A 72,089-nucleotide genomic window follows, 5' to 3' on the forward strand; every position below is an offset into this window, starting at 1 on the left:
GCTTGTTCTTTAGATTAGCCTTCAATTAGGGTATTGAATGGTCGCTAGATTACACTACAAATCTTCTGAAGATCTTTACTTGGACTTATTTATGATACAGGGGGCTTGCTGTGTGGTTATTTAGTACCTTGATTCTACTGAAATCAATTCGTCAGCTAACATTACTCATATACTCTTTACATTGGGCTCAGATCACAGGGAAATAGTTTACTTTCATAGCAATTAATGGCCTCGTGGAATACTTACGCTACATTATTGATGCTTCATGGTTTGCCTCTCTTTGTACCGTATTTCAACTAACTTAGTTTACTACAGCTTATTGTCTCCTTGCGTGAACACATGTGGGTTACCACTTGTTTTTCCATTTAACAGCACGCTTTAACTGAACTTTAAGCTATTTCTTCTACTCCTCTCCACTGTCTGGACTGTTTGAATATGTACCTTTTTTTTTTTAAGCAGGTAATTTGGGCTTTTACAACAGAACTTCAAGTACTTACATTACTAAAAATAAATCTATAAATCTTCTTGTACCTTGAGAGAAGTGCTTACTTACGCATCCTCCTCCATTTCTCACCTTTACATATTTATATAGCTCCGGGCAATCACCTCGCAAGCACTTTTTTTTTCTTAATACTAACTTAAAATTAAATTGAAATTCTTGGTGCAACCTCAATTTCCTGCTACAGCTTGTTGAAGAAATATCAGTTCAATGTCCATCACTATAAACAATTTTCCCATACTTAACATTTAATACTTAAAGTTTACATGTAGTAGCCGTTACCATGTAGTCAGTGCGCTGTTCAACACAATACTTATCATTAACAGTTCACACAAGGAAATTTCCAGTACGCAAGAAGTAAGAAACGAAAACAGATTCTATCTGCAGTTGAGGCTGTGTCTGTAAACTAACTATTTGTTTCAATGAACCCATCGCTCCCGATATGGAGCAACCCTGAATCGGCAATGATAAAACTTTTGAAACAGAAGACACCTGTCTGAAGAGACATGATATCACATTGATGTTTGCTCCTGTATCAACAATGGCTGTGACAGGAATGTTGGCAATAGAAATCTTAATCGAAGCCTGGACCTGTTCATCATAATTGTCATTAATGTCTTGAGCTTCTAGGTCAGGTGCAAGGTCATCTCGTAAGTCGGTCTCATGGTCGTACCGTATCGCATTAACATACTCAGAATCAGAGTATTCGTTAGTACCCCCACTGGAACCGGAAGCGACCTCTAGGAGGCTGAAAGGCGCTGCCTCTAATTTTCCGCAGGATGTTTAACCTGTTTGTCATTCATGGCCTTAAATGTTTGTTCCGTTTCATATTGGTGCTGGTTATGTGGTACAAATGCCGGTGTAAAGGGGTAAAATCCACTGGGTGCATTCACTTGTGAATAGAATACTTGAGACGGCTGCTGTCGCCCGATCTTTTGGTTCCCGGCAAAACCATTTCCTTGTGAAGGAAAGTTCGCATTTGGTGCCATTTGAAAATTGTTCCGCGGTCCTTTGTCCTGTGAAAAGTTGTTCTGATGTTGTGCTGGGTGGCCTCCGCCTTGCCCATGCCACTTGCTATTTTTCGACCCATAACTTTGATTGTACACTGGCCCATTTGAAAAATCACCATTAGTTTGTGGAGAATTTCCATACTGCTCAGGCGCAGAATTAAAGGGTGGGTTTCCGTACTGATGTTGTACCTGGTGGTTGTAAATTGGGTGGTGTCTCTGCTGATTACTGTAATTGGTTTTCTGCTTCCCTTTAAAGTTATTGCCGTTTGCGTTTTGATAACCGCTGGCAGGTTGGTAACAGCGGTCGCAGTAGCTCGCTCTCTCCTTCGGCGCATTGTTGTCCGCGTGCGATGCATTCTGCTGGCTGCCAGGGAAGAATTTGCCGCTGCCAACCTTGGAGCGCACATCCTCGCTAATTAAATCTAAGGAATCCAGCACAGAAAGGAACATATCCGTGTCTTCTTCGGACACATTTACTAGTTTCTCTCTAATAGACACAGGGAGTTTGCTTTTGAGGATCATAATTACGTCCTTGGAAGAAATCGGAGAATCCCAGAATTTAATTTTTGCTAGATACTTCTCGAAGTATCGCCGGAGACTTCCATGCTTCTCATTGAAAATTTCCGCACCATACACCTCCTTCCTCAATCTTTGCTGTACCCCATTACTCCAAAATTTTGCCAAGAACATTTTCTCAAACTCTTCATAATTCCTACACGTGTCTACCATTTCCGTTCCCCATAATGCTGCATCACCAGAAATAAAGCCAGTGACGAACTGAATACGCTGTCTGTATGTCCAGCTCCTGGGAAATATGCCGGAAAAATTCTTTAGGAACACGATGGGGTGTATTTCTCGTTTCTGCGGATGAAAAACAGGAAAAGTGCGATGCTTAATCACACTTTCCTCTTGCATTAAACTCACAATTGTGGGCGGATCATTTAGTTTCCGTACTCGGGACTCAACAGGACTGTTGTTTTGCATGTAATCAGGCGGTGAACGATAAGGAGTTGACTGACATTCGTCACCGTCTATAGAGTTGTTCCCTATAGTTTGCGTATGTGTGTGCGGATTTTCTACCCAGTTTCTCAGCATTCTGACTTCGTCCACTACTTGCTGCTTCCACTCGGGAAGATCCCGTGTAAGTGTCCTCCGAATCTGTCCCAATTCAGAAACCACTGTGTCTCCCGACTTACCAGGAGCAGCTAAGATTTCATAAGTTACATCCTTGACAGTCTCCCTAAGCTCCTCTCTGACCTTCTTTTCGATAAAAATATCTTTACCCTTTATCCATTCACCGTAGTGTTCCGACAATGCCTCCGCGTGTGCTTTCATAGTGCTCTTAAGCTGTTCTTCGATATTGATTGAGTCTATCTGCCTCGAGAGATCCTCTACTACACCTTCAATGTCAGATACTGCATTTCTAACTGAGTTTATTTCTTTGGTAGCTGCCTGAATTTTTGTGTTTAATGTTCCAGATACTTCAGCTATTTCACTTTTCACCTGTTTCTGCATTTTCTGAATTTGATCACTGATCTTAGTTTGCACCTCACCCAAATGGGTATTTAATTCAGCCGTAATTTCTTTATGCAGATCTGTTTTGATTGTGCCTAGCTGTGTTTTTAATGATTCGCTTACAGCATCTAATCGGACGTTAACGGCCTCAATTTGTGTTTTTACTGACTCGCTTACAGCATCTAATCGGGCGTTAACAGTCTCATTTTGTGTTTTTATAGTCTCATTTACTGCGTCAAACTGTTGTTTCAGCATTTCCATTAACGCACCGAGGTCATTTGTAGCTGCAGCGGGAAGAGTTTGGACTTAAGGGTCACTTTCCCCTGTTACAGACATGGGTAGTTCAGTTTCCACACGGGAACCTACCGTTCGCGATCGTAAAGGGTATGGAATACTATTAACGTCTTCACTCCCGTCTCCTGTTGTCACCTGTCTCTGTTTACTATCTGCCATTTTCGTCAGTAAATCACGTGCTACGCAAGGCTTTCGTCGTTTGTCAGTGACGTGGTGAGTCCGCTAAGAGCACCGCTCTCGCGTGAGCAACAAATGAAATTCTATCTGGCGAGAAGACAAGATGGAACCTAAACGTTTCAGACAAATGAATGAAGATGCTCTTCACTGCAAATTGCGCACACTATCCACCATGTTGAAAATGCAATACAGCTATACTAACAACGGAGAGAAATAATTTCTATTATCAGACTACGAAGAATTTTACTTTGAAAGATAAAATAAAGCAGATTTTCTATAGCGGGAAGGAGATAGAAAGGATGTGGATCGACTTGGAAAAGCAACGTTGCTACTGAAGCACTACACTGCGTATGCAAAATTCTGACTTACTTTTTGATGGCTTGATTACCGCTATGTTGTCTCAACAAATTCACGTCTCTTTTCTTTTCTTTTCTCTCGGTAATTAAACTGCGATATTGACCAGCATATTATCCGTTATTCTCACAGAGAGATGATGTGTACATGAAACGACAGAAAATTTATTAACACAAGCACATAGAAAATTTTCCAAGAATTTGAACTAATTTTTGGTCAAGTCCCTGTTCGGGCGCCAAGTGTGATGTTACAAAATAAAAGTGATGTTGTTATTCAATGGAAAGTTGGAAATTGAGATTTAACTAACTGTTTTATCAATCACAATTGGCGTAAGAATCATAGATTGACCATTGTCATAAAATATTGCATTATGAGATGTGAATAGTTTATACTTGCAGTTTCGCGTGGCTTGAGGCAGTCACAACTAGCGTGCTATTGATTAAGAAGTTGCGTTATCGTCTTTCTAATTACTTCATGATCGTAGATACGATCATACCCGGTTGTGAAGTTATTGTTATGACAAAACAATTTCCTAAGGGACCAGAAAGTTCTTAAGGGGGCAAAAACAACTGTAACATCACACAAAAGGGAAATTCAATATTAAAGCTGATGCAAGAAGACGATAAAACAGTTTTCTTTTTATCAATGTAACACGCACATTGGACTGCTGATCTTGAAGTCTGTAATATTAGCAAAATGCATAATTAAAATGAAAATAATACTGAGGAGATAATAGAAATGAGCACTGCTAAATGATTCAGTATTCCCAGAACAAATATTTATTATAACTAAAACATATATCGTACCTTAAGCTTAATACTACAATGACGGTAGATTTTTATGTCCATATCATGTCCATTGAGCGCTCTTTTATATAGCCATTGTCCTTTTGAGTCACCCGTGCGTCGTCACGATAAGTTACAACAGTTCTTCTTCCTACACTTCACTCAAAACTTAGATAGAACACGTTTTTATTTATTTAGTAAAAATAATTAGATCAGACCGCCACAAATCTGCGTCCGTCTTACTCGAGAAAAACAGTAAAAGTCTTTTTAGCGCTCAAGGCTTCATTTGTTCTCCAGCGAACAAAATAGTGAAGGATCGCATATCTATCCGTACTTTTCTGTTTATATTGCCGCCCAAAGACGACGAATTACATTATTTAGAAAATTCCACCGTCGCCATGCGACGCCTTATTATATATTAATCATTCTTTATAAACAAGTATTTGCCTTCTGGCTGAATTTGCTGTTTTAATTAAGCCAAAAATAGCGAATATCACAATTCCATAATATTGTCCTCAAGTACATCGCCCTTGTATAAACCCTCTATATACTCCTTCCACCTTTCTGCCTTCCCTTCTTTGCTTAGAACTGGGTTGCCATCTGAGCTCTTGATATTCATACAAGTGGTTCTCTTCTCTCCAAAAGTCTCTTTAATTTTCCTGAAGGCAGTATTTATCTTACCCCTAGTGAGACAAGCCTCTACATCCTTACATTTGTCCTCTAGCCATCCCTGCTTAGCCATTTTGCACATCCTGTCGATATCATTTTTGAGACGTTTGTATTCCTTTTTGCCTGCTTCATTTACTGCATTTTTATATTTTCTCCTTTCATCAATTAAATTCAATATTTCTTCTGTTACCCAAGGATTTCTATTAGCCCTCGTCTTTTTACCTACTTGATCCTCTGCTGCCTTCACTACTTCATCCCTCAGAGCTAACCATTCTTCTTCTACTGTATGTCCTTCCCCCATTCCTGTCAATTGTTCCCTTATGCTCTCCCTGAAACACTCTACAACTTCTGGTTCTTTCAGTTTATCCAGGTCCCATCTCCTTAAATTCCCACCTTTTTGCAGTTTCTTCAGTTTCAATCTGCAGTTCATAACCAATAGATTGTGGTCAGAATCCACATCTGCCCCAGGAAATGTCTTACAATTTAAACCCTGGTTCCTAAATCTCTGTCTTACCATTATATAATCTATCTGATACCTTTTAGTATCTCCAGGAGTCTTCCAGGTATACAACCTTCTTTCATGATTCTTGAACCAAGTGTTGGCTATGATTAAGTTATGCTCTGTGCAAAATTCTACAAGGCGGCTTCCTCTTTCATTCCTTCCCCCCAATCCATATTCACCTACTATGTTTCCTTCTCTCCCTTTTCCTACTGACGAATTCCAGTCACCCATGACTATTAAATTTTCGTCTCCCTTCACTACCTGAATAATTTCTTTCATCTCGTCATACATTTCATCTATTTCTTCATCATCTGCAGAGGTAGTTGGCATATAAACTTGTACTACTGTAGTAGGCATCGGCTTTGTGTCTATCTTGGCCACAATAATGCGTTCACTATGCTGTTTGTAGTAGCTAACCCGCACTCCTATTTTTTTATTTATTATTAAACCTACGCCTGCATTACCCCTATTTGATTTTGTATTTATAACCCTGTAATCACCTGACCAAAAGTCTTCTTCCTCCTGCCACCGAACTTCAATAATTCCCACTATATCTAACTTTAACCTATCCATTTACCTTTTTAAATTTTCTAACCTACCTGCCCGATTAAGGGGGCAGGGGTAAAATACAGGGAGCGAAAGGCTATTTACAATTTGTACAGAAACCAGATGGCAGTTATAAGAGTGGAGGGACATGAAAGGGAAGCAGTGTATGGGAAGGCAGTGAGACAGGGTTCTACCCTCTCCCCGATGTTATTCAATCTGTATATTGAGCAAGCAGTAAAGAAAACAAAAGAAAAATTTGGAGTAGGTATTAAAATCCATGGAGAAGAAATAAAAACTTTGAGGTTCGCCGATGACATTGTAATTCTGTCAGAGACAGCAAAGGACTTGAAAGAGCAGTTGAACGGAATGGACAGTGCCTTGAAAGGAGGATATAAGATGAACATCAACAAAAGCAAAAAGAGGATAATGGAATGTAGTCGAATTAAATCGGGTGTTGCAGAGGGTATTAGATTAGGAAATGAGACAATTAAAGTAGTAAAGGAGTTTTGCTGTTTGGGGAGTAAAATAACTGATGATGGTCGAAGTAGAGAGGACATTAAAATGTAGACTGGCAATGGCAAGGAAAGCGTTTCTGAAGAAGAGAAATTTGTTAACATCGAGTATAGATTTAAGTGTCAGGAAGTCGTTCCTGAAAGTATTTGTATGGAGTGTGGCCATGTATGGAAGTGAAACGTGGACGATAAATAGTTTGGACAAGAAGAGAATACAAACTTTCGAAATGTGGTACTACAGAAGAATGCTGAAGATTAGATGGGTAGAACACATAACTAATGAGGAGGCATTGAATAGAATTGGGGAGAAGAGGAGTTTGTGGCACAACTTGACAAGAAGAAGGAACCGGTTGGTAGGACATGTTCTGAGGCATCAAGGGATCACAAATTTAGCATTGGAGGGCAGCGTGGAGGGTAAAAATCGTAGAGGGAGACCAAGAGATGAATACACTAAGCAGATTCAGAAGGATGTATGTTGCAGTAAGTACTGGGAGATGATGAAGCTTGCACAGGATAGAGTAGCATGGAGAGCTGCATCAAACGAGTCTCAGGACTGAAGACCACAACAACAACATGGAAAAATCTCCGTTCGAAAAACATATTCCTGATTTTTAGTATTATTTATTTGTGGTAGAATATTATGTGTTAACAAAGACACTGGATATTGATAGATTTACTCTTATCGTAGCAATTAATTCTAATGTACGTAAAGCGACTACATTACAAGCCTGATAAACATATAAACACTAGCCCCAAGGAAACGATTTCTAGAATAGTACAACTGATGTTACAATGTTGATTTATGCGACAGTGTTGTTTACAGCGTGAAAAGTCACTTTGGTGCATGGATCTCGAACAGTTACAAGTACGTTAAAAAGTGAAGGTAGGACAAAACAAAAATATATTTTATGATTTTGTATAAGGCTGTGACACAGTTGTGAAGACTACAGGTGTTGTGCAGGAGCGCCGTATTTCTTCTTTCCCATCAGTTGTCCAAATTTTGAAGAAGTGTGTAGTAGGAGTACGTCGCTTGAATCAACTGAAAACAGTAACTTGATATGAGGTTTAAACATTTGTTGCTCGTAAAGTCTGTCATTAGCATGAGCAATCTTTAATATGCTTTGGCATTACCATAGTCTCTTGTACAGAGTGCCAGAATCTGATGTTACTTACATACAGTGCAGACTTGCTGCGCCCGTGATACAGAATGAATTCAGATCCTCGATCGATATAATAATTTCGGTTAACTGCACGGAATACCATAATACAAAGAAAACGGAAGATATAGAGAACATTGTACCTACACAGGATGATCCTTATTAACGTTTAAAAACTCTGAAGCTACGCAGATGAAGCTGAGATAATTAATTTAATACACTGCTGGCCATTAAAATTGCTACACCAAGAAGAAATGCAGATGATAAACGGGTATTCACTGGACAAATATATTATACTACAACTGACATGTGATTACATTTTCACGCCATTTGGGTGCATAGATCCTGAGAAATCAGTACCCAGAACAACCACCTCTGGCCGTAATAACGGCCTAGATACGCCTGGGCATTGAGTCCAACAGAGCTTGGATGGCGTGTACAGGTACAGCTGCCCATGCAGCTTCAACAGGATACCACAGTTCATCAAGAGTAGTGACTGGCGTTTTGTGACGAGCCAGTTGCTCGGCCACCATTGACCAGACGTTTTCAGTTGGTGAGAAATCTGGAGAATGTGCTGGTCGGGGCAGCAGTCGAACATTTTCTGTATCCAGATAGGCCCGTACAGGACCTGCAACATGCGGTCGTGCATTATCCTGCTGAAATGTAGGGTTTCGCAGGAATCGAATGAAGGGTAGAGCCACGGGTCGTAACACATGAGAAATGTAACGTCCACTGTTCAAAGTGCCGTCAATGCGAACAAGAAGTGACCGAAACGTGTAACCAATGGTACCCCATAGCATCACGTCGGTTGATACGCCAGAATGGCGATGACGAAACATGCTTCTAATGTGCGTTCACCGCGATGTCGCCAAACATGGATGCGGCCATCATGATGCTGTAAACAGAACCTGGATTCATCCGGAAAAATGACGTTTTGCCATTCGTGCACCCAGGTTCGTCGTTGACTACACCATCGCAGGCGCTCCTTTCTGTGATGCAGCGTCAAGGGTAACCGGAGCCATGGTCTCCGAGCTGATAGTCCATGCTGCTGCAAACGTAGTCGAACTGTTCGTGCAGATGGTTGTTGTCTTGCGAACGTCCCCGTCTGTTGGCTCAGACATCGATACGTGGCTGCACGATCCGTTACAACCATGCGGATAAGATGCCTGTCATCTCGACTGCTAGTGGTACAAGGCCGTTGGGATCCAGCACGGCGTTCCGTATTACCCTCCTGAACCCACCTATTCCATATTCTACTAACAGTCATTGGATCTCGACCAACGCGAGCAGCAATGTCGCGATACGATAAACCGCAATCGCTATAGGCTACAATCCGACCTTTATAAAAGTCGGAAACGTGATGGTTCGCACTTCTCCTCACGTCAGCTCGTTGTAGGTATCGCCACCGGCGCCAACCTTGTGTGAATGCTCTGAAAAAGCTAATCATTTGCATATCACAGCATGCGGCGGTTGAGTCCGTCGGTATTTCGGACCTGAGCTTCGTAAGCCAACTCAACTGTTCGGGTCGGTGTGGCTATGGGCCCTCTTGGTCGACTTAGCTCCTGGAGCTCATGATACAGTATTGCGTCTAGCATGCAGTATTTTCTTCATTGCGTTAAACACTTACGTGTTTACACAGAGGTAAAATTTACTGTATTATTTACTTTTGGTTTATTATAAAGTACAGTACAATAATACAAAAACCTACCGTAGAGCGTCGCAAGTGTGTGAGTATAAAATGATTGCGCCGGTACCGATAAATTGCCTACACTACTGGCCATTAAAATTGCTACACCACGAAGATGACGTGCTACAGACGCGAAATTTAACAGACAGGAAGAAGATGCTGTGATATGCAAATGATCAGCTTTTCAGAGCATGCACACAAGGTTGGCGCCGGTGGCGACACCTACAACGTGCTGACATGAGGAAAGTTTCCAACCGATTTCTCATACAAAAACAGCAGTGACCGGCGTTGCCTGGTGAAACATTGTTGTGATGCCTCGTGTAAGGAGGAGAAATGCGTACCATCACGTTTCCGACTTTTATAAAGGTCGGATTGTAGCCTATCGCGATTGCGGTTTATCGTATCGCGACATTGTTGCTCGCGTTGGTCGAGATCCAATGACTGTTAGCAGAATATGGAATCGGTGGGTTCAGGAGGGTAAAACGGAACGCCGTGCTGGATCCCAACGGACTCGTATCACTAGCAGTCGAGATGACACGCATCTTATCCGCATGGCTGTAACGGATCGTGCAGCCACGTCTCGATGTCTGAGCCAACAGACGGAGACGTTTCCAAGACAACAGCCATCTGCACGAACAATTCGACGACGTTTGCAGCAGCTTGGAGACCATGACTGCGGTTACCCTTGACGCTGCATCACAGACAAGAGCGCCTGCGATTGTGTAGTCAACGACGAACCTGAGTGCACGAATGGCGAAACGTCACTTTTTCGGACGAATCCAGGTTCTTTTTAAAGCATCATGATGGCCGCTTCCGTGTTTGGCAACATCGCGGTGAACGCACATTGCAAGCGTGTATTCGTCATCGCCATACTGGCGTATCACCGGGCGTGATGTGGTGGGGTACCATTGGTTACACGTCTCGGTCACTTCTTGTTCGCATTGACGGCACTTTGAACAGTGGACGTTACATTTCACATGTGTTACGACCCGTGGCTCTACCCTTCATTCGATCGCTGCGAAACGCTGCATTTCAGCAGGATAATGCACGACCGCATGTTGCAGGTCCTGTATGGGCTTTTCTGGATACAGAAAATGTTCGACTGCTGCCCTGACCAGCACGTTCTCCAGATCTTTCACCAACTGAAAACGTCTGGTCACTGGTGGCCGAGCAACTGCCTCGTCACAATACGCCAGTCACTACTCTTGATGAACTGTGGTATCCTGTTGAAGCTGTATGGGCAGCTGTGCTGTACACGCCATCCAAGCTCTGTTGGACTCAATGCCCAGGCGTATCTAGGCCGTTATTACGGCCAGAGGTGGTTGTTCTGGGTACTGATTTCTCATGATATATGCACCCAAATTGCGTGAAAATGTAATCACATGTCAGTTGTAGTATAATATATTTGTCGAATGAACACCCATTGATCATCTGCATTTCTTCTTGGTGTAGCAATTGTAATGGCCAGTAGTGTACGTTTTCTGATGTCTGTAAACGAAAAATAAGGGATGTAAGTAAAGAAACATAAAATAGAGAGACACTTAATGATCTGATTATGGTCTCCAAAGACTGAAATCGGTTCCCATGAATAAATATTTAGAAATTAAGTCCGATTACTTTATTAAACTGGATTGTAAACTGCTTTCCTGCAACCACGTTGTCGGAAATCATATACCTCTCCATTGTTGACTCCTGTCATAGACTTGACTCACCGAGAGGAAGGCGGCCCTCTTGACGGCGTAGAGCTTGCCAGCTGTCAGCGCCAGCGGCTTCTGGGCGCGGCTGATCACCAGCTGCAGCGCGCGCTTCAACTTGCTGCTGCTGTCGCACCAGGCGCAGTCGTACGCCGCCATCGCTACCGCCTCACTCTGTCAACACAGCAGTACAGCATAACATGGTCCCAGCGCCCCGCACACTGCAGCTGTATTGTCAGTATCTATTTTCCAAAACGCCGCACTTGGAGACGGTATTTTCCAATGTTCATACCTCGGGTTCTACTCCTGAAGAAAAGATAGGTCATGTATTTTGGATAGCTCCTGGACTAGGGACCATTTGTATAACCAACAGAATGATAGTCTTGTGTCAATATCCTACAGTACAGAGTCAAGATATGAATAAAAATGGTTCAAATGGCTCTGAGCACTATGGGACTTAATATCGGAGGCCATCAGTCCCCTAGAACTTAGAACTACTTAAACCTAACTAACTTAAGGACATCACACACATCCATGCCCAAGGCAGGATTCGAACCTGCGACCGTAGCAGTCGCGTGGTTCTGGACTGAAGCGCCTAGATATGAATATTACACACTTCTTCCGTCTTAGGCAAATGGAGCAAATTGTTGGTGCTTTTTGCATTTGATGTGGTCTACGTTGGACTTGATGGGACTTATGGAGGCACCATTAATTCATCGGCGGTTCTTCGGAAAACTCCAACACGACGGTTTTTAGTATATTTTCGCCGTCACCAACAGACCAAAACACAGGCAAGGATTCCAAGACAGCTATTCACAGCAAATGGCTGAAATTATTATGATACATTTCTAAGATCTCGAACATCCTTGACAATAGGGGATGTCAAATGTGTACAGGATGGGCGTATGGGCAGGCGGTGGGCGTTATCGAATGAATAGGATTATTTTTAGAGAAAGGCCATGTATTGGCGAAAGCATGTTAAAAAAGGGTCACATGGGTCTAGGGAGGTGAGGGTGAGCCAGAGCTTGGAGTTTGGCGAAACATTGTTCGCGAAGCTACCGAAAGTGGTTGTCTGCCAAAACTAAGTCCACAGTGCCGCAGCACCGGGAGAAGCGGGAGATGTTCAATGCTACAGGACGCGCATCCGATTCGCGGGTGAGCAAGAATACAATAGAGCGGGCCCGGCGACGGGCGGCCGGGTATATTCGACGCACCACGCGGCTTCCTCCGCCCTGATTGGTCAGGACTGAGCAAACCGTGCGGGCGACATCGAACATTCCAGAGCGTTGGCTGCTAAGCGACGCCTGGGGCGGCGTTACCTCGTAAGCACATTAGAGATGGGTCGAACTCGTTCATTCCAGTGAACTACTTCATTCATTTCACTCTTTGCCGTGAAGCGTTCAAATGAAGTAGTTCATTCGTGAAGTACGGAAGCCTGTCGAAGTTACCCAGTTCGCCGCTCAGCCGCTGCTACGCTCGCTCGTACAATGAAGCTTCGTAATACTTCATAATTTTACCAACAGATGGCCGAACTATGCAGTAACGTGCACGCAACGTTTTACGCTCTTACAGCGTCTGAGTTAACTTAAATACAGCATGGTCGAAGGGGACAAAGGAAAGATAAACAGAGAAGCCTGTCACATATAAAGAAGTTATTACATTTAATCTTGCTCGAAATTTTCTCATGAAGCGTCCAAAAAAGTCTTTATCTGCCAAATGAAATATTATTTGTTGTATTCATGAACTGAAAAATAGGGCTACCAACGAAATGCAGTCCAATTTTATGTTCCTTGTAAAATTTAATCCAAAATAGAATGAGTATGTTTACCACTGTCACAGTCTATATACGTACGTTAAGTAATTATTCAGAAGTTTTCCTGTAGATTTTATTCAGATTCAAAACGTAAACTTTCACCTGTAGTCATTGGTACGATTTCAGGTAAAATCCCTCTTTCAGTGTTATTAACAAACCTTTCATTTTCATGTTGGCTGTGCGTGCTCACACAGCCAGCCCCTTCGTTTATATCTTTAATATTCATTTGTCTGCAAGCGCTGCCAACGGTAGGCTACCCGTAGACGCGAAGTATAACTGCACAAATGTCAAATAGTCACAAGTACTGTCAGCACTGCACGTAGCAGCTGACGCTGCCTTCCCCTCACCCCTCACCTCCCCAACCCGTCGTAAACCTATCGTTCCCCACAAACCCCGCGCGATTCGTCGACAGACAGTAGAGGGGGGACTGAAGTCGAGGGAGAATGAGTGACGTAGCGCCGATGTAGTGGGAGAGAGAGAGGGGAAGAGAGTGAGTGAACTAGAAAAAAGTGTGGAGTGTGCTATCTGTAAAGAGTTTGAAGTACCAGTTCATTGAAATTGAGTGGTTAGTTCACACTTCACTGAAGTGAAGCGTTCATTTGAACGACTCATTCACGAGCTCCCCATCACTAAAGCACATGAGAGAGGCGCGTGATCAAGGTGCCCTTCCTCGGTGCTGACTTCCTGTTGCTAAACCGTGAGACGAAAGAATTTACAGGCAGCTAACATTGCCGGCTGTGGCTTGGCCGCAATGGAAAAATGAAGTTACCGTTTGAAAGCTCATATAATAAAGCAAAAGCTCCTACTGTCTGGCTCATCCTTTACAAGTGAAACACCTTTCAGCTGTTTAGTTTCCAAACTTAATTTTATTTGGCTGCTAGTTTCAGAGTTTTACAACGCCTTCTTCAGGCCCCTGACCGACATGCAGGAAGATTCTGCCTCGGTTCTGATCAAAACAGGGGCCAGCAACGCTGGTATCGGTAGATTTTTGCTATAGCGATGTCTTCAACCATCATCTGTGATCATCTGAGCCGGCAGATGATGGTTGAAGTGATCGCTACAGCAGAAATCTACTGATACCGGCGTTGCTGGCTCATGGTTTGATCAGAACGGAGGTAGAATCATCCCACTCGTCGGTCAGGGGCCTCAAAATGGCTAGCCAAATAAAATAAGTTTGGAAACAAGACGGCTGAAAGGTGTTTAATTTGACGTCCTGTATCGAACAGCGAATACCGCAACCATCTCTAAAAAGATGGACATGCAGATCTTTGACAATGTTCTTATCTTTATCCGTTTCCGAGGTATAGAGGTTCAATGGTACCCTAATTGTACACGTAAAATACGCACGTAAAATCCGGTGTGAGTCGGAAATGTAGTTTATTAAGTGACGTACCACGGAGAAATATGTTGTCAAGCGGTTCTTCAGAAAACTCCAACAAAACGGTTTTTAGTATATTTTCGCCGTCACCAACGGACCAAAACACAGGCAAGGATTCCAAGACAGCTATGCACAGCAAATGGCTGAAATTTTTATGATATATTCCTAACATCTCGAACATCCTTGACAATAGGGGATGTCAAATGAAACACCTCTCCATCTGGGAACCCCATATCGTAGTACTGAGCTATATGTAGTTTTTTTTTCACCTAAAAGCCTGTGTGATGTGTAAAATTATTGGCCCCGGCGGAGGTTCGAGTCCTCCCTCGGGCTTGGGCGTGTGTGTTTGTCCTTAGGATGATTTAGGTTAAGTAGTGTGTACGCTTAGGGACTGATGACCTTAGGAGTTGAGTCCCATAATATTTCACACACATTTGAACATTAGTTTTGTGTTGTTTCAATTTTCATCCAAACATATTAGCGCTTTTTTATACTGAGGGAGAAGACCACAGCGGCAGTGGCAAAGAGACGGACAGTAGGAAATACTGGAACATAGTAGACAGTGGCTGTGTTGTAAAAAGAGCATAGGAGACAATGGCCTCGTGAGAGAAAGAGAGGGATAAAGGCAGTGGAACATAGTTGACAGCGACAGAACAGTGCTAGGAAAAAAGTGGAAGAGACAGCGCCAGAGGGAGAGGAATAAAGAGAAGAAGAAAAAAATGGTTCAAATGGCTCTAAGCACTGTGAACAGTCCCCTAGATTTGGAACTACTTAAACCTAACTAACCTAAGCACATCACACAGATCCATGCCCGAGGCAGGATTCGAACCTGCGGCCGTAGCAACAGCGGGGTTCCGGACTGAAGCGCCTAGACCCGCTCGGCCACAACGGCCGGCCAATAAAGTGAAAAAAAGGTGGAAATGGCTGAGAGCTAGTGATAACGAGAGACAGAGTGTCCGACAATGACAACGAGGGTGAGAGATAGTGACTGTGAGAAGGGCAGCAGCAGTGGGAAGGAAGGAATGAGATATTAACAGGAAGAGAGGGCAAGTGGGAGACCGTGTCAGTGAGAGAAGACTGTAGTAGTAGGACAGAACGAAGAGGAGTGTGGGTGTGACACGGGAGGCAACTGTAGAGAGACATAAGGACATAATAATATTCACTTGGGTTGAATGAGCTATTGAGTGACTTATAATTGACAAGCGGGTGTGAATTAGAGTCCTGCATGACCGAGTAAGCGAGCACAAAATACGAGGTGGGGCGAGCACACCCTAACTGGATAGGCTACCCGCACTAGTTCTCGTGACCGAGCATAGAAGCCGTGACCGAATACGTAGCACATAACTTCAAACACATTACACGTGTTATTATCCGTGTGACGCTGGAGCCAGTACGGGCTTCTTATTTGTGGTGTGTCTCTCTGTAATCATGCAGCGCGAGGAAGCCAGTGTAATAAGACGTAAGATTGAAACCAATGTTTACACATTAAAGAAACGGGAAGGTCTAAAAAGCCAAGTATGGAGTACATTTCTGTTGGTTGTAGATGAAAACATTGCGTCTACTGGGTACGTATCGTGCATAAACTGCTCCACTTTATTGTTTTTCCAGTCGGCAACCACTCATTTAAAGAAACACTGTTGCAAGAAACCTCACAAAGATCGTTTCTTTGGCCGTCCTTCCGTTATCTTAATATGCTTGAAATATGTGAAAAGCAGGAAATTCTTAACAGTGTGCGACAAATGTGTGCTACGTACGCAGGTACAACATTCAATCGTTAATATAATCGTTTTTGCATAGTTAGTGGAAAGTGTATTATAGAGAAACGGGAATGTTGTGACTCGTATAATATTTCATTAACGTAAAACATCTCGTTTTTTGTTGGAACGGGGGGTCGGGTTGTTTGGGGGGAGAGACCAAACAGCGAGGTCATCGGTCTCTTACGGGAATGTTTCGATGATTTCCATATCAGATCTGTATCACTTGTCTCTTTTGTTTATTATCATAGATCCTTCAAGTACTGTGTGATCACCACCCAGAAAGAGAGCTCGTTTCAAGGAATGGAGGAATAACAGATCATCCGCAGCAGATGAAGTAGATCTGTAGATTTTAATGCACCCCGGAGATGATGATGACATCTTAAAGTGGTGGAGCAGGCATGAAGCAGATCTGCCAGGTTTGGCTGCATTTGCAAGACGTATTTTATGTATCCCAGCAACAAGCGCACCTAGTGAAAGGTGCTTTAGTAAAGCCGGCATGTTACTAACAAATTGCCGCAGCCAATTATATCCGGAACGCGTTAGTGATTTCCCGCTGATCAACAATAACTATAATTTTGTTTATGTTGCAAACAATTGAAACGTATGAGAAGTTACGTCTGTAAATGTTTAATGTTCTTTGTATGCTTTCTTTATGAAGATGGTTGTCTTCTAGATTACAGGGAAAGCACTTATTTAATGTTTCCTATAAATGAAAGGAAAAATATCTCTTTTGTTTGGAAATGAGACTCGTCTTCTATCCGCGATTGTATTGAAATATCTTACTTTCCAGGTGCTTTATGAATTCAGCTATGTCACGTACCCGTTCTTGGAAATGTTACTTTTGTATTAAGAGAGAGAGAGAGAGAGAGGCGTTGGATTTGTACAGTAAAGTACAGAGCAGCGAGCCCGGGCGAGGCTAGGTAAGACGTCAGCGGTGACCGGTCATGCTCGGTTATCCGCGTGTCCGGAATCCGGACATCAGACATGGGGCGAGTACGTGACCGAGCCGAGTCGTGTGGGGCCGGACACGAGCTGCTCGGTCCCCCCGTCAACAGGCGAGCCGTGACCGGTAAAACGCTGAGCGTTGCAGCACTCTAGTGTGAATGGGTATGGGCAACTTACAGCGATGGACTAGTAGGTGTGAGTGATTTACAGTTAGGGGAGCCTAAGAGAATTTGAGGTGCACTGCATGTTAAAAAAGCAAGAATGTGTTCGGGTGCCAAAATTTTTGGATAATTTTTTATAGATGCTGAGGAAGGTAGAATGAGGCAGCTAGTACCACACATTTCAGTCTGAGTCTTTTAAGCGAAAAGGAACATATTCGCATTTTTTGTGCTCCAGTAAGAACATTTTTACACTAGTCTGCTATAATGCTCAACAGTAGGTCCCTGTATGAGAAGAATCATAACTAACATGACCAGAGATCTGTTCACAAAAACGAGTAGTTAAACTCAGGGCCGGCCAGAAATTCTGCACGCGTGCGGTGCTCCTGCACATGTTCAACTTCCGGGTCACAGCGTGCACGCAGCAGCCGTCAGCGTTCATGTAGTGCATGTTTCTACGCACAGATGTCGCTTTATCCACTTGCTGGGATACTCTGTACCGGCGCGTTCTAGTGCTCTTTCCGCAGCTTACAAGCCAACCGTGGGAAGGTATTTCGCGTATTAAACATTTAAAATACTGTCACAATCTACTCATTGAGACGTCTACTTTTATGTTAACAGTTTAACCCAGTAAGACAAGTGATACAGTTAACAACCGTGGGTTTTTATTAAGGCAGCTTGACTGACGGCACGTAAATACGCGTAATGTTTTTGTTCTAGTATTTAAGAAAGAGAGCACTTTCCTGTAACTAATTCTCTGTGCCCTCAGTTACACCCACATAATTTCTGTCTCACAGACCTCTGAACAGAATGACAACCGCAGACCTCTGGATGATCGCCTGTACCATTATTGCTATATCTTTCATCAGTTCCGTCTGAAATCTGCATAATAACCGACAATTAGATGAATGTTATGTTTTATCTTCAGCTGAGCATAGCCCTTCACACATTAAAAAAAAAACCCTAAATGTAAGTATACATTGGAACAATCGGTTTAATGACCAATTTTCCTGATAATAATGTAACATGGTGCAGAATGAAGCAATAATGCACAGTTAGTAAACAATAAATTTTAATTATGAAAGGAATAAACCCAAACACATTTATCACTGGTCATGGGAAATTGTATAGCTAATATCGGGCACAAAAGTAAGGCTCATTGACAAACGCAAGCAGTTGCGAACATTTTCATCACTTGTGCTTGATCGAAACCTTGATTTATTCATTTTCATTACCGAGAAGAATCTTTCACAAACATATGTCGACCCGAACATGGACATAACTCTCGCGGCTTCTCGGTGCAAGCGTGGAAATTCTTGTTGTGAAAAATTTTCGCAGAATTCTTTTGTACTTCGCACTGCAAAGAACTTCTCCTTCAGTCTTGTATTTCACTGTAGGTCGATCAGTTCCATCTGTAGATCATTCGGAGCATCTTCAACTGACGACGAGAACGGTCGAGCAAAGGGGCGAATGACAGGAGACAAACTCGTAACATCTGCAAATCGTGATCGAAATTGTTTCTTAATTTTTACAATTATTGACACGTATTCTTGAAATCTAGAACTTTCGTGGACCAGTCCAAGAGTCGAGAAACGTGCAGTGTTTTCTGTCAATAGCTGGCTCTCCCAAAGCGCATGCTTCCTTTCAAAGGCATTTACTTTTTCCAACATGTCAGAAATTAAATTATTTTCACCTTGCAAACGGACGTTCAGGCTGTTCATGTGAGACGTAACGTCCACGAGAAATGCAAGGTCTGATACCCAACAAGGGTCTTCCAACATAGGTTCAATTTTTCCCTTCTCATGTAAGAATGTTACTATGACCAAACGTAAATAAAAAAAATATTTTCAGCATTTTACCTCGACTGAGCTAGCGTACTTCAGTATAGTAAGGTATGTCGCTGTACTCCGCTCCTAATTCCTCAAAGACCCGCAGAAACTGGCGATGCGTAAGTCCATGTGTCTTCAGATAGTTTACAGTACGCACAACAATTTACATGACGTTTGCTAAAGTTACTGATTTTGCACAAAGCGCCTCTCGATGCAGAATGCAGTGAATTCCATACAACGTCTCGTCTGTGCGCCCTAGTTTTTTGCGCATCCGTGCTATGAGTCCTCTTTGATGGCCTTGCATTGATGGTGCTCCATCTGTGGTCACTGAGACTAACCGATTCCAGTCCATACCGACACCATCAATCGCTTGCTCGACAGCTAGGAGTAAGTCCGCACCTGTAGTAGTCCCTTTCAAAGGTACTAAGTCCAAAACGTCTTCTGTTACGCAAAGTGCGTTGTCGACACCTCGTATGTTCAGGGTGTTTTAAAAATGACCGGTATATTTGAAACGGCAATAAAAACTAAACGAGCAGCGATAGAAATACACCGTTTGTTGCAATATGCTTGGGACAACAGTACATCTTCAGGCAGACAAAATTTCGAAATTACAGTAGTTACAATTGTCAACAACAGATGGCACTGCTGTCTGGGAAACTCTATAGCACGATATTTTCCACATATCCACCATGCTTAGCAATAATATGGCGTAGTCTCTGAATGAAATTACCCGAAACCTTGGACAACGTGTCTGGCGGAATGGCTTCACATGCAGATGAGATGTACTGCTTCAGCTGTTCAATTGTTTCTGGATTCTGGCGGTACACCTGGTCTTTCACGTGTCCCCACAGAAAGAAGTCACAGGGGTTCATGTCTGGCGAATAGGGAGGCCAATCCACGCCGCCTCCTGTATGTTTCGGATAGCCCAAAGCAATCACACGATCATCGAAATATTCATTCAGGAAATTAAAGACGTCGGCCGTGCGATGTGGCCGGGCACCATCTTGCATAAACCACGAGGTGTTCGCAGTGTCGTCTAAGGCAGTTTGTACCGCCACAAATTCACGAAGAATGTCCAGATAGCGAGATGCAGTAATCGTTTCGGATCTGAAAAATGGGCCAATGATTCCTTTGGAAGAAATGGCGGCCCAGACCAGTACTTTTTGAGGATGCAGGGACGATGGGACTGCAACATGGGGCTTTTCGGTTCCCCAAATGCGCCAGTTCTGTTTATTGACGAAGCTGTCCAGGTAGAAATAAACTTCGTCAGTAAACCAAATGCTGCCCACATGCATATCGCCGTCATCAATCCTGTGCACTATATCGTTAGCGAATGTCTCTCGTGCAGCAATGGTAGCGGCGCTGAGGGGTTGCCGCGTTTGAATTTTGTATGGATAGAGGTGTAAACTCTGGCGCATGAGACGATACGTGGACGTTGGCGTCATTTGGACCGCAGCTGCAACACGGCGAACGGAAACCCGAGGCCGCTGTTGGATCACCTGCTGCACCAGCTGCGCGTTGCCCTCTGTGGTTGCCGTACGCGGTCGCCCTACCTTTCCAGCACGTTCATCCGTCACGTTCCCAGTCCGTTGAAATTTTGCAAACAGATCCTTTATTGTATCGCTTTTCGGTCCTTTGGTTACATTAAACCTCCGTTGAAAACTTCGTCTTGTTGCAACAACACTGTGTTCTAGGCGGTGGAATTCCAACACCAGAAAAATCCTCTGTTCTAAGGAATAAACAATGTTGTCCACAGCACACTTGCACGTTGTGAACAGCACACGCTTACAGCAGAAAGACGACGTACAGAATGGCGCACCCACAGACTGCGTTGTCTTCTATATCTTTCACATCGCTTGCAGTGCCATCTGTTGTTGAAAATTGTAGCTACTGTAATTTCGAATGTTTGTCCGCCTGAAAATGTACCGTTGTCCCAAGCATATTGCAACAAACGGTGTATTTCTATCGCTGTTCGTTTAGTTTTTATTGCCGTTTCAAATATACCGGTCATTTTTGAAACACCCTGTATATCACAACCTGGGCTGTATCTGTAAGATCTGCTGCTTCATCGAGCGCAACAGAGAAAGCAACAAAGTCGATATCTGCTAACGTTCGTGGGACACACAAGTTCAGCAGCATCAGTCAGACACCCTTTCCCAAACTCCCCTACGGAAAAGGGTTTCCCAGATTGTGCAACTCTTAATGCGATTTTAAAACTTGCTCGCAGTGAAGATTTAGTGTGGGTGTCATTCTGGAAAATTGAAAACAGTACATTTACAGCGTACAGTGAAATAGACATAAATGTAACACAAGAAACTAAGGGTTCAAGAAGTATCAGTTACTTTGACGTACAGTAAAATCGAGTTGATGTGTCTCATCCATTTTCTTAAGGACATTTAATTTTGCTTGCCGTTCTTCACTGTTGAGTACACTACACTCGTCTTTGTGATATGTATTGTAGTGCCTTTCAACTGAAAACTTACGCTGGCCGCCTATTATTCGGCGGCACAGCAAACACTGTTGAGTTTTCGCCAACGGCTACAAAAAAGAATTGCAGTTCCCAGTCATTTTTAAACGAATGAGAACATAGATCTCCAGTCCTTTGCTTTTTCACAGTACCTGCCATTTCTCAGTACTTCTCTGTTGAGGTTACGGTCACCAGGGGTAAACGAGACTGGGTATGTTGCGCTCTTTTTTTTTCTTTGTTGTTATTTTGAAACCTGTATTACAGGCGGACCATGCAGCAGCAGACGACGCCGCTCTTTACCCGCAGAGAACACAAATATACAAATGAAGACATTTAAAGAAAAAACATGGTGGACATATAAACGGAGACAAACACTGTTTAAAACACAAGGTGCCGTTCACGGGCGTAGAGTCCTATTATAGATAAAATTGTGCAGACACTTCGACACAGACAGAAACGAAAATTGTCACACGTGAACGTAGGGGCACAAAACGAATAACACTGAATCACTTAAGCACAAAACGACGGCACACACAGAACACGAGGCGTTGATCTCCGACGCGCGAATGTTGACTATCCGTGTGTTGCGCTCTTGCTTGTACCACATAAATAGGGAAGTGGAGCCGCCACCGTTCATTTAGGACACATGTCTAATAACAGATGTCGCTGTCGCTCGCTGTCGCACACGTGCGCACATGTGCAGCACTTCCGCACGTCTGCACACTGTGCAGCGTTTGGCCGGCCCTGAGTTAAATTCCTTTGGGCATTAGAACTATACATTTGCTAGAAAACTTAACAATAAGGTATGTCTAATGTATTTTCAATAGTACATTTAATTCTCCAATACACACTTCGAAGCACAGCTTCATCAACACTTCAGCTGGCTATCAAATGCACTCCATTGTGATGTCAGCACGCCAGAAACGCGTGTCTGCGAATTTCAGCAAAGTCTGTATATTCCTAGTACCATCGAAATATTTCAAGCGTGCATGTATGATTCTATCGTCATTGCCGTAACGAGAGTTATGTATCTTCTTCATTTCCTCGAAGGATTCGGCGGTCACAGCGATACGCTGCACAAGAAGGCAAGGTTCCTCTTGTACACTACCGCTTCGAAACATTTAATTATGAATCGTACACAGTGAGGAATTCTTATCAACTTACAGCATCAACTGTCACAAAATCGTGCCCAGGTTTATATGTCTCCCATGAATGATCTTTCGTCTTAACTTTCCATGATCACTCGTGACCGTCGTTACCTATATACCCTCCACGCTAATAGAGTGGATGGCTTCTCATAAAGTTTTACCCATTTTTCCGAGAGGATGCTTCATACTGGCTCAATAGGGGGGTGAGGGGGGGGGGGGTGGAAGAGAGATCTGGTGAGATTCAGCTAAATTACAACAGTGGCACCTAGAGGGCATACAAGAAAGACTGGGATTGCAGGGAGGCACTAGAGCTGCTGACAAGTGTGAGCGGAAGAATTCATTTGCGTCTTACAAATTCCAGTCGCTGGACACCAATCGGGAAGCGCCAGCCACATATGACTGTGGTGCATTATTACACTCCTGGAAATTGAAATAAGAACACCGTGAATTCATTGTCCCAGGAAGGGGAAACTTTATTGACACATTCCTGGGGTCAGATACATCACATGATCACACTGACAGAACCATAGGCACATAGACACAGGCAACAGAGCATGCACAATGTCGGCACTAGTACAGTGTATATCCACCTTTCGCAGCAATGCAGGCTGCTATTCTCCCATGGAGACGATCGTAGAGATGCTGGATGTAGTCCTGTGGAACGGCTTGCATGCCATTTCCACCTGGCGCCTCAGTTGGACCAGCGTTCGTGCTGGACGTGCAGACCGCGTGAGACGACGCTTCATCCAGTCCCAAACATGCTCAATGGGGGACAGATCCGGAGATCTTGTTGGCCAGGGTAGTTGACTTACACCTTCTAGAGCACGTTGGGTGGCACGGGATACATGCGGACGTGCATTGTCCTGTTGGAACAGCAAGTTCCCTTGCCGGTCTAGGAATGGTAGAACGATGGGTTCGATGACGGTTTGGATGTACCGTGCACTATTCAGTGTCCCCTCGACGATCACCAGTGGTGTACGACCAGTGTAGGAGATCGCTCCCCACACCATGATGCCGGGTGTTGGCCCTGTGTGCCTCGGTCGTATGCAGTCCTGATTGTGGCGCTCACCTGCACGGCGCCAAACACGCATACGACCATCATTGGCACCAAGGCAGAAGCGACTCTCATCGCTGAAGACGACACGTCTCCATTCGTCCCTCCATTCACGCCTGTCGCGACACCACTGGAGGCGGGCTGCACGATGTTGGGGCATGAGCGGAAGATGGCCTAACGGTGTGCGGGACCGTAGCCCAGCTTCATGGAGACGGTTGCGAATGGTCCTCGCCGATACCCCAGGAGCAACAGTGTCCCTAATTTGCTGGGAAGTGGCGGTGTGGTCCCCTACGGCACTGCGTTGGATCCTACGGTCTTGGCGTGCATCCGTGCGTCGCTGCGGTCCGGTCCCAGGTCGACGGGCACGTGCACCTTCCGCCGACCACTGGCGACAACATCGATGTACTGTGGAGACCTCACGCCCCACGTGTTGAGCAATTCGGCGGTACGTCCACCTGGCCTCCCGCATGCCCACTATACGCCCTCGCTCAAAGTCCGTCAACTGCACATACGGCTCACGTCCACGCTGTCGCAGCATGCTACCAGTGTTAAAGACTGCGATGGAGCTCCGTATGCCACGGCAAACTGGCTGACACTGACGGCGGCGGTGCACAAATGCTGCGCAGCTAGCGCCATTCGACGGCCAACACCGCGGTTCCTGGTGTGTCCGCTGTGCCGTGCGTGTGATCATTGCTTGTACAGCCCTCTCGCAGTGTCCGGAGCAAGTATGGTGGGTCTGACACACCGGTGTCAATGTGTTCTTTTTTCCATTTCCAGGAGTGTATATCCGGGACATTCAGCGCAAGAACAAACTTGTTCATATGGAGGACAACGTCCCTTATAATGATGATCTTGGACAATAAACGACGATTACCGAGAAATGGGCCACACCTGGTCAAACAGAGGATGTTGTATCCTACGAGAAGCCGCAGTACTTGGTATGAAAACGTACACAGTTTACTGCTCCAGTCCACGGTGTGGGAGGCGAAGAAGTACCATGGGAAAGTGGAGAAACTGAAGAATACAATCACTTTGAGTGGACCGGAACGGGTACAAGTACAGGGTTATTACAAATGATTGAAGCGATTTCACAGCTCTAGAATAACTTTATTATTTGAGATATTTTCACAATGCTTTGCACGCACATACAAAAACTCAAAAAGTTTCTTAGGTATTTACAAATGTTGGATATGTGCCTCTTTAGTGATTCGGCAGACATCAAGCCGATAATCAAGTTCCTCCCACACTCGGCGCAGCATGACCCCATCAATGAGTTCGAAAGCATCGTTGATGCGAGCTCGCAGTTCTGGCACGTTTCTTGGTAGAGGAGGCTTAAACACTGAATTTTTCACATAACCCCACAGAAAGAAATCGCATGGGGTTAAGTCGGGAGAGCATGGAGGCCATGACATGAATTGCTGATCATGATCTCCACCACGACCGATCCATCGGTTTTCCAATCTCCTGTTTAAGAAATGCGGAACATCATGATAGAAGTGCGGTGGAGCACCATCCTGTTGAAAGATGAAGTCGGCGCTGTCGGTCTCCAGTTGTGGCATGAGGCAATTTTTCAGCATGTCCAGATACACGTGTTCAACCGTTTCTTCGCTCACTGCAGGCCGACCCGTTGATTTCCCCTTACAGAGGCATCCAGAAGCTTTAAACTGCGCATACCATCGCCGAATGGAGTTAGCAGTTGGTGGATCTTTGTTGAACTTCGTCTTGAAGTGTCGTTGCACTGTTATGACTGACTGATGTGAGTGCATTTCAAGCACGACATACGCTTTCTCGGCTCCTGTCGCCATTTTGTCTCACTGCGCTCTCGAGCGCTCTGGCGGCAGAAACTTGAAGTGCGGCTTCAGCCAAACAAAACTTTATGAGTTTTTCTACGTATCTGTAGTGTGTTGTGACCATATGTCAATGAATGGAGCTACAGTGAATTTATGAAATCGCTTCAATCATTTGTAATAGCCCTGTAAAACAGCTCCAGTGACATGGTCGATGACGAGTGACAGGAACATGAGCGGCTATACCGGCAGGCCAACCCATCTCCTCAGAGTCGACTGTTACGAGAAAAGGAGAACAAGGACGACTTAAGTGGGAGCACATCAACGACGGAACGCGGACCGCAAAGGTTATGGAAATTGAGAACATCCACAATCCATTTAGTGGAGTATACCAAGAATTATGAGAATCTGAATCCAGAAATGAACACTGCCAGAGGAACACCTACACACTATGCGTAACTGACAAATCTGTAACACGTAAACTGTCTTTATCATGTTCATTGTATGTGGCATGCTTCTTTATGTCAATGGTTAGGAATAGGCCGATGTTGTAATTGTTTAGACAGATGAAGGAAGCTGGCAGGTTTTGATGGACTTTCCGAGGCCACAAAGTGCCACACAACAGTAATTTTGGTATTAGAGATCCCGTATATGAGTATAACGTACTTATTTTTTCCTTTATTTCTTCTTAAGGTTTTGTTTTTGAGCCTATGTAACGAAATAACGTTTTAACAGTAAATATAATCAGCACGCCAGACTTTGTTACTCCGTCATAATTACGAAACATTTTTGTCGTCTAGAAGGCAGCCCCAACGTAAATAAAACCGTAAATACATATCAAAAAATTGGCCCGGTGCGAATAGCACTCGCTCACTGACGTTTCCGTACAAACTTAATTACGTATTACTTCCAGGAATCGAGATTCTCGACAATTTTTGCCTGTTATCGACATTAATACTGGCAAGATCCCAAGGATTCCAAGACTTTAGAGAATGTTTTAATTCTAAGTCTACAATCGGATAACAAATGACAAAATAATGTTTTTCCATGTGATATCATTACAAATTATGTCCGCACCCGGTAGCTGCGTGGTCAGCGCGACAGACTGAGGGCCCGGGTTCGATTCCCGGCTGGGTCGGAGATTTTCTCCGCTCATGGACTGGGTGTTGTCCTAATCATCATCATTTCATCCCCATCGACGCGCAAGTCGCCGAAGTGGCGTCAAATCGAAAGACTTGTACCAGGCAAGCAGTCTACCCGACGCTAGGTCCTCGTCACACGCCATTATTTATTTTAACGAAATTTTATGATTTTTTCCTTTACTTCAATTGTGAGACCTTTACTTCTTTTCAAATTTCACGATACTACGTCAAGGAAACGTACCCTATAGGTTTTAATGAGTGAATTTGTAAGTAGATTGCCGTATCTTTTGACTGCATTGACTCAAAAGCTTCTCTTTTTAATCTTGAGAATTGGAAAACAGTATGTTGCTTGATATTTTATTTTAGTGTATAAACTTATTTCGAGTTTATTGCCTTCGTCAGTACATGTCCTGAAGTCTTAGATGGGCGTATGTCAACTTTGAGTAAGACATTGTTGCTGTCTGTAGTTGCTGGTTGTAATATTATTTGCAGCAAGGCAGCATACTGTTTTCCAGTTACCAGCACAATGTGCTACTGAAACATAACATGTGCTGCAGATCTCACAATAAAGAAACTTCACTTTTTTACAGCGGCAAGGGAGCGGAGACCTTAATATGTGATCCTATAAGAGTTCCGTTTTTACCGATTGAGATACGGAAACGGTAAAATAATAGTTTTGTAAAAAATCTGATCAGTGCATGAACTACAGTTTCCAAGAATCGTGTCAATTAATGAATACGCACACACAGACGCCAGCAGCGCTCACCTGGTCCAGAATGTGCTGAGCTCCTGAGCAATACAGGAACAGCTGCGTCAGCAGTAGGGGAAGCGAACCCCAACACTTCAGCGCGGAATTGCTGTCAGGGCTCTGCAGGGAAATAAAATGGTGTTAGTAATACAAGAGGCCAACAGCGCTAAAGAAAACCAATGGACGGGGATACAGAGCATGTACAAAATAACCATAAAAATAGACTAACATGGTGTATAGCCGCCTGTGGAATTCTATACAGCCTGCGTTTTCTCTGAGGTTCTATGCATACAAACCTTGAATAGAAGTTGATAGCATTCTATTTGATACGAGGACCTCCCAAAGAACCTTTCAGTTTCTTCAGAGATTCTGAAAGGGCTGTGGCGGTCTCAATTACGAGCGCTTGCTGAAAACTAATGCCTCCGAATTTTTTCCGTGAAAACTCTTAAAGCTTTTGAAACAAAACAGATGTCTTCCTGTCTACATAATTACAGCCCTTTGCTGCTACAGGGCTCCCAATTCCTGCGTGAAACAAGATGGTGTGTAACGTAACTACGTCGGTGAATGAGAACAGCGTATTGTGATACTTTCGAAATCGAAGAGTTCATCTACACATGAAGCTTCTTTTCCTTCAGTTTGACAATGCCAAACTACACATGAGTGCTGCGGCCCCTGCAACAATCAAAAATGGTTCAAATGCCTCAAACCATTATGGGACCTAACATCTGAGGTGGTCAGTCCCCTAGACTTAGAACTACTTAAACCTAACTAGCCTAAGGACATTACACACATCCATGCCCGAGGCAGGATTCGAACCTGCGACCGTAGCAGCAGCGCGGTTCCGGACTGAAGCGCCTAGAAACGCACGGCCACAGCGGCCGGCTGCAACAATCCGAAGCCTTGGGTTCACTGTCATTGATCATCCTCCGTACAATCCCGACTTGGTCCCACCCGATTTTCATCTGTTTCCAGAACTTAAAGAACGCCTTCAAGGACTTACTTTTGATAGTGATGAAGTTTTGCAAGTAGCAGTAAGGTTGTGGCTCCGTTAACAAAGTCAATTCTATAGTATCAACAAACTGGTTAGTCCCTGTGGTGACTATGTCGAGAAATACACACATCAAAAGAAGTTTTTCATCACCCCGGTCCCTGAACTCCTGAAGATAGACGTTAACTGTGGATATTGTATCACAGACACAGTCCCTTGGACTGTTCAGATATGTCACTAAACTTGCCCGAAGATGTAAACAACCATGCATGAGCAGCGTCTGTTAGGCGGAGGGAGTCCGATCAGTTTGACTCATTCCACCAGGAAGGAGGAACATGGCTCGTGTTGTCTGTAGGTGAACCATGCCTAGACGGTCAACACCGTAGGAAGGCATGTGTCCAGGCGTCTCGGACCAAAGCGATGTTGTTTGGACATGGAGGAGATGCGGACAGACAGGAACTGTTGATGACCTGTCTCGCTCAGGCCGCCCAAGGGTTAATACTGTAGTGGATGACCGCTACCTATGGATTACGGCTCGGAGGAACCCTGACAGTAACGCAACCATGTTTTCGTGCAGCCTCAGGACGTCATGTTAACGACTCAAACTTTGCGCAACAGTCTGCGTGATGCACAACTTCACTCCCGACGTCCATGGCGAGGTCCATCTTTGCAACCACGACACCATGCGGCGTGGTACAGATGGGCCAACAACATGCCGAATGGACCGCTCTGGATTGGCATCACATTCTCTTTACCGATGAGTGTCGCATATGCCTTCAACAAGACAATCGTCGGAGCCGTGTTTGGAAGCAACCCGGTCAGGCTGAACGACTTAGACACACTGTCCAGCGAGTGCAACAAGGTGGAGGTTCCCTGCTGTTTTGGGGTGGCATTATGTGGGAGCGACGTACGCCGCTGGTGGTCGTGGATGGTGCGGTAACGGCTGTACGATACGTGAATGTCGTCCTCCGACAGATACTGCAACCACATCGGCAGCCTATTGGTGAGGTATTCGTCTTCATGGACGACAATTCGCGTCCCATCGTGCACATCTTGTGAACGACTTCCTTCAGGATAACGACATCGCTCTACTAGAGTGGCCAGCATGTTCTCTAGACATGAATCCTATCGAACATGCTTGGGATTGATTGAAAAGGGCTGTTTATGGACGACGTGTCCGCCCCCGGTGGCTGAGTGGTCAGCGCGACAGAATGTCAACCCTAAGGGCCCGGGTTCGATTCCCGGCTGGGTTGGAGGTTTTCTCCGCTCAGGGACTGGGTGTTGTGTTGCCCTAATCATCATCATTTCATCCCCATCGACGCGCAAGTCGCCGAAGTGGCGTCAAATCGAAAGACTTACACCCGGCGAACGATCTACCCGACGGGAGGCCCTAGTCACACGACATTTATTTATTATGGGCGACGTGACCCACCAACCACTCTGAGGGGTCTCCGTCGACAATCTGGACCAAGAGTGCCTTAATGAACTTGTGCATAGTTGCCACGACGAATACAGTCATGCATCAATCTAAGAGGATGTGCTACTGGGTATTAGAAGTACCGGTGTGTACGGCAATCTGGACCACCACCTCTGAAGGTCTCGCTGTATGGTGGTGCAACATGCAATGTGTGATTTTCATGAGCAACAGAAAGGGCAGAAATAATGTTTATGTTGATCTCTATTCCAATTTTCTGTACAGTTTCCGGAACTCTCGGGACCGAGATGATGCAAAACTTTTTTTGGTGTGTTTAGATATGTAGAAATGAAGAATAAAGATATGTAATATTGTATGTTGTATGCTAACAAGGGACCTAGAAACGACGAGAAGGCTCCGTTCCCGCCGCAGCCGCAGTGGTCCACAACCCCACGACGACTACCGCAGTCCACTTCACCCCTCCGTCGCCTCACACCGAACCCAGGGTCATTGTGCGGTTCGGCCCACGGTCGAATCCCCTCCACAGGGAACGTCCGTCTCACACTAGACGAGTGTAACCCCTATGTTTGCGTGGTAGAATAATGGTGGTGTACACGTACGTGGAGAACTTGTTTGTTTGCGAGCAATCGTCGACATAGTGTAGCGGAGGCGCAATAAGGGGAACCAGTCCGCATGCGCCGAGGCAGATGGAAAACCGCCTAAAAACCATCCACAGACTGGCCAGACCTCGACACAAGTCCGCCGGGCGGATTCGTGCCGGGGACCAGGCGCTCCTTCCCGCTCCGGAAAGCCGTGCGTGAGACCGCTCGGCTAACCGGGCGTGCTATGTAATGTTAATAACGTTTGTTTTATTTATAAACCATTACAAGTTTTCACATAAAAAATTTTAAGGCATTAGGTTTCAGCACGCCATCGTTTTTTACCAGTCCAGACTATAACATTTAGATTAATAACATTCAATGCCGGTGAAAGTGGTGGCAATCGAAGAAGTATTATTTTATCTTCATGCCCATCACATCAGCCGTCGGGGTATTAAACAGGGGAGGCTAGTGTGTGTCGCCAGTACACACCCGAAGATGGACAGAAAACTCTGCGCCGACGTTTTGGAGGTAGCAAGTTACAGACATCCGCCAGTTGCCTGAAATTTCTTGGAACTAGGCTATTTTAGTCTAAAGTTGGTTGCGTACGTCGTAATTTGAGTCTGTATTTAATTTCTTTCCCTCTTATCATTCAACTTTAAAGCTATCCACAAGTAATTTGTTTTCATTCAGTTGTGTACATCAAATCTAGCAGAAGATAATTTAGAATAGCACTATCCGCTCAGTTCCATAAAAAAAAATTATCCTGTTTTACCAGGTAACGTGGTGGCCGCGCGGTTTGAGGAGCCTTGACACAGTTCGGCCCGTCGGAGGTTCGAGTCCTCCCTCGGCCATTGGCGTGTGTGTGCTATCCTTAGCGTAAGTTAGTATAAGTTAGATTAAGTAGTGTGTAAGCCTAGGGCTCGATGACCACAGAAGTTTGGTCGCATAGGAATTTACCAGCACCACCTTAATTCAAGAAGACGTAACACTTTCGTCGCAGTGGCTGCTTTTCTGACATTACAAGTGGTCAATGCTTCTGGATTATTAAGGCTATACTTCAACCAGTAACAAGTACTTGCAGTAGTACTTCAAGACTCGACACTAGGCCCTTACTTGAATAGAGCTTACATGGCAGATCTTCCGTTGTCATCTCGTGTCAACAAATACATACAACCTAAAGACAACGCTCTCATCTGCAGGCACAGGCGACAGATGTGATAAGAAGACTAGGATGACTGCAGAGATTTCGAAACATGGGAAACAGATTCGCGCATTAAGCACAATACCGCCATAAGTCAAGCGACTGTCCTAACGAAACGATGACCACGAGTAACAGGTGACACAATTCTATTCGGTGCACCAGTACAATGGATTCCGACTGCAAAATATCTTTTTGTTGCGCTTGATCACCAATTGCCGTGGAAAGACCATGCAGACTAGAAGCAGACTGGAATCAATCATCTGCCATCTTGGCTTCCCTATATCCAATCGTTAACGAAACATCTACACTCTTTGAATAATGTGGGCTCGTAACCCTCAGCGTCTGTAAGATCAGTTATGAACTACACGTGTTCCTCGTGGGAACCCGCAATCAAGACACATACACTATGTGATCAAAAGTATCCGGACACCCCCAAAAATATACGTTTTTCATATTAGGTGCATTTTGCTGCCACCTACTGCCGGGTACTCCATATCAGCGACGTCAGTAGTCATTAGAATCGTGAGAGAGCAGAATGGGGAGCTCCGCGGAACTCAGGGACTTCGAACGAGATCAGGTGACTGGATATCTCTTGTGTCATACGTCTGTACGAGAGATTTCCACACTCCTAAACATCCGTAGGTCCACTGTTTCATATGTGATAGTGAAGTGGAAACGTGAAGGGCCACCTACAGCACAAAAACGTACAGGCTGACCTCGTCTGTTGACTGACAGAGACCGCCGACAGTTGAAGACGGCCGTAGAGTGCAATAGGCAGACATCTATCCAGACCATCACACAGGAATTCCAAACAGCATCAGGATCCACTACAAGTACTCTGACAGTTAGGTGGGAGGTGAGAAAACTTGGATTTCATGGTCGAGCGGCTGCTCATAAGCCACACGCCACACATCACCCCGGTAAATGCCAGACAACGCCTCGCTTGGTGTAAGGAGCGAAAAACATTGGACGATTGAACAGTGAGAAACGTTGTGTGGAGTGACGAATAACGGTACACAGTGTGGCGATCCGATGGCACTGGTATGGCGAATGCCTGGTGAACGTCATCTGCCAGCGTGTGTAGCGCCGACAGTAAAATTCGGAGGCGGTGGTGTTATGGTGTGGTCGTATTTTTCATGGAGGGGGCTTGTTGTTTTGCGTGGCACTATCGCAGCACAGGCCTACATTGATGTTTTAAGCACCTTCTTGCTTCCCACTGTTGAAGAGCAATCCGGGGATGGCGATTGCATCATTCAACACGACCGAGCAGCTGTCCATAATGTACGGCCTGTGGCGGAGTCGTTAAACGATAGTAACATCCCTGTAATGGACCTGCCTGCACAGAGCCCTGATCTGAATCCTATAGAACACCTTTGGGATGTTTTGGAACGCTGACTTTGTGGCAGGCCACATCGACCGATATCGATCCCTCTCCTCAGTGCAGCACTCCGTGAAGGACAGGCTGCCATTCCCCAAGAAACTTTCCAGAACCTGATTGAACGTATGCCTGCGAGAGTGGGAGGTGTTATCAAGGCTAAGGGTGGGCCCACTCCATATTTAATTCCAGCATTACCGATGGAAGGCAGTGATTTACAGCCAGGTGTCCGGATACTTTTGATCACATAGTGTATATAAAAAGAACAGATCAAGAACAAAGCTCTCCAGCGCATCCACCACGTCCAAGAAATTTGCTAATTGCTATCCCCACTAAGCTGCAGGGGAAATACAAATGCACCAACGTTTCAAAGACCATGCCGCGAAATTACATCGTACGTCACGATACTCGCTTAATAGTTTCATCCGAAGCTGACGTGTCAGATTCCTGTTCTTCATAAGACACTACAGAAAGTTAGAAATAATTTCATCCAAGATATTGATGCAAGGTTTCGTAATGAGAACTTAATACCACCACTTCCCTCCCCTTGCCGGCGAAATACTAGTTCTGAAAGTTTCTCCCACTGCAACGTATCGAATCGAGCGCCAGCAGAGGCCTGCTTTAGCAACCTTGTCTCCGCAGTCATGTGATTGGTTGCAGAGATTGTACACCATATATCCGGCTGCGGTTTGGCTTTCTTTAACCGTGAACATGATCTGAGTAACTTCATCTTCGTCCCATACAACTATCTTCAAATAAAATATTCATTTCAGGTTTTTACTTTGGGATTAGTGGGTCTAACACTCTGGCGGTCTTATCCCTGTTACCACAGTTTCAAAATCGTACATCTAAGGCGATGATTCCACATAATATCGAAATCAAACACTGCTTGCAGTAATGTAGGCGATAATGCAGTCAAACAGTTTCTTTCTCTGTGTTTCATGTTTCGTAACGAGTTTTGCAGTTCGTAATGAGTTTTGCAGTTAACAGAATATTCTTTAAAGATGAAATTTTTTAACTTAAATGTTTTGAAGCGTATAAAGTAAATCACAAGTTGTTTTAGGCAATCATTCTTTGTGTATCTATTCTTTTTCTCTTTTTATGCCAGTTTTAAAGTCAGATCTGTACGACGTAGTGTCAGAACACTTGATAATCACGCTGCTGTGCCCTCGGGCTCTTGTAAGGACAGCTTTATCTGAACTGAAAACGAATATATTTGTCAGCACACAGCGAATTTCGTTGAAATAGTTTGATTAGATAGCGGCTTGTTTATTCTCATTAACGCAGGGGACTTGGTAATGCGTGTATGTGTGTGTTTGTGCCTGTAGCAATGTTCACAGGATCCTAATAGCGCTTGCCCTTGACTCTGATCTACCATCCATGACGAAAATGAATTCAGATAATTCTGTGGCAGGCGACGTGTTTTGTGGCGTATCCACAGGATAAGCTCTCCGAAGGAACTTCATCACAACTCATAGATATTTTTTCTGTAATGTCAATAAATGAGTTTCCCCTCGTTAGACCTCTTTTCTCTTTAAGTATATTTTCTCTGAATATCAAATTATTGCATATCTAGGTAGCAGTGTAATTTTTAAATGAAAATATCTATTGCTACCAAGAAACAATTGAAATATTTTGTGTAGGGTTTCTCTTTATTATTGTCATGGAGAGGATGCATGGGTTTGGAATCTGAATAATACTACCAATGATCGCAACTAGTTTGATAAGGTTACTAATTTTCTCATTGAATTTTGTATTATAGTGAGGTTTTACACTCTTTTACTTCTGATACAATATTTTTCCACCTCTGGAGCAATATTTATTGTGTATCGGTTTTTAGCGTTGTCTTAAGTACGCTGAGTCGGCTGTGATTCTTACCTCTGATGCCTACTTTTTGCCTTCCGCATTGTTTCTTCTGTGGCTACAGCTTCAACACTGCATGTAGTGTACAAGTTTGCAATATTGTGATGTGTTTTAGGATACAATATGAAACACCTAAGTTTTCTCCTATGACTTTAGATACGTCGATGTAGGTACCCAATTTCCTTCTTTAAAATTTAAAAATGGGGAAATGAAACTGAGATTAGGCTACTGGATATGGTGTTCATTCATACACTAAACTGTCAGTAGTTTAAGAGACAGGTTCTGTTAAAAGTTAAAGGACGGTAGTTCACTCGAGGAATAAAGTTTTCAGATAAATATTTTAGTGCAATGTAACTGCCGCAGACGGCAGTGTATTTGTCTGCGACGAACTCTGCTTTAAACATCATAGAGCTTACTGCAGCTCGTAATAACTAAACTGTCCTAGTAGGAAACTTGTTTAAATTAACATCTGTATACTAGCATCTGTCCCCTTATTTACATTTCTCTGGTCTGCCCTAGTGGATCATTTATTGGGGTGGTTGGCATAGTTACGAAACGAGTATGAACACAAATGAGTTGTAATCTATCCAATATTTACAAAATATTTTGGATTGCATTATGGTATAAAGTAGGTATAAAGTAGGTTACATCCACAAACCTTATTAGTGAGCGGTGTATTATTTATAACATTGGGGATGCTTAGCCAACCAAAACTCAAGAAATAAATCGAAATAGGTTGAAGAATTTATTGCAGTTCTTTTTGAAGTTCACAAAATGTGATACCCAAGTTAATCTTGCTTCGCATATGATATCCAAGAGTTGTACTTGTAGTCCTAGCCCTTCATACTTGCTCCACTCTCCTGCCATATGCACATAGTTTTAAGTTTCGCGAAGTAGTAGTGGTAGTAGTAGCTTTATTCATCCGTAGATCTCTTTTTACAAGGATGTATGACATGTCAAAGTACTTACAAATTTAGATCAATTTAAAATAAGCTAACTCGTATACACATATATTTACAGACTTCTAGGTAGAGACTATCATTAAATTTACTCCTGGTATACAATACTTTTTTAACAAATAACTTATTAAATAATGTAATGCCACATTGTTCACTCATATCTCACTATCAGTCACTGCACACACTATACACACAGTGTTTCATAACACTTCACTCACTACATACACACACACACATACACACACACACACTCACTCACACACACACACACACACACACACACACACACACACATACACTGGTGACCTTGTACCGTAACTCCCATTTGCTATCCTGAAAAACTGAGTCAGCATCCCTCCATAATGAGTGAGATGTTGAGCTCAGAAAGAGGAAGAGGTGTTAGTATTGTGCCATGCATAGCTCGGGGGTAAGTATTTCTAGAAAGGAAAAAAAAGAAGGAAAAAACAGAAAGTGAAAGCGTTATGTGGAATGTTGGATATTTTATAATCATTATTATTATTATTTATTTGTATAATATTTTTATCATACCCCTGTTTTAGCTAAGTACAATGTATAAAATGTATTGCATAACAGGTACTTTTTAGCTGCCATTTTAAATTAGTGTATTTTTGCAATTTCTTTAATCTCTTTTGGTAATTTATTGTACAGTTTTATTCCTTGGTAGAAAATGCTGTTTTGAGTTCTATGTTTATTTTTTCTTGGTAAATATAAGTTGAGTCTATCTCTTGTTGCATAGTAATAGACAGAGCTGTTTGTGCAGTAACTAACAATGTTATTTTTGATATGTACAACTGCCTGGTAAATGCATTCACATGGAGCAGTTAAAATCCCCAGCGTTCTGAACAGTTCTTTACAATCAGCTCGACTAGTATTTTGGTTACTATTCTTATGGCTCTTTTCTGGAGTTGAAAATTGTGTTCATATTTTGTGCATTTGTTCCCCAAAAAAGCCTGGAGGCGTCAACAGTGTTGATATACGTGGGATGTTCAATAAATAATGCAACACTTCTCTTCCTCGGCCAATTTTGGTTGAAAAAATGCGGCGTTCGTTACGGGAAATCGTTAAATATTTTCACTTCTGCCCCTGCACTTTCCGTAAGTTACAATAGGTGGCGGCGCTATGTATAGCCTCCAGAATGGCGGCTGTAATGGAAGTGCGTTCCAAGCAGAGAACTCTCATTGAGTCTCTTTTGGCGGAAAACCAGAAGATCGCACACACTCTTCGGCGCTTGCAGAGTATCTACGGAGACCTGGTAGTGAACAAAAGCACGGTGAGTCGTTGGGAGAGGCGTCGGTCATCATCGATACAAGGTCGCGTATATTTGACCGATCATCCTCGTGCCGGCCGGCCGCACACAGATGTGATTCCTGCAAAGTTGGAACGTGCGGACACTCTCATTCGAGGTGATCGACGGATCACAATAAACCACCTCGCTGCTCAACTGGACGTCTCTTTTGGTAGAGCTGACACACTAGTCCGCCAGTTGGGGTACTCAAAGGTGTGTGCCCGCCGGGTTTCTCGCCACGTAACAGAAGACCATTGTAAGGGGTTCATTACTATTCGCTAGCTCACTTGAGAAGATGTAATTTCGATGAATTGCTCACGCGCTGCCTGCGATATGGAATATCTATACTACAATAGAATCGCAGGTCAGAGTAGTGTTGGCAGTAAGTAGAGTTTAGTAGCTCGCAGAGAGCAGTCGTGTTTTGTAGCTCGCACAGAGCAATTGAATTATGGAGTTCGGACACGGCGGTGCAGCGGTTGACTTGTGTTGGGCCGGTCGTGCAGAACGATGGTGGTGCCTGAGCGATGTGATCCAAGGTAAAAAAAAATATTATTGTTCTTTGTTGCCGCGCGCATATGGTAATTACCACAACTGATTTAACCACAATTGTAATGTGAAAGTCCCATGTAATTCCTTGTAGAAATGTTTCAATAATAACTTTTGCCAGTCATTTATCTGAGTTTAAAGATTTTACGAATTTTTCCTGTGCGTACTCATGTTCATTAAGCAAAAGAAAATCAGTTGTTTTCCTACAAATGAAAATCTAGTGTCCAGCATTGCACTGGGCTGTGCCAAAACAAATTTTCTTATAGGAGTAGATATATAGATAGCGTTATTCAGCGACATCATTGTGAGGTAAGAATTTTTCAGTTTATTCAGGATGATTTCACAGGACCATGACGCAGCGCTGCTGACGCCAAAACTTATTAATCTCGATATGCAGTGAGTCTTTAATGGAAGGTCACATAAAAACTTGAAATTTTATTATTGGAAATAAATTTTTCTATCGGATACTTAAACGAGATTTTTCTGTTCGGAGGTTATACTAAATGTGAATATTATAATTATTTTTTCTGTTGGGAGGTTACACTTGTCGACATCCGGCCAGGAATGTATTTTGAGAATTTTCTGAGAAGTAGCCAGCTATATATCTGCTCTTATCTAGTGTTAATGTAGTTGGCATTTGGTGCAACGCATTTACTAATTTGTCACTACATTTTCAAACATTATTGCCTTTTGTTGTCATTGTATTTATTCCACTTTGTATTCGCTTTGTCTTGGTTTGATTTTGTGTCCACCTTTAATTTATGAGAAATGCCGCTAAAAACTGCAAACAGTGCATCGCCAAGTGTAATGAATGAAAACACCGACCTGAACAGTTTGACTGACAATATTAGAGATACTCAGTGTCATAATTCTAATCTCGCAACTTTAGACAATTAGTTTGTGCCAACCACCAGTAACGATTCAAACTTAAATGATGAGCAAAGAAATTTAATAATGTCCACTGCAAATTTAACAACAATTGATGACGCAGCGCGTTCCACCACAGCGAACGCTGCCCAGTTTGACACATCAGATGTGCAAAATTTACACAGTGAGCAGATAAATGTTAATAATGAAGATGAACAATTTACTAAAAAATATGTCAGATTTATTTAATTCCGATGTAGTGACCAACAGTGCACAACCAATCAGAAAACTTTTTCATGAATCAGACAATGACCAAATGGATACAAAACACGACTGCTCTCTGCGAGCTACTAAACTCGACAACACTGCTCTGACCTGTGATTCTATTGTAGCATAGATATTCATATCGCAGGCAGTGCGTGAGCAGTCCATCGAAATTACATCTGCTCAACTGCGCTAGCGAATAGTAATGAACCCCTAATGAACCCCTTACACCATAAAGAGCATCTGTGTGGAATTTGCTTGCGAGTTACAAGGCTGCTCGTGACAATTTCTTGTCGAATGTCGTCACAGGCGATGAAACATGGAGTATTCAGTTCCAGCAGGAAACAAAACGGCAATCCATGGAGTGGCGACACACCACATCACAGTTCAAAGCCGCACCCTCACCCGGTAATGTCATGGCAACGGTCTTCTGGGACACTGTAGGGGCTATTCTGCTTGATGCCCTTCCTCGTAGTTCCACTACCAACTCTGTAGAGCACTGTGCGACCCTCAACAAATTGAAGAGACGACTTCAGCCTTTTTCGTCGCCATAAAAATGTAAAGGAACGTCTCCTTTTCCATGACAACGCAAGCCCTCGCACACTTCACTGGACTGCTCTTCCTCATCCACACTTCAGCCGGGGTTTCGCACCTTACGACTTCCATCTGTTTGGCCAATGGTGGATGCACTCCACAGGAAAAAGTCTACATCTACATCTACATCTACATTTATACTCCGCAAGCCACCCAACGGTTTGTGGCGGAGGGCACTTTACGTGCCACTGTCATTACCTCCCTTTCCTGTTCCAGTCGCGTATGGTTCGCGGGAAGAACGACTGTCTGAAAGCCTCCGTGCGTGCTCTAATCTCTCTAATTTTACATTCGTGATCTCCTCGGGAGGTATAAGTAGGGGGAAGCAATATATTCGATACCTCATCCAGAAACGCACCCGCTCGAAACCTGGCGAGCAAGCTACACCGCATTGCAGAGCGCCTCTCTTGCAGAGTCTGCCACTTGAGTTTGTTAAACATTTCCGTCACGCTATCACGGTTACCAAATAACCCTGCGACGAAACGCGCCGCTCTTCTTTGGATCTTCTGTATCTCCTCCGTCAACCCCATCTGGTACGGATCCCACACTGATGAGCAATACTCAAGTATAGGTCGAACGAGTGTTTTGTAAGCCACCTCCTTTGTTGATCGACTACATTTTCTAAGGACTCTCCCAATTAATCTCAACCTGGTACCCGCCTTACCAACAATTAATTTTATATGATCATTCCACTTCAAATCGTTCCGCACGCATACTCCCAGATATTTTACAGAAGTAACTGCTACCAGTGTTTGTTCCGCTATCATATAATCATACAATAAAGGATCCTTCTTTCTATGTATTCGCAATACATTACATTTGTCTAAGTTAAGGGTCAGTTGCCACTCCCTGCACCAAGTGCCTATCCGCTGCAGATCTCCCTGCATTTCGCTACAATTTTCTAATGCTGCAACTTCTCTGTATACTACAGCCTCATCCGCGAAAAGCCGCATGGAACTTCCGACACTATCTACTAGGTCATGGAGAATGCAGCAAGACGTTGGCCTCGACGTCGACCAATAGAGTTGTACCATGCGGGTATGCAGGCCCTCCGAGTAGGTGGTACGGCCGCCACACTGAATGGAGATTACGTTGAAAAATAGGGTTTTGTAGGCGAAAGAGTGGGAAACAGTACGGTGTATTGGATTTCTTGAATAAAACACCAACCTGCTCTCAGAAAAAAAAGAAAGTGACGCATTACTTATGGAGCGCCCCTCCTACTAGGACGTAGTTAGGAAAGTTTCTGCATTGGTGCAGGGTGAAGCGTTACGTACGTAGGTGGCTGAGAAGAGCACCACGCAGGAGGAGACGGCTCCCACCAGGAACTGCAACATCGCCACCGGGTTCATCAGCGACTCCAGCAGACCAACCAATCTGAAAACGTGTGGCAAGTAGTGACAGCGCCCATTAACGACATTGCAGAAACAAAATTTTTTCCTTGAACTGGTGAAGCCGTGCTCATCAGTGTGTCACAAAATGCCTAATCCCACGCGCATCAGTAAACAGGGACGTTGTAGGACGTTGGACGTTGCAGGGGAGGTCGGATAGTATGGCACAGCGGATTCTATTGGACAAAAGCTGTAATAGCTGTGACAGCAGCTGTCGCACCACTGCTGCTACGCAGGAACAAGGGTAAAAACACGATTTTGAATCAAAACAACTGTACATTTCGGAACGGCGACGAGTTATCTGCTCGTCGTGATTTTTTCGATGCAAGAACTTAATTTTTGTAGTGTCGTTTTTTCTACGCATTTCTATTGTATACTTAGATACAAGGGATTTTATTCTGTATACTGTAGGGTATGACAATGTCTAGCACGAGTAATAACAGTCGGAACATTAAACTACCAGAGCGGTACATTTGGGTTCCACCGGACAAAGCAATTTTGGCTTCTACTGGACAAAACACAAAGCATAAAAACTTAAATTTTTACTGTTTTTTAAATAAAATGTTAATAAAATCGACTCCCTAGCTGCAAACAGGCGTTGATATACATCATTGGGGGCATGTTGAAAATGTGTGTCGTGACCGGGACTCGAACACCGGATCTCCTCTTTACATGGCAGACGCTGTATCCATCTGAGCCACCGACGGCACAGAGAATAGTGCGCCTGCAGAGACGTATCCCTTCCATGCTCCCCGTGAGACCCACATTCCCAACATGTATATCAACGTCTGTTTGCAGCTATGGAGTCGATTTAATTATCATTTCATTCTAGAGAAGCTGCAAGGTCATCAATGCTATCTGTTCTTTCGGGAACAGATACTACCTTCATATATAGTTTTTTAAATAACCAGTCGATACGTAAATGAGGTGAAAATTTATCTTTTTATTTGTTTATTCATAATTAAACTAGGAAGATTAGCGCCATCACACCCTCCGCCAAGTCTAGCCTGCCGTTCTATACAACTGCACACTATATACTATACTAACCTGGAAATGCTTTGCAGTTGCTAAATATTTATAAGAGTTTGATATACCTCCTAATCTCCTTCTCCCCCCTCTCTCTGTCCATCTTCTCCTCCCCCTCTCTCTGGCCATTTCCTTCTCCAATCTATCTCACCTCTCCCTGCTCCTCCTTCTCCTCCTCCTCCTAATCCACCTCCCTCTCTCTGTCCATTTCCTCCCTGCCCATCTCAATGTTTATTGCCTCCCACCCTCCCATCTGCTCTGTCCCATATATCTGACCTTGAGCCTTGTTTAATGATATTGCCAACGAAACCTTTAATGGGAACTGAAGGCGTCTAAAATAATGCGTAAATCGTTTGCGATCATTAGCATGCATATGGGACATGAGATACCTCCCCTGCTGCTGGATCTCTGAAGACAAGCGCTTCTATGACGGTATTTCGCATAGTTTTAATCTGAAAAAGGTGTAACTACAAAGTTTCGAACGATTTAGTTTCCGTAGTAGTATTCATCACAAGCCGATAAGCCATAAGCACAACTTTCTTGTTATCTGTTGAAACCCACTGCGAAGAAGAAAACAAAACAGCACATAGTAGTGTATGCAATTTTTGTTTAAAATTATATATAATTAAAATAAATATATATCGGAGAAACAATTTGTCTAATGAAACTTCCTGGCAGATTAAAACTGTGTGCCCGACCGAGACTTGAACTCGGGACCTTTGCCTTTCGCGGGCAAGTGCTCTACCATCTTTTTTTTTCGGGTCTCCTGCCTCCCCTTCAACCCGTCCTTTACGCCTTTTTGCCTTCTCGGCCCGGCTTCTCCGCCTTTAAAGAGAGAATGTAACTTGATGATGTGGAAACGCGCATCTGCTGACCGACAAACTAGTATGCCCCTTCTGCTGCCTTTGTTTGCAACATGGCTTGAATAAAAATAAATGTAAATTCCATTGAGAAGGCTTTCACATAATTGTTATGGAAACGTAACTGCATCTATAATTTTCTTTCTCCGTGCGTGGAAAAACGGAAAGAAGCAAACTCATTATTGCTGATAAGTAAAATACTCTTCTTCAGAAAGGTAATAAATTAAAGTAGGCTTCTGCTGCCTGATTTTACACATAAATAATATAAATACGTCTTCCTGTGAAAAGAAGAAATGAAAGAAAGAAACTAAATAAAAGGAAGATGCCAGTTTCATCACTGTGTCGTATGCTTCCCTCAAAACAAACTGATATATACCTATGGACTTAACTGGTTTATATATATGATCTTCTCTGATTACTTGCTGTTGGATATCCTCCTCTTGCTACGTGAAGTGCAACCTTGTACCACAAAGCATTCGTCTAATATACGAAATGCTTCGATGGATAATGTAAATTACGCACTTTTATTGGTTACAGTATTGTTTTAGTTAAAAAATTTGCGTATTTTTCTTTGTATTTTTTAGTACACATCAGCTTTTGGTCCGCAGTTGTAAGGTATACCCAGAAGTCCTCCCTATTGCTTGATTCTTTTGTTAGGATGTAATGCATCGTTTGACCTTTCAACCAGTTGATTGCGTTTCGTTTTGTTTTAGGGTAAGGTATACCGTCAGGGTTTAAAAATTCAGCAGGCGTAACGGCGTTGGGCGTAGTTCTGCTGACGCTCGCTATCTTTTGTCTTGTGTAGAGCCATATGTCTTTTACCTTGTCACACAACAATCTATGCTCTTCGGTATCTGGTATATTACATAATATACACAGCGGTGACTCGGCCAGTCGAATAGAGTGAAGTTTAGAGTTCGTCGTAATTTTCCTGTTTACAGCATAGTACCAGGTCGATCTGACATACGTTGGCAGGTTCCGACAGTGAATATTTTGCCATATCGTTTCCCGGTTATAACAAGGATACTTTTGTTCTACGTCGTTTCTGGGTTTGTCTTTCATAAAGTTATTGTAAAGTTCTTTCACTTTCATGATGTCTTTTTCAGGGATTTTTGCCTGTATGTAGTTGTATTCCACTAAAAAGTATTTCTAGTGGTATAGTCCGTTGGGTATGTGTTGGACATTTATAGGTGCACTGATGCCAGCAGGAGCTGTTTCATTTAACAAATGTGCAGCAAGGGTGCCACGTTGTTCTTTCCATTGTTTGTATGTGGTTGAAAGGTATAAGGCTTGCGCTTTTTTGCTGATATCGGTGAGATTTAACCCACGACATTTCGTAGGGAGCATCAGAATGTCATATTTGACTTTGAAAATATGTCCGCGGCTGACAAAATGTCCTAGTGCAGATGCGATACTTTTAAACAAGGGCGCAGGTGGTAGCAGAACTTGTGCTACGTAATTAACTTTGGATGTGATATATACATTTGCTACTGTTACTTTCTGAAGTTCATCGAGTTTCCGAATACTATGTGCTTGTACAGAGGCGCGTATGCTGTTAAGTAATTTTCGATAATTCGCAGCAATAGTGTGTTTGATATTTCGTTTAAAATCTATGCCGAGACATTTCATGGTTACAAGCTCGCGTAACAGACCCTGCGTTTGCGTCCCAATTCCACGGCCAATGTTGAAAATCCCCGACTTTGTTCTAGTAAGTTTTGCACCAGATGCCTGTTCATATTTTGTTACTATTTGTAGTGCGCTCTCTACTTCAGTGCCATTCACGACTAGGAAGCCAACATCATCAGCGTACGCCTTGCGCACGATCTTTTCTCCATGTATTTGTAGCCCTTGTAGATGTTTCATAAGGGAGGCAAGCAGGGGTTCGATGGCGACGGCGAAGAGTGCCATTGACATTGGACACATTTGCCTAATGGAGCTGGTGACGTCAATCGGGCGGCTAATGTGCCCATTGATGACAAATCTGGCTGAGTTGTTTGTTAATGTATTTCTTACTAATGCAATGAAAGTCGGAGGGAAGCCCATTACGCCCATGGTCCGAAGGAGAAAACAATGATTTACCCTGTCGAATGCTTTATCAAAGTCGAGTGAGATGAGTGCACATTTTATTTTGCAGACGTCGGCCGTAGAGATTAGGTTCCTGTAGTCACAAAGGGTCTGGAGAATTCTCCTATCTTTGCCCACACTTGTTTGATAAGGGCCAGTGACGCTGGTCATTGTGGTTTTCAGCCTGCGAGCGAGGATGCGGCCAAAGATTTTATAATCGCTGTTTAAAAGCGTAATTGGCCTCAGAGAGCTTACAGTTTTCGTATTGGTGGTTTTTGGCACTAACACTACGAGTCCCTCACGAAATTCTTTCGGGATGTGATTTTCAGGGTTTAGTAGTTCGTTGCAGATGAGAGTTAACTTGGGTTTTACGAGGGCGCTAAATTTACGATAAAATTCTGCCGGAATTCCGTCTGCCCCTGGAGCCTTATTTTTCATGCTTCCATATATAGCTTCGTCGACATCTTCTTCAGTCACTTCCGAGATGAGAGTTTGTGCTTCCGCGTGGCACACTTTGCCCTGGAGGTTGATCATTAACTCGTCTTGAAGCTGTTCGTCAACTGGTTGACTAGACATTAAGGATTCAAAATGCTGTACGATTGCCTCTTTAATCTCTCTTTGCTTCGTCAGCTTCCTTCCATCATCAGTTGTTATTTCAGAGAATATCTTGCGAGACGCCGTTTTGCTTTCACGAATGACATGATAAATGGAAGTGACCTCGTGCTGAGCTATATTCTGGGCACGCGACCGTATTTGGTAGCCTTCCAGTTGTTTACGCCGAAGAGCCAAAATTTTTGCTTTAATTTTGTTAATTCTTTCGTAGTTGTCCACAACAGTTACATCGGACTTGTACAAATCCCTTAGACACTGAAAGTAGAATTCTATAGTTGATTTGTACCAAAAGTTTTTGTCTTTTGAGTAATTTATGAAAAACCTCCGTATTTTAGGTTTGGCATGTTTCAGCCACCAGTCAGTGCCAGTGTTGTACGAGCTAAATTTGCTTTCACATTCTCTCCATAACTTGTAAAATGCCTCCTGACAAGTTTGGTCTTCCAGATGTGACATGTTGAGCTTCCATGTGCCTCTACCTCGGTAGGTCCCTTGTTTTGTCAGATTGATTGTGCATATGTACGCAGCATGATCCGAGAAAACGGTAGGCCATATTTCGGAGTGCAAAATGTGGTGTTTCAAATTGTGCGTTACATATATCCTGTCTAGACGGCTCGCCGAGTGACTTGTGGTGTGGGTGAAGCCAGGGGCGGCACCGTGCATATGCACCCATGAATCTATTAGTCTTAGGTCATTAAGTATACGTTCCAGTCCAGTACACTTGTTGAAATTGGGAGTTTGGTCTTTGGCATGCAAAACACAGTTAAAATCTCCTCCCAGGATAAGGTGTTCATATCGAGTTCCAAATAGTGGGACAACTTCTTCTTTAAAGAACGCCGCTCTGCGGTGCCTGTTGCTGGATCCTGAAGGGGCATAGACGTTAATGACTCGTATTTTGTTTATTGTGGCCGCTATGCCTTTACTGTTTGGTGGGGTTACCACATCTTGGACTACTATGCCCTCCTTTGCGAGCAGAGCTGTGCCCATTTCCGTTCCATGCCCTGGGTTTATTATGGCGTTGAAGCCAGGTACGTTACCGAGCTCAATGTCTAACACTTCTTGTAAAAGGATAATGTCACTGTCAGAAGCATATATAAAATCTTTTAAGTTCTGTAATTTAAAGGAACTATGAATCCTATTAAGGTTTACTATAGCGATCTTGTAGGCTTGTATGTCAGACATTGTTCGTTCTACTTGGTCAAACTTTAAACAACATTCTTCCGTTTTGTCTCGCAAGCGACAGCTTTAAAACTCAGTTTAATAATATTCACCGGTAGCAAATGTTTCAGTGGTGTGTCCTTGTTCTTTAGAAAGTTCGTTTACGGAGACGTCTTCGTTTAAGAAATCAGCCACGTTTGGGGCTGGAGTACAGTCTGTTTTAGTTTCTGAAACTTCTGTCATTTCTTCATCCGCATTGTCATGATCGCTTTCGTCTGCCCAGCTGGTTGACGTTGTCGTCGTGGGTGGGACGAGTGAATCTTCAGGAGAGTGATTCGCTTCTTGAGGGTGGGTGCTTGCTTTCTTTGTTAGCTTTCCTTGGACGTCCCGTTTTTCCAGCACAGAAGGGGAACGCTCCTCAGAAACTGGTGTCGCTTTCGTGTTGCCAGCCATCTGTTGGCTGAAGCTGCTACCTATTTCCTTCGCTTTTTGTCGGAGTGTAGGAGCTGTCTCCTCTGCGCCTTTGCGCGCCAGCCGGCGTTTCTTTTTTTTTTTTTTTTTGGAGAATTGCCTCTCGACGGACTTTCTTCAGTAGCCAAGTTAGTTTCGCTTTCCTCCAAGGTGTGTCGGTCTTCAACTTCCGGCGGATCGGCTGCCTTAACAGTTGCAGGTGCCTGTTTCGGTGGAACTTCAACTGTTTTCGTAGGTTGGTGGGACTCTTGTAGGTCGTCAGCTATGACGGCACAGACGTCCATCGGAATTTCAGTGTCTGGAGAATTCGTATTTGCACACGATTCAGGGGCTGAGGAGGCAGTCGGTCGTTCGTGTGCCACGGCGGCGTAAGTCCCTGGCAGTGTTGTCATTGCCGGTGGCCTGGCGGCCTCGCCGGCCGGCAGCTGTGCAACACGCCGCTGTATACATTCTGCGCGAACGTGCCCAGGCTTGTTACAGGCGGCACAGGTTCGCGGTTGGTCGTCATAAATTACAATCCCTCTATATCCACAGACATTGACGTACGACGGGATGTGCTTTTGTAACTCTACTCGAAGCTGCCGTACTCCATTTAGTACTGGGAATTTATGCGCCCTTGACCATTTCTCGGCAAAGTTGCTGAGCGCTTTACCGAAGGGTGAAATTACGACATTAATTTGGTCTGTTGTAATCTCAAAAGGCAACTCGAAGATTCGAACTGTGCGAATGCCAAAACCAGCATGTGCAACGGTGACTTCACCAACGTTTCCATCTGGGTGCTTAAATTTCATGACACCTCCGGAAGACTCAACTATTTTCTCGCACAACTCTGAACTACGCAGTTTAACAAACGCGACACAAGCTACAATCGACAGGTGGATCCCGATTATATCATTAAAGAAAAGCTTCACATCTTCTTCTAACCAATTCTCTACTTCAAACGACTTAGGTCTGGCATATCGAGAATCAAAGGTAAGTTTCAACGTACCTTTTCGACTTGGCTGAGCCATCACTGCATAGTACTCATTACTTCTCGAAGTGTTCGATATACAGAGCTTTAAGGTGCAGCAAGCGCGAGACTTACCACGCAGAAGCACAGACGGCGCAGCGCACACCACACTACGTTCTACCTCCACGCCGGCCGCCGGCCAACTGGGACCATCTGAGCTACCGAAGCACGACTCACGCCCGGTCCTCACAGCTGTACTTCTGCCAGTATCTCGTCTCCTGTAAAGTTTGGAAGGCAGGAGACGAGATACTGGCAGAAGTAAAGCTGTGAGGACCGGGCGTGAGTCGTGCTTCGGTAGCTCAGATGGTAGAGCACTTGCCCGCGAAAGGCAAAGGTCCCGAGTTCGAGTCTCGGTCGGGCACACAGTTTTAATCTGCCAGGAAGTTTCATATCAGCGCACACTCCCTGCAGAGTGAAAATCTCATTCTGGAATTTGTCTAATGGTTTAAGTGCCCTGCTATCGTAGTTAAAACTGACTGCGAGAAATAAAACAAAAAAATGTTGAACAACTTTCTTTGTCCAGAACTTGAAAGGCGTCAAGTGAACATGAGAGAAATATGATTTCAGCAGGATGGTGCCACAGCTCACACGGCGAGAGCACCCATGGAAGTGGTTCAACAAATATTCCCAGGACATGTTATTTCGAGATATGGTGATGTTTACAGGCTCACTCGCTCACCCGATTTGTCGGTATGTGACTTCTTTTTGTGGGGATATTTAAAATCAAAAGTCTACATGAACAAACCTCGCACAATCGATGACATTGAAGCCGTGCGGACTGAAATGTTGGAGAGAGCGATGTGTAACTTTCAGGAGAGGATCCAAATTTGTATCCAGCAAGAAGGACGTCATCTCCAAGACAATATTTTTCGAACCTAAAAGAGTATGTATATTTCAAAACTGCATTAAAAACTCTATCACTTAATGCTTGTTTTTATTATTTTTATCAAACCGTGTCCTAGTCATTCGCTGGCCGGTGTGGCCGAGCGGTTCTAGGCGCTTCAGTCTGGAACCGCGCGACTGCTACGGTCGCAGGTTCGAATCCTGCCTCGGGCATGGATGTGTGTGATGTCCTTAGGTTAGTTAGGTTTAAGTAGTTCTAAGTTCTAGGGGACTTATGACCTAAGATGTTGAGTCCCATAGTGCTCAGAGCCATTTTCCTAGTCATTCAATAGTGAAAAACATGCGTTCCCTCTGCTCCACCCAGTACAAACGAAGGCCACGGCCACACTGATTTGTCTACAGACATCAGAGATGGCGCATTCAACTGAGATGGCTTCATGCTTCACAGCGATCGGTCGTTCATCTTCATGGCATGCGGACGAGGGGCGTTCAATAAGTAATGCAACACTTTTTTTTTCAGAAAGTAGGTCTTTTACTCAGGTTTCCAATACAGCATATTTTAGTGACTCAAACCTATTTTGCAACATAAGCATCGTTCAATGTGAGCAAACTTGTTGCTGCATCAATAACCAGCCCATCATCTGCGTACTGCTTCTCATGGAGTCCGTCCTTCACTGGGCCACAGACATGGTAGTCTGAAGGTGCTAGACCCAGGTTGAATGGCTCATGAACAAGAAAGTGGAATCAAATTTTGTGTACTCCTGGGTGCGCAGACTTGTCTGATGTCCCGCTGAGTAGCGAGGTGTTTGTGGTCAGTTGATCAGCGCGTTCCGACACTGCAGAAGTCACAGCTGTGGAGGCCAATTGGCACTTGGGAGATCAGACAGGTCTGTGCAGTCTTGTTGCAATGGTGACAGACGCTCGCCCAACGACTCGCCGTGCTTTTGTTCATTGGGAGGCCTCCGTAGTCATTCTGCAAGTGCCTACGAATATCTGCGAGGCTCTGGCTTTCCGCCTAAAGAAACTCAATGACAGCTGTCTGTTTGCAGCTCACCTCCGTTACAGAAGGCATTTTCAAGGCTACGTATAGCGCCGACACCTATCGCAACTACACGAAGCTACAAAGGCTGAAGTGGGAATATTCCACGATGTCCTACAACAAACTCCGCATTTTTTTCAACCAAAATCAGCCGAGAAAGAGAATGTGTTGCATTGCTTATTGAACGCCTTTCATATTTACTCTGTGATAGGATCACTCCCATTGTTTTGTAGGCACACCTCGTAAGAAGTTCTTCGTGCAGCAGAAATGAGTAACTTTAATATTTTTTAAAATACTTGCATTGCACCTTAGCAGCTAAAATTTTGACAGCGAATTTCTTTTGGTGCATTCCTCTTATGTCAAAAATTTCAAGGTATGTCTTGACATGTCGAATTGGATCATTCCATTCCCTTGTTAGTTTGATGTTGCCTTCGAATCTACTTTCAACTGATCGAATTACATGTTCCTAGAGATTTACTGGGTCTTAACTTGGCCTTTGATGAGTACAGAATCTGAAGCAATGAATTAAAATGTGTGCCAAAGCCAGGATTTAAACCCAAGTCTCCCACTTACTAAGGCAAATGTGCTATCCACTACACCGTCCTGGCACCCTGACTGATACCACTGCACAGTGGGAAAGCATTGACTAGAGCAGTTGCCCGCGAAAGGCGAAGGTCCCGAGTTCGAGTCTCGGTCCGGCACACAGTTTTAATCTGCCAGGAAGTTTCATATCAGCGCACACTCCGCTGCAGAGTGAAAATCTCGTTCTGGAAACATCCCCCGGGCTGTGGCTAAGCCATGTCTCTGCAATATCCTTTCTTTCAGGAGTGCAAGTCTTGCAAGATTCGCAGGAGAGCTTCTGTAAAGTTTGGTAGGTAGGAGACGAGGTAATGGCGTAAGTAAAGCTGTGAGGACGGGGCGTCAGTCGTGCTGGGATAGCTCAGATGGTAGAGCACTTGCCCGCGAAAGTCAAAGGTCCCGAGTTCGATTATCGGTCCGGGACACAATTTTAATCTGCCAGGAAGTTTCATATCAGCGCACACTCCGCTGCAGAGTGAAAATCTCATTCTGGATTGACTAGAGTAGTTTGTGTAGTTATGTCAGCCACAGCGCCAGGTTGTTATAGCGGATATCACATCTTTCTAGTAAGCAGGAGGCCAAGGTTCAGGTTCTGGCCGTGACACAAATTTTAATTTATCACTTCAGCTTCTATCCTACTATCACCTTTACGAAATGTTAGCAAGATCTGCAAAAGTTTCGAGATACTGACCAGTTACAGAAATTGCTTTAGGATCACCTACCTGATGAGCTCTTCGTGGGTGTCGACACATAAGCACATCTCATTATACATGTCGCCGTGAAGTGTGGACACATCCTCGGATTCAGCGCACAGTTTTATCTTCTGCGTTCTTTCCCGAAGGCGCAGTCCCGCTATTCTCGAAGCCAGGACCCTGAACTGCATCGAGATATGTGCCATAATAGTCGCGAAAAAGCAGTCTGTGTTCATGTCGATGGAGCAGAAAAAGAAGGTGGCCACGCACTGGTGGACGTACAGGAACCAGTAGGTGGGTTCCCGGGTGAGGTTCGGCCACGGGAGCTGCTGAAAGGGAAATACGCGCACCTGAGGGTACACGGAAAGTGGCATCAGCGCCCACACGACCATGGCCGACAGGACGGACGAGTAGAAGAGGAAAGTGAGTTTGACGGACCAGCGCCGGGTCTCGCGGAGGGCGGCCGCCAGCTGCGGGTCGGCGTCGCAGAAGCCGCGCTGGCGCGCCCGGAGCGCGTCGACGCCGCCGACGAGGGCCGAGTAGCGGCGGTGGCGCGCCACCAGCAGCGCGGCCTTGGCGAGGCCCGAGAACACGGGGAAGGCGTTGGAGAGCGCCAGCGTCAGCAGCTGCAGGTCGCCGGAGCAGGCGTAGACGGAGCAGGCGGCGCCCAGGAGGTGGCCGGCGCCGAGCGCCATGAGGGCGGCGGTCAGAGCGCGGAAGGCGCGAGGCGCGGGGGCGGCGGGCGGCCACACGCCCAGCGCGCACAGGAAGCGCACGTTGTGCCGCAGCAGCGAGCCGGCCGCCGAGCGCCACGTCACCGACCCCTCCTCCATCCGCCACCTGGAGGGGGCACGTGTTTTTCAAAAAAAATGGTTCAAATGGCTCTGAGCACTATGGGACTTAACATCTATGGTCATCAGTCCCCTAGAACTTAGAACTACTTAAACCTAACTAACCTAAGGACAGCACACAACACCCAGCCATCACGAGGCAGAGAAAATCCCTGACCCCGCCGGGAATCGAACCCGGGAACCCGGGCGTGGGAAGCGAGAACGCTACCGCACGACCACGAGATGCTGGCACACGTGTTTTTCCATGACAAATACACTACTGGCCATTATAATTGCTACACCACGAAGATGACGTGCTACAGACGCGAAATTTAACCGACAGGAGGAAAATGCTTACATATGCAAATGATTAGCTTTTCAGAGCATTCACACAAGGTTGGCGACGGTGGCGACACCTACAACATGCTGACATGAGGAAAGTTTCCAACCGATTTCTCATATACAAAGAGCAGTTGACCGGCGTTGCCCGGTGAAAAGTTGTTGTGATACCTCGTGTAACGAGGAGAAATGCGTAACATCACGATTTCAACTTTGATAAAGGTCGGATTGTAGCCTATCGCTATTGCGGTTTATCGTATCGCGACATCGCTGCTCGCGTTGGTCGAGATCCAATGACTGTTACCAGCATATGGAATCGGTGGGTTCAGGAGGGTAATATGGAACGCCGTGCCGGATCCCAACGGCCTCGTATCACTAGCAGTCGGGATGACAGGCATCTTATCCACACGGCTGTAACGGATCGTGCAGCCACGTCTGGATCCCTGAGTCAACAGATGGGGACGTTTGCAAGACAACAACCATCTGCACGAACAGTTCGACGACGTTTGCCGCAGGACGGACTATCAGCTCGGAGACCGTGGCTGCGGTTACCCTTGACGCTGCATCACAGACTGCTGCAGACAAGAAGAAGAATACTATAAAGTCTGTCGCAGCACACTCTCTACTGGATGGACCAGCAGTCTTCTGTGGATGCCGACTCAACTTCAGCATTGACATCAATGATTCCTTCACACATGGGAATGGATGGTTAACTGTTGCTATAGTACGAGGTGGATCTGGAGTACCAAATGTATCCGGCCTGGAGAGCTTTGTGGACCGTGATGTCATTGCATATAGAACATACCATGTTACTCGACGATGAACCTGGGTCATTTTTTCGGATGAATCCAGGTTCTGTTTACAGCATCATGATGATCGCATCCGTGTTTGGTGACATCGCGGTGAACGCACATTGGAAGCGTGTATTCGTCATCGCCATCACCCTGCGTGATTGTATGGGCTGCTATTGGTTACACATCTCAGTCACCTCTTGTTCGCATTGACGTCACTTTGAACAGTGGACGTTACATTTCAGATGTGTTACGACCCGTGGCTCTACCCTTCATTCGATCCCTTCGAAACTCTACATTTCAGCAGGATAATGCACGACCGCCTGTTTCACGTCCTGTACGGGCCATTGTGGATACAGAAAATGTTCGACTGCTGCCCTGGCCAGCACATTCTCCATATCTCTCATCAATTGAAAACGTCTGGTCAATGGTGGCCGAACAACTGGCACGTCACAATACGCCAGTCACTACTCTTGATGAACTGTGGTATTGTGTTGAAGCTGCATGAGCAGCTGTACCTGTACACGCCATCCAAGCTCTGTTTGACTCAATGCCCAGGCGTATCAAGGACATTATTACGGCCAGAGGTGGTTGTTCTGGGTACTGATTTCTCAGGATCTATGCACCCAAATTGTGTGAAAATGTGATCATATGTTAGTTCTAGTATAATATCTTTGCCCAATGAATACCCATTTATCATCTGTATTTCTTCTTGGATTAACAATTTTAATGGCCAGTAGTGTAAATACTCAATTCCAGAATGACTTTTGACTCTGTAGCAGATTGTCTGCTGATGTAAAGCTTCTTGACAGTTTAAAACTGTGTGCCAGACCAAGGCTCGAGTGTATGATCTTCGCCTTTTGCAGGCAAGTGTTCAACCGGCTGAGCTGTCCAAACAGAACTCATGACCTACACTCCCACACATCACTGGTACTACTCTGTCCCTGTTTATTGGATACTTTTCAAGGTGTCTCAAACCTTTTGGGTCAAACTGAAACAGGCGATAGTGTGCCGACATCGAGATAGGGAACCAATGGTAGGAAATGCATATTTATTGTGTTACGGACATCGCAGCAAATTCTGCATAACAAAAACGTAGCTCGGGGTCAGGGATTTTCTCTGCCTCGTGATGGCTGGGTGTTGTGTGCTGTCCTTAGGTTAGTTAGGTTTAAGTAGTTCTAAGTTCTAGGGGACTGATGACCATAGATGTTAAGTCCCATAGTGCTCAGAGCCATTTGAACCAATAAACGTAGAGGAAATATACTTATAGTGACTGTAGTGACAGTCATAATAGCTATGTTAGCAGCAATACTAGAAGTGTTCCTAGTAGATGAATTAACCCTCTACAAACGCAGGGAGACAGAAACTTGTGGCAAATTTTAAATTATACGTACCACTACAAAATTTCTTATTTTCTAAAGAACCATCTGATTTTACAAGATCAAATCTTTATTGCCAGATCTCTAACAGTTACAGGATTGTCATTCCTACAGTCGTCTTTCGCTTTGAAAAAGTGATCGTAAACGTGTTCTCGGGAAATGTTGCAGTACAAGTGAGGGTTTGAAGAGGTTCTTGTCGTGTTCTCCATATTCTTTACGTTGTGGTGGCTCACTTTTCCACTTAAATGGAACGTGAGAGGAAACTGTTAGCTTCCACTTCCACTCCCAGAATAAGAACTTAACACATTGTTGTTCGTCACCATTGTGAATTACACCTGTTGACACGGAGATGCGAAACACCTGTTCTTGGTGTGTTATCGTGATCTCGGCTCTGCGCACATTGGTTAATGCAGGAGCCAGCGAGAGAGTCAGCTGCACCAGGGGATCCCCCACCAGTGACAAATTACTATTTTCGTTCGTGTAGAGTAGTGATCGCCACACTGCCGCTCGCGTGCCACTAGCAGCTCGCGGGGACATTTTCGGTACTTCACAGTGACGTTTCAGGCTGACTGTAGTTCAATTCTTTTATCTTGGCGGTTCGCGCATGCCCGCCCAGACGCGGGAGATTGCTGCGTTGCCAGTTGCACGCGCCAAGAGAAGCAGTGCCATAGTATAGTAAGTTCGCAAACTTACGTTTAGGGGGGAGCGTGCTGTTTATGAAGTAAAGCCCCCACGGCCGCATTAACCCTTTCGCTGCTACAGAGACGTGCTCCCCGCATTTCGCGCTGTGCGCGATTTTGTCATCACTGCACTGCTCGCCTGTGCAGACACATGGTGTTTCGACTGCTTTGACACACTTTATTATTAGATTTCACAAAAAACTATTTGGCCCAAAAATTTGATTTTTACACATCTTCTTGACTGATACCTTCCCCCCATAAATGACTTAATTTTGTTTCGATGTTCAACGCAGTTATTGTGCAGCATTAGATGTAGTAAACCATTGCACGAAATTTTTAATAGTTTGCAGAGATATACTTTCCGTATGGACTATCCACCAGAAATTTCAAAAAAATACATTCAAACGAATAAAATTCATGAAGTAAGACACTTCGATATTGTTTTTAAATAAAGAAAATATTAAGCACAGAATAAGGTTTGAACTTGGAACCTTTCACTTAGAAACCAAACACTTTACCCAATACACTAACGCAGCTCATCATTACAGACTTCTCCCAGAGGACTTTAAGCGGAACACTGTTGGTATGATTATGAATTACTCACGTTTCGTCGAAGTACAATAGGAAATAAACAATTACCGCTTTTCTTTATTGCGAAAAAGCGGTTAGTGAAAATGATACAAACACCTTTCCTTGTTATCGCCTGAATTAGGAGGCTTATTGCTTGTTTGGTTTAATTAATTAATAGAATATGTAGCAATTGGTATAAAGAATGCTTTTTCCACACTTTCTATAAAAGAAAGTCTGCTATCAAGACATTGCTTTTGTTCAATTACTTTATTTATGACTGAACCTTGAAACGCGTACGTTTCATATGTATTTCATTACCAGCGATGGCGAGGCATGACAGAATCTCTGACCAGAGAGTTATTTATCGTTGCTAGTCTGCGCTTGACCGCGCGAGTGTTCAGTTGCGAGTTGCACTCTGTAGTTGCGTGTAGGCAGTCGGATACAGTAGTAGCGAGTGGACAGTTGTACCGAGCACACGTCGGCATGCGTCGGCGGCGCGATCTTCCCGCGACTCTGGTCAGGATTGTGGTGGACGATGTGTATTATTGTAGAAGGTAATGAAGCAGCATTTCGCTCACCTAATAACGTATGTTAATTGTAATTAATTTGTTCAAAAAATGCCCCAATGATAATTTTTCTATAAAGTAACTTTTTTAAAGAAAAAGATTCATTTCAAGTTAAATAATGTTTCCTATGCATTCCTTCCAAGAATCAAAATTAAATATAAGCCAGCATTGCACGGAGCTGTGCCGAAAAATAAGAGCAGATATAGATGTAGTTTTACTGAGGTAAGAATTTATCAGGTTTAATTATTTCACAGGGTCGATGGTCAGCGCAGCTACCCTTATAAAATTTGTCAGGTTTAATTATTGCTGTTGAGATGTTACATTCAGTTCATGATTCATTATTTAATTAATATTATTGTGGGTTTAATGATCAATCTTCATTCCTTAACGATATTTTGTGTGGAGTTTACATTTGCGCAATTTTTATTCTTTAATTTTGCAAAGAGGTTACGTTTGGCTCATTTTATTATTCAATTTTATGGGGAGTTAACATACTGGAACATTTTTATTATTCAGTTTTGTGGGAAGACAGCATTTGGCACATTTTTTTATAATCATTGACATTTTTTTTAACATTACTGCCGGGAGGTTACAACCTTTCTAAAACTGAAGACACTCGTCCATGCTCTGCACTCCATTCCAGCCCTGGCAACGTCGTTCTCTGTTCATTGGCTGACTGCGTTTTGTGACATCAGATGTGCAGAACGAACCTAAACTCGGCCGCCGTCATAAATGACGCGCACTTTAGCCGGAATATCTCCACTGATCTCAGATCACGTTCACAGCAACAACTGCTTGTTTCTCCCGCGTAATTGCCACTGTCGGTCAACGATACTACATTGTCAGCCTCACAGTCGATTGTATACGCGGAAGATTGTGCGTGTCATATTTTTCGTGTATGTATCAGACATCTACTAATGTGGACACTTTGATTTACGCATTGATACTCAGCTTGGTTTGTTCTAATGAGGGTCTGTTCAAGCAGAAGTCGAAAAACTTATGACTTGCGTTCGGAATGAAAACCGATTACTTCTTTACCCAGGTAAAGGACAGGTGTTTGTGTTTACAGTCCTAAGCAAGTGTATCCGTAGGGAAGGAAGGGAACGTCGAACGCGTCTTCAAAACCGTTCACACAGGGGTTGAAAAGATTTCCCCACTGGATTCTGTTTCATCGAAAGAAGGGATAAAAGAACTAAAATGGATTTAATGTTCGATAATAAACTTATTTAAAACCATCAGACAAGAATAAAGCAGGAGCTGATGCACCATTCGGAGTTTAAAAAATAATTGCACCATAAGAACCCATACAAAGAAACCATACAAAGATGGTGAATTAATCAAAACTGCATTTTTAGAAGTTGCTGATTCATTGGTTGGTGGTTTCAAAAATAAGATTTAATTAAAATTCATTTCGTTTTTGCTAGAAATTTACATCATTGTTGTTGTGGGTTGGCAGGAGAACCAATACCGTGTTATTAGAGGAAGCCGAAAGCCACGCGTTTTAGCTCACGCAGGCTGGCGTGAGATCTGGAACAGGACAAGGAAATTAGAATTTAGAAAAACGGACGTAGCTGGTGGAATACTTAACTTTAATCCATTAATGATGAGCGTCGCTCTTGACTGTACATTATTCACAATATCAATAGTAACTGAACATGGCGCCTTGCTAGGTCGTAGCCAGGGGCGGCCTTAGCCATCCAGGTGCCCCGGGCGAGTCGTCCAGTTGGCGCCCTTTATTGTATAAATAGCGAACCTGGCAGTGCTTTGCAACACGACATTTTCGCACTTACCAGAAAATTAAAATGTTGACACAGTCACGACACTCGTTTCACTCACAATTATTCAGCCACGAAAACATGACCACTGCCTCCGACTCTTACTGACAATTACTGACATGCGGGTGCAAATCGTAGAGCTGCCAACGTATGCAGTCTAACAAACATTGTGTGGCGCTGTATTATTTCAGTACGTTAGGGGAGAATTCTCTATGAATGAAGCGCACGCATTGCATGATCTATTAATTAATGTACATGAGTCATTAAGTCACAAATATTCGATATAAATACATTCGTATTAATTAAATCATAATGTAATGTGTATTTCACAGTCTGTATTTTCTTTTATTTGGAGCGACCGGTAGTTCCTGTTGTGAACGAGAGATGGTGCGGCTGCATGGGCTCTTGCTTGTTGCAGTTCTTGAAACAAATAAGAGAGGCGCTTTGGTAGAGCCCATGCTAGCCCGCGTCAAACATGGATGGTTGCAGACCATACGAAGATTGCATTCAGCATGATTTCTCTTCTGCTACCCCGAATTCATCGCGCATTCGTGAGATTAATGACGTATGTTGAATGAGACTGAATAATATTTTAGTTTCGCGAAATGGGTGATTGTAAATTGTAATTTTTTTTTACATGCGTGTAGTACGTGGCGCCCCTTGGGCCCCGGCGCCCTGGGCGACCGCCCGGGTCGCCCCACCCTCAAGCCGGCGCTGGTCGTAGCAAATTACGTAGCTGAACGCTATGCTAACTATCGTCTCGGCAAATGGGAGCGTATTTTGTCAGTGAACCATCGCTAGCAAAGTCGGTTGTACAACTGGGGCGAGTGCTACGAAGTCTCTCTAGACCTACCGTGTGGCGGCCGATTTAAAGGCTACCACCTAGCAAGTGTGGTGTCTTGCGGTGACACCACAATTGTATTGCACATATTTCAGGATATGTGACGTCTTGAACATTGAGATGCGTAAAAAACTATGTTTTCTTAAAACAGAGCGCAAATGAAGCAGTCTGTATCCAGTCAGTGTTTGATAATGAGAGCACTTAGCAACTTCCAGCAAACTTTAAACATAATTTCAATCCTTTTCTAAACTTTCTCTCGCTTACATACGTAACGTCAAATATTTAACACATTAACTCATTTGTAAAGTTTGAAGCTATTTTATACGTAGAAGCTCGATTCTTTAAAAAATCGGGAATTTAGAGTTGCTTATCTACTTGATATTGAACATTCAGGACTTTTACTTTGAAGCAGAGGAAAGGGAAAGAAAACCGCACACATGCGCTTCGTATGTTCCTTGTCTCTTGTTCCGTTACTGTTTTCTATCCTACCAGTAAACCACCGATTCTTACAAATGAACAAATGTGTAACTTTAAGACCGGCCGAAGTGGCCGAGCGGTTCTACGCGCTACAGTCTGGAACCGCGCGACCGCTACGGTCGCAGGTTCGCATCCTGCCTCGGGCATGGATGTGTGTGATGTCCTTAGGTTAGTTAGGTTTAAGTAGTTCTAAGCTGTAGGGGACTGATGACCTAAGAAGTTGAGTCCCATAGTGCTCAGAGCTATTTGAACCATTTTGTAACGTTAAGCACCTAAGCGAGAAATAGTTCAGAACAGGTTTGAAATGAAGCTTAAAGTTTGTTGGAAATCGTTAAGTGCTCTCATTATGAAACACTGGATGAATATAGTGAGCTAATTTGCGCTTCATTTAAGCAAAAGCTAATTTTTCACATATCTCAATATTTGTGACGTCATTTCTCCTTAACTATGTGACTCACTGGACAATAATGTAATTCTGTGGGCACATTTAGTGGTATATTTGTCTACTGTCCGTAAAGTGTGTTGCGAATATAGTCGTTAGTGGAGAAGTAATAAATTAAGGCATCGTGTTTGGCTCTGAAGTTTTACTGTAGTAATAGCGAAAATGTTATAACCGATAAACGTTTCTGCTTTCAGCAAATATCGTAAAGATTTGAAATCATATGTAAACTTTGTTAGAACTCGCTAAGTTCTCAAATACTATGTGAACAAAGTACGGGTTTCACGCACCACCAGTTATACTGCCACAAGTATAATAAGTTCCTAATTATAATACTTGCTTATTATGCTAAACTTTCTACATTAATGAGTAAATCAAGATAACATTTGAAATTTTTTAAATTCGATCAATAATTACTCGAGATATTGGAAATCAATTTTTTTTTTTGTACCTTGAAGCCGTTAGAGAGGCAACCTGCACCAGATATTGTGTTCTTGTTTCCGGGTAGTGGCATAGTAATATAGATTTGACTCACATTCAGAAGGTTCCATAATGCTAGTTACAGACGTAACGATTGATCCCGAAATGACTGAAAAGTGAATCAAGCAAAGGAAAGAAATTGGAAATTTGAGGTAAGTCCTATGAGACCAAACTGCTGAGGTCATCGGTCCCTGAGCTTACACACTACTTAATCTAACTTACACTGAGGACGACACACACATCCATGTCCGAGGGAGGACTCGAATCCCGACGGGGGGCGACGCGCGGACCGTGACATGACGCCTCAAGCAAAGGCCACGGTCGATTTTCTGTCCGTCCCTCGTCCATTCCGGGCTTGTGCTCCGTTTATGACGATCGGACATTAAGCTATTGTTTTCCTTCCTTCACCATGTTTTCCTGTCATTACGGGCAGAAAGTTTTTGCAGCAGGAAATTTGGAAGAGCGCTTTCACATTTTTCATTCAGCCAACAAATTTTGAAAACCCTAGTGAAAGCTTAGAAACCAAAAAGTAACTTACATAGTTGTCAGTTGCAGATGGATGTCATCTCGTCCTCTAGCTGACAATCGAAAGTTTCCCCTTTTTTCCAAACTTTAACTTGCACTTTAAAATTTTGTTGACTGTATACAAAGTGGGGAGGTGCTCTGAAAGAGGCCATTCGTTACAAAATAGATGGCGTTCTTTCAAAAAATGGCTCTGAGAACTATGGGACTTAACATCTATGGTCATCAGTCCCCTAGAACTTAGAACTACTTAAACCTAACTAACCTAAGGACAGCACACAACACCCAGCCATCACGAGGCAGAGAAAATCCCTGACCCCGCCGGGAATCGAACCCGGGAACCCGGGCGTGGGAAGCGAGAACGCTACCGCACGACCACGAGATGCGGGCATGGCGTTCTTTGATGAAATGCTGTTAATAGCAGATGAATGGATATAATACTTGTATCTGTAACAACAACAGTAACCTTATTGTTAATAGCTCAGATCAAAACTATTCGATATCACCATCATCATTAGGATTGTCTTGCCGGCCGCTGTGATTAAGCGGTTCTGGCGCTTCAATCCGGAACCGCGCTGCTGCCACGGTTGCAGGTTCGATTCCTGCCTCGGCATGGATGTGTGTGATGTCCTAAGGTTAGTTAGGTTTAAGTAGTTCTAAGTCTAGGGAACCTCAGATGTTAAGTGCCATAGTGCTTAGAGCCATTTGAACCATTTTTGAGGATTGTCTTCCGGTGAACTTGGTAGGAAGTTTGTAAATGTGGCGCCTCCGTTGATGTCTATCCTGGTATAGCTTTTCTCTCTCTGCGTCCCATGTTACTCCTCTTGAGATCTTCATTAACCTAGTGTGCCCATCTCTTCCTAGGCCGCCCAAGCGGTCTTTTCAATGTACCTCAAATGTCAGTGTTAATAGGTAGCTTAGATCTACAAGGGGCTTTCAGAAAGTTTCCGTTCCAAGACCGTCCAGTCCACGATCGGTATGTCAATCAGGCAAAACCTCCATGAGTACTGAAGCAATCATCCCACCGACGCGCTAGTTGAAGATACCTGTTCGGTAAAACACTGAGTCCTTCTGCATGAAGAACTCCGTAACTGCTTTCTGCACATCGTCGTCTGACAGAATCACCGACCCTTCACGGCCCCCTTTGAGAGACCTAAGGCGTGATAACAGCATGGGGAGAGATTAGACCTATAGGGCAGTGCTCGAGTGTCTCCCACTTGGGTTGACATAACATATGCATTACGACATTTGCCGTATGAGGACGTGCAATATCATGAAGAAGCACCACCCCTTTCAGCCCCATTACCCAACGGTGATTTTCGACAGATATGCTGCCCCATACACATTCTTCATTCCTCAATGGATGTCTAACGGTGTTTGTCCTTCGGCACCCAAGAAAAGAATAGCAGCACGCTGGTCCTGCATTTGGCAGCAACGTCGCCGTAGTTCACGTTTCCGTATTTATTGCACGCGCTTCGGAGGGACACAAATGCCCACTAATCCCGTTCCTACTTGTCTGTGCTTATATACCACCATCGGAGTCGCGTTACGTTGACTATAAGCTGTAACAACTGTAAGTAGGCTGTTTATGTTTTCTTATCGGCAACGTTACGTAACGCTCGGTATGAAAATAACTTGCTGTGCTGTGTGCAGTCTGTGGCTAGTTTACATTGTTGTCTGCCATTGTAGTGTTGGGCAGCGGCAGCTGGATGTGAACAGCGCGTAGCGTGGCGCAGTTGGAGGTGAGCCGCCAGCAGTGGTGGATGTGGGGAGAGAGATGGCGGAGTTTTGTAATTTGTCATGAACTGCAATATATATTATGACTTTTGATGATATTGAGGTAAATACATTATTTGTTCTCTATTAATATCTTTCATTTGCTAACTATCCCTATCAGTAGTTAGTGCCTTCTGTAGTTTGAATCTTTTATTTAGCTGGCAATAGTGGCGCACGCTGTATTGCAGTAGTTCGAGTAATGAAGATTTTTGTGAGGTAAGTTATTTGTGAAAGGTATAGGTTAATGTTAGTCAGGGCCATTCTTTTGTAGGGATTATTGGAAGTCAGATTGCGTTGCGCTAAAAATATTGTGTGTCAGGTTAAGCACAGTCTGTCAGGTTAAGCACAGTCTTGTACAATTGTTCTAAGGGGACGTTTCGCAACGCCCTCAAACAGAAAATTTTTGATCAACCCTTACACCAAGTACTGCAATGAAAGAGAAGCCATGTGCATGAACAACCCAAACTGAACCTGAACTACCTGAATATGAGCAGGAAATGATGTGACTGATTGATGGCATTCCAGCACAACTGGGTTTTGCTAATCTTATCATCCTGAGCATTATACGTGTTGTGAGCTGAGCTCACAAATGTCACAGCATACCTCCTAATATCGTGTTGGACCTCCTTTTGCCCGACGTAGTGCGAAAAGTCGTTGGAAGTCCCCCACAGAAATACTGAGCGATGCCTCCTCCGTTAAAAAACTGAAACTAAACTCCTCCCGACCAGGCCATGAAGGCCCAACGGTACCGACCAGCCGCCGTGTCATCCTCAGCACGTGGATGCGGATATGGAGGGGCATGTGGTCAGCACACCGCTCTCTCGACCGTATGTCAGTTTCCGAGACCGGAGCCGCTACTCCTCAATCAAGTAGCTTCCAGTTTGCCTCACAAGGGCTGAGTGCACCTCGCATGCCAACAGCGCTCGGCAGACCGGATGGTCACCCATCCAAGTGCTAGCCCAGCCCGACAGCGCGTAACGTCGGTGATCTGACGGGAACCGGTGTTAGCACTGCAGCAGGGTCGTTGGCGTGCTGCCTCTATAGCCGTCCATAATTGCGAAAGTATTGACGGTGCAGGATTTTGTGTACGAACTGATCTCTCGATTATGGTCCATAAATGTTCGATAACATTTATGTCGGGCGATCTGGGTGGCCAAATCGTCAGTGTTCTTCATCTCAATCACGAACAATTGTGGCCCAGTGACATAGCGCTTTGGTGTCCATAAAACTTACATCGTTGTTTGGGAACATGAACGTCATTAATACCTACAAATGGTCTCTGCGTATCCGAACATAACCATTTCCAGTCAATGATCGGCTCAGTTGGATCAAAGGACCCGACCACTCCATATGAAAGCAGTCCACACCATCATGGAGCCACCACGAGGTTGCACAGTGCCTTGTTGACAACTTGGGTCGTGGCATTGTGAGGTCTGCGTCACACTCGAGCTCTACCATCAGCTCGCATCAGTCTGAAATCGGAACTCATCTGACCAGTCCAATCGTCTAGGGTCCAACCTATAATGTCACGAGCGAATGAAGGGTGTTGCATGCGATGTCATGCTGTTAGCAAAGGCTTTCGCGTCAGTCGTCTGCTGCCAAAGCCCATTAACGCCAAATTTTGCCGCACTATCCTAAAGGATACATTCGTCGTACGTGCCACATTTATTTCTGCAGTTGTTTTGTGCAGTGTTGCGTATCTGTTAGCACTGACAACTACGCAAACGCCGCTACTCTTGGTCGTTAACTGAAGGCCGTCGGCCACTGCGTTGTTCGTGGTGAGAGGTAACGCCTGAAATTTGGTATTCTTACCACACCATTGACACTGCGGATCTCGAAATATTGAATTACCTAACGATTTCCAAAATGGAATGTCCGAAACGTGTAGCGCCAACTACCACCCCGCGTTCGAAGTGTGTTAATTCCCGTCACGCGGTCACAATCACGTCGGAAACCTTTTCACATGAAACATCTGAGGACAAATGACATTTCCGCCTATGCCCTGCCCCTTATATCTTGTTTAGGCGACACTACCGCCATCTGAATTTGTGCATACCGCTATCCCATGACTTTTGTCTCCTCAGTGTATGTTGAATTTATACTACGGGTACTACTAGAAAAATTTTGTAAATTTTTGGTAAGTCCTGTGGGACCAAACTACTGAGGTCATCGGTCTCTAGGCTTACACACTATTTAACCTAACTTAAGTTACGCTAAAGACAACACACGGATACTAATAAGATTTGTGTTATCACTTCTAAAAAATCAGTGAAACTTGGTGATGGTGTTAGCGTTTCTCTACATATTCACTGTTCAATGCGACACATTTTTCTAATGGTGATTGATTTGGTGTGGACGTTGGTTGTAGAAATCTACGTTTTGGCTCTACAGGAAACGTTCCACCTCGAAAATCACCTCGTGGTCGTTGTGGGAATGCCCGCCACCTTATCATTTCTTCAACCAAGCAAAAACGAAGAACAAGTTCTTGCACGACAATACGCGGGTTTTACTTTAGAAATTTGATAGCCCACAGAAGTAACATGAGTGACTGTGTCGTGTGCAGAATTAGCTGGGGCGTTGTAGTGGAGCAAACACACCTCTTTGGAAAGCTTCTGGTGGCTCTTTATCATGAGAGGCTCCCGTAACCTCGTCAGCAGATTTCGACAGTATTCTCCAGTGACGGTTTTCCCCTTCGAGCATAAACTGTTAACACCACACCACGGTAGCCCCGAAAAACACTCAGAATCATCTTCTCAGACGACTGTCGAGTCTTCGCCTCTTTCAACAGGACAGTTCCTCATGTTTTGCACTGCTTGCTTCGCACTTCTCTTTTTAGTATCATAGTGATACCCAGCAACTGTCCGTAGTGACTAGGTGGTCAAACAAGACCATCTACATTGACTTGACATAGCTGCAACGTTTCTGCTACTGTCTCGCTTTGGAGCGCTTTCTGAATGGCTCCGTACAGTCACGGAAACAATTGGTTGCGGTAATTGGCACACTCAGAATATGAAACGTCCCCTTAGAACGATTTATACAAGACTGTGCTTAAACTGACACACAATGTTTTTCTTTTAGCGCAACGCAATCTGACTATCAAAGATTCCTGCAAAAGAATGGCCCTGAGTAACATTAAACTATACCTTTCACAAATAGCTTACCTCACAAAAATCTTCATTACTCGAACTACTGCAATACAGCGAGCGCCACTACTGCCAGCTAAATAAAAGATTCAAACTACAGAAGTCACTAATTACTGATAGGGATAGTTAGCAAATGAAAGATTTTAATAGAGAACAAACACTGTATTTACCTTAATAATCATAATATACATAGCAGTTCAATTTCAAAACTTCCGCCATCTCTCTCCCCACATCTACCACTGCTGGCGGCTCACCTCCAACTGCGCAACGCTACGCGCTGTTCACATCCAGCTGCCGTTGCCTAACAGTACAATAGCAGACAACAATGCAAACTAGCCACAGGCTGCACACGGCACAGCCAGTGATTTTCATACAGAGCGCTACGTAACGTTGCCAATAAGAAAATATAAACAGCCTACTTACAAGAATTCCACACAAGATATTGAAGACGGACTGTTTTTTTTTCCAAAATCGCATCTATGCGTACCAAGATTGCAGAACTGCAAACAAAGTAAAGATTAATAACGTAAGTTTATTTCTCTATGGTGATAATTAAAACTTTAAGGTTATCTCTGAATAAAGCACTTAATTTGGGGAGAGGGGATAGGGGTGAATGCTCGCCTGCTCTGTGGCACATGTCATTTGACAAGCCAGACATGCCACCTATTGCGCTAAATGGCAACCACCCCAGTGAGCTCAGTCTTCGATGGCTGGGTATAGATTTGGCTGGGGTCGGGTGAACGCTGCTAGTCCTCAGTAACCATAAAATCTCTGTCCTCACTTCAGCGACCACCTTGTAGCGCGACAGTGCAATGTCATGTTTCACAGCGAACTGGGCTACTCACGTAACTCCCACGATTGTGAGGACTCTACAAACCTCTGTTAAAACACACAAAGAAAGCAGGTTACCCATATACTAGAGGCCAGCGTAAGGTGACTTGGAGCACGGCGCAGGATTTTCTCACGTTATCTACTGGGGCAGCACACGGTAGCAGACAGGTAGCAGCACTGACAGCAGCTGACAGACGATGGCTGGCTAGCCGGAATGAACTAAATAATCTCTGCCCACTTCAGCCCTGCCAGTGGCCATCTACCTAAACAGCAGGACTGGAACCATGCGCTCGTCGGGCTGTTTTGCAGTCTTTCTCTTTTAAGGAAACGATTCAGTAAAAAAAAAAATTGATTCTCTCGTATCCTATAGCCTCGTCCGTCGGCTTTATGTTGAATTGCCTATCTTTTCATAAGGGGTCGTAGTTATTGTTATATTCCGAAATTAAGTAATCAACTGCAAAAAATTCAAATGTTTTCAATGAAAAGTAGGAGTTGCAAATGACCTTACATTTGGTGCATGTTAGGTCATACATTGTTGCATACAAAATGTAGCTAACGTACTGACTTTTTCTATAAACTAAGGAGGTGATCTAAATCTATCTGCAGCCCCAAGAGAATGGATTGCATGTAGTCCACTCACGTCCACGCATGTATACAATCATAGCATCATTCGTACGTCATAAATGGCTTAAGACACCAAAACGAGTTACTGGCAAAATGATAGCACATGAAGAGAATAGTATTTTATCGTGTAGTTAATGTACCAAACTTTCTTATCTGCTGTAACATAAAAGTAAACGCAGATCTTTTCACTGGAATAATCTAAAGTTAATGGCATCAGTATCTGATGAAATGAGAATTTTAAAATGAACTTAAACTGTCTCGACTGAAAGAAACCTTTATTTTTGTGGTTACCGGTTTCGGTCAGTTTTTGACCATCTTCAGGTCTCATATCATTATGGTAGACGATGGCAATGAACGGAGCAGGCACTATGGCTGGCATTTGACGTTCGTGGACACCACAAAAGTAAAGGTTTCGTGGGGTCGAGACTGTTTACGTTCATTTTACAGTAATAAAAAAAAACCGCTGTTCCCCATGAGAAATTTTGTCAACGATCACTGGAATAAGAACTGGCATGGGTTTCGTTTTTATACCAATAATGAGTTTTTTTTTTAAGCTGTTGACATGCCTTACCTCAGTTTCCTGTTAATAATGCACAGTTTCAAGATCCATTGCAATTGAAACTTCACTAGCATGTAGGCGGGTGGCATCTTAGTAAACTCTGCTGTGTTTCGACGATAACATGATAATATACGAAGTGTAGTTGTTACTCAAAACTCATCTCCAGTGAGGCTTCTCTGGAAAAAAGGAGGTAATAATTCTGGAGAAAATTGCCACTTTCGCTGTAATTTTAGCCGAATCCTGTAACTCAGTGTATTTTTAACCATTAACGATTGGAACTGACACTTCGCCAAAGGATTTTCCTTCCGTACCTCAGTGATTTGAGAAATATGAAAACAGTTCATAGTACATAGTAGGCTATACCATCTAATTTTTTGGTCTTTTTATTTTCGCCTGAGTCGTTATCCCATTTTTTTCCTTCAGACAAGTGTCATTAGTGGCGAGTTTTGAGTAACGCCTACATTTCTCTTGGTGCCCTGTCAAATCTTACTTCTTTTGCCAAAATACAACACAGTTTACAAAAGTTGAACTTACTAACATGCCAGTGTAGTTGCATGAAACAGTGTATTGTTAAACAGGCAACTGAGAATGAAACATGTCAATAATTTCCGAAAAAGATCATCATCAGTACAAAAATAAACATGCAATTTTTTTCACCTAGTTGTTGTAACAGTTTTCATTTCACCTGTTATGGATGGTCCTTAAAAAATTACATTATTCCAACGGAAAAAATGATAATTACTTGTATATCGCAATAGATTAGAAATACCATATGGTACAATACTCTTCTGTTTGTATGCCATCGCTTTCCAATTACTCTTTTCAATATCTTGAACCATTTATCAGATGTGAGGGCTGTTATGAGTAGTCCACTCTCGCTATCTTATTTGTGCATGAGAGCAGAAGCAAGGGAACTACATGCTATCCATATTCTCATGGCAGGAGAAAGACGTGGATTTCCTCTCAAATTTAAAGAAAAATTTAATATGTTACCCATATTTCATAAACAGCAATGTAGGGCGTAATGCATCAAATGTGCACTCATAGCAACTCCTATTTCTCATTGCAAAATATTCTAATTTTTTTGCACCAAGTTAACTTTGACATACCACAGGAACTATGACTATTAACGAAACGGTAGGCATTTTAACGTGAAGCTGAGGCTGTAAGATGCAGGTACTGATGTAATGTGACTGGTGAATTAAGCAACGTCCTCTGTGGGCTCCTGTAGGTGCATATAACTGTTCTAGGCCGTATGGGAAATCAGCTTACAGACCACCGAATTTGTTTGTCTTCTCAAACTAATCTTGCCTATCGAAGTGGGACTGTGTCTAGATGGACCTTTAGTTCCCTCACTACTTCGGTGACTGGGGCCGAACAGTGACACTTCCAGTGACACTGTTTTACTGTTGGTGTATATCAGCATCCAGCCCACCTAGAGACAAATGAAAGCTGTTCGCCACAAAAAGCAATGACAAGAAAATTTGATCTATCATTAATGGAACAGATGCTGCTAACCAGAACACCTTCAAGTATAGCAATATAACATACGAAAAGAACTGAAAAATAAGTGGGTGGGTGAAGACTTCACTGACATGGAAAAATGCAATGAAAAGAATTGGTCGTGAACTAGGAAAGATGACCGCATGTTGCGTTTAATTGAACAATATTCCCAGAGCACATGAGAGTAGAATATATTCACCTCACAGAAAGGCTTTACATAACCTTGGACTATTTTAAATGACAGCATTTTGGCTGCACCACCAGAGCGTGTACGGAAGAGGCCACTTGTGGCAAATATGGCGACGCTGCCCGCGGAGGAGTCGTTTGATCATCTCCTCTTAGGTGTGTGGATGGTGACCACTCTGCCTGGAATAGAGACGTACTCTATACCCCAAAGAAAGGAAGATACAGGAGCTCAGAACAAGAATGGGATTTTTGGATGGTGAAATAAAAAGGATCTACATTACCTGACAAAAAAAGCTGCAGCACCCAGAATGGAAGGAAAAAACGAAATGAGACATCACGAATTGAGTGGGTATGTAATGTTATATCACTGGTTACAACATCGAGTCAAATTTAACTAAGAACTTGACAGTATGAGCCCACTTGTCAGTATGACCTTGCATCTACTGTGGCCTGAATGAGTGCACTGCTTTGTCGAAACAATGTCACCAAGCTGTTGTTTCAACTCCTATGGCAAGTGGCCCACAACTGTTGTAACTAGCCCTTGATATCCTGGATACTTGCTCTGGGATGGGTTGATGTCCGAGCTGATCGCTCACATCTTCTGTCAAGAACAAAACCGCGGATTTTGCTGGAGATGGGAGTACCTCAGTATCATGCAGTTCACAGACACATGCCGTAAATGAAGGAACACTGTCCTGCTGAAAAATGGCACCATGATAGTGTCGCATGAGGGGCAACACGTGAGGATGCAGTGTGCCCGTGACTTACCGTTATCCCGTCATAGTTACCCCAGTCACTTCCAGGCGTGACCTGAAATCATACCCGATGGCTCCCTGCACTCAGGAGTAACACCCGCCGTGCCTCTCCAAAACTTTGTTAAGAATGGGTACTGCAGAACCACAATTGCTCTCTGAACGCAACACGATGCCCACACTCCCGGGTCGCGGTACCACTCCAGACGCAGCCGTTCGTGTTGTGGTTTTAACGGCAGCTTACATTTAGGATGGTAATTACCTACTCCAGCTACTGCTAGTTTGTGACCAGTGATGCAGGATGAGAACTTTTGCAGGGAGTCCATTACGTATTCTCGAATGTCAGCGCAGAACTGAACGGGTGACGATATTCAAGACCTAAGGGTGTGAATTAGGTGCGTGAAATGTTTTATGAAAATATTTGATTGTGAAAGTATTTTTAGAGCCAAATCTATGAAAATTGATATTTGGCTTCTTGGTTAGGAATTACAAAATACGTTTTTCGCCGCTCAGGTTGAGAATAGGGACAGACTGATTCACTGACTCAACATCGCCCAGCTCAAACCGCTAAGGACAGGAAATTTGGAGAGGGTATCGACCTTATGCCACAGGCATCGTTTAAGAATTTCCGCTCCTAGGGGGTGAAATAGGAGTGAAAGGCTTTTCGAAAATATGTCGCTATTAAGGCAACTTTGAAGCAAGATCTATGAAAAGTGGCATTTGGTGTCTCAGTCAGAAATAAAGAAATACGTGTTTCATCATCTTTGGAAATTTAACCCCTATGGGATTGAAATAGGGGATGAAAAGTTTTATGAAATTGTTTTACTGCGAAAATATTTTCAAAGTCAAATCGATGAAAAATTTATTTGGCTCCTCTGTTAAAAATTAAAAAAAAAATGCATGTTTCACTGTTTTTGGAAATTCAACCCTCAAGGGGGCGAAGTAGGGGATGAAAATTTTTAAGAAAATGTTTAATTATATTTAAAATAATTAAAGCTAAATCTGTGAAATTTGGCATTTCACTTCTCGGTTAGACGTTAAAAAACGTGTTATGGGTTGAAAGTTTTTCCGGAAATCTCACCACAAGAACGCGAAAGGCATGGTTAACAAAGAAACTTGGAATCCAGCTGCCAGAGTACATTCATAAAAGACCATGCATATATGGTCTTAATTGGCCTGGAAAGTAGAAGATGCTACAGTTTGCGAACAACATAAAAATGCGATTAAAGACAAAACAAAAAAAATCTGAGCAGACCATAGTCTACACAATTGAAGCAGTGGGCTCTAAGTTAGTTTTATTATAATTTCTGTTTTATTAGTTATGATTTAAAATTGAAGTAATCTCTGTAAAAAGTGTTTCTTGTATTTTAAAACTTTATTAATTTCATTTATCTTTAACAAGGTTTCTGTAAGTGCTCCGTCAGAGGAAAAGTTTGGGAAACCCTGATCCAGAGTAAACGCCACAGCCAGTCAGGATCCATCTTCCCAGCAGCAAAGAATTCTCGCTGCCCATTTTCCGCGTGAGAGATGGATTCCACATTGTCTACGGCTTGTGACATGTCGTTGTTTGTGGCTCCTCACAGCCGTTTTTGACTACTACTGTGCATCACGACAAATTCCCGGCTCATGCAGAGACATGATTTCATCCATCTTCTTGAAATCAGTTAAGTACCGTACATGCCCAG

General features: G+C 43.8%; 1 protein-coding gene across 1 annotated transcript; it reads right to left on the bottom strand.

Annotated features, from left to right (window-relative positions):
- Positions 1-7,817: 7,817 nt before the first annotated feature.
- LOC126188781 (odorant receptor Or2-like) lies at positions 7,818-52,174 on the bottom strand. The gene is made up of 5 exons (XM_049930393.1): positions 51,372-52,174; positions 40,878-40,977; positions 27,646-27,747; positions 11,420-11,575; positions 7,818-7,902 (listed from the first exon to the last, which is right to left on the bottom strand). Exons 1-5 carry the CDS (start codon positions 52,172-52,174, stop codon positions 7,849-7,851), a joined length of 1,215 nt encoding a protein of 404 aa, XP_049786350.1. The 3' UTR covers positions 7,818-7,848.
- Positions 52,175-72,089: the final 19,915 nt, after the last annotated feature.

Source organism: Schistocerca cancellata, chromosome 5, assembly GCF_023864275.1.
Source record: "Schistocerca cancellata isolate TAMUIC-IGC-003103 chromosome 5, iqSchCanc2.1, whole genome shotgun sequence".
In the NCBI taxonomy this organism is placed as follows: domain Eukaryota; kingdom Metazoa; phylum Arthropoda; class Insecta; order Orthoptera; family Acrididae; genus Schistocerca; species Schistocerca cancellata.

What these genes read in the sequence shown, in the direction of transcription:
- LOC126188781 (XM_049930393.1), bottom strand. Translation starts at nt 52,174, where the DNA reads ATGGAGGAGGGGTCGGTGACGTGGCGCTCGGCGGCCGGCTCGCTGCTG. An exon ending in ACCCACGAAGAGCTCATCAG is followed by an intron (nt 40,978 to 51,371) that starts GTAGGTGATCCT and finishes ACACGTTTTCAG; the next exon opens with ATTGGTTGGTCTGCTGGAGT. An exon ending in AGAGGGCCGCCTTCCTCTCG is followed by an intron (nt 7,903 to 11,419) that starts GTGAGTCAAGTC and finishes TACTGTTTTCAG; the next exon opens with TTGATTCAAGCGACGTACTC.